Source organism: Nuphar pumila, chromosome 15, assembly GCF_984573655.1.
Source record: "Nuphar pumila chromosome 15, dmNupPumi1.hap1.1, whole genome shotgun sequence".
In the NCBI taxonomy this organism is placed as follows: domain Eukaryota; kingdom Viridiplantae; phylum Streptophyta; class Magnoliopsida; order Nymphaeales; family Nymphaeaceae; genus Nuphar; species Nuphar pumila.
Window position 1 is genome coordinate 52424674 of NC_143263.1, and position 63201 is coordinate 52487874.

The 63201-nt window shown below is 36.0% G+C and overlaps 1 protein-coding gene and 1 long non-coding RNA gene across 2 annotated transcripts; both read right to left on the minus strand.

Annotated features, from left to right (window-relative positions):
- Window positions 1–37814: 37814 nt before the first annotated feature.
- On the minus strand, window positions 37815–40125 carry LOC149815392 (uncharacterized). Its single transcript, XR_016427910.1, has 2 exons — window positions 40026–40125; window positions 37815–38354 (listed from the first exon to the last, which is right to left on the minus strand). It is a non-coding gene; the product is annotated as an uncharacterized LOC149815392 (long non-coding RNA).
- A 139-nt stretch (window positions 40126–40264) lies between these two features.
- On the minus strand, window positions 40265–42385 carry LOC149815393 (uncharacterized). Its single transcript, XM_089988974.1, has 5 exons — window positions 42143–42385; window positions 41859–42050; window positions 41388–41681; window positions 40836–40997; window positions 40265–40572 (listed from the first exon to the last, which is right to left on the minus strand). The coding sequence occupies exons 1-5, from the start codon at window positions 42173–42175 to the stop codon at window positions 40381–40383; spliced, it is 873 nt and encodes a 290-aa protein (XP_089845100.1). The 5' UTR covers window positions 42176–42385; the 3' UTR covers window positions 40265–40380.
- Window positions 42386–63201: the final 20816 nt, after the last annotated feature.

Sequence of the window (63201 nt, forward strand, 5' to 3'; positions counted from 1 at the left end):
TTATTCCCTAATTGTTTTAAAACAACCCGAGTCTTGGCCCCTTTTCTTTTTCGTTTTGTGTTGGGTTTCTGATATTATATGTTATTTGTCATTTAAAGTCTAGTTTTAATGTTTGATCATTTTCTTTTAGGTGCTTTAATCGAGTCTTGAGTCGTTTGAGTCAAAGAACTTAACCGAAAAGGCTTGTCAGGTGAGTTCTGATTTATAAAAAACTATCTATATGAATTCGCAGTACAATATCCAAGATTTTTTTAGTCTTTTCTTGAATTTTCTTTTGAAATTCTCGTATTATGTGTCAAAATGAAATCTTAAATTTTGGTTAAAAAGAATGCATTTGAGGATCCGTAGGGTTTAGAAAAAAATAATTAGGTATGAAAATAACCCCTACACGACTAAGGTTTTTAGAAAATTCAAAATACATTTCCTTAAATCATTTCTCTTAAAATTAAAATTTATCTTAGAGAAAATTAAATAAAATAAGTAATTTGAATTATTTAAGATTTTGGAAATGTAATTACTAAAACTTAATTAGGATATATTCAAGTTGCATTTCATGTATTTGCATTTCATATGAATTACAAGTTTATTTAGGAAAAAACTTGTTTGAATTTAAAATGAATTTATATGAAATTAAATTGTAATTTAGTGGAATGGATTTCAAAAATTAATTGAGATTTATAAAATGGTAGGAGTCCATAGGTGGGCCATCCCATCCTATGTGGCATCCTATTTAAAGTTTTAATTTGGTAAAAATGAAAAATAAATTTTAAATAAAGGTTAAGCTAAAAGTTACTAAAAACCAAGGAAAAGGGGTGGAAAGGTCAAACTTTCCAAATTCTAAAAGAAAGCCCCATAAGGAGTGATGCCCTTTTTTAGAGAGTTTTAGAAGGGTCCAGCAAGGGCCGGACCCATGAACAAAATAGGAAGGTAAGACAAAAAAAATAAAAGAAAGATTTTTTTTTTAATAAGTCAACTTGCTTGCTAAGCAAGCAAGTTGCTAACAATTCAAAAAGGAAGGTTTGGCCCCATAGGGGTAGACCAACCCTTCCTTCTTAACCATAATATAATACATATATTATACAATATAAAGTATGCCATATATTATGCTAAGTATATAAAAAAAGGAGAAAAAAAAAAGAAATACATAACGAATAGGAAAGAGAGGGTATATGATTTAGATTTGTTTTAGATTAGATTAAGGGCTAGGATTTATCCCAGCCTTTGACCTAATTCAAGAGGCTACAAAATAAAAAAGGGGCTCACCCCCCCTACCCCCCCCCACCCCCGCTATTTTGCCTCTTTGGATATTTTTTCAAGCTTTCTCTCAAAACCCTCTCTCTCTCTCTCTCTCTCTCTCTCCCCCAAAACCTCCTTCTCTTTTCTTTCTCTTATACGAAGTAGATGAGTGTTCTCTCTTGGGTTTACAGGAGAGGCGCTCACGTGGTTCAAGGAGGCTTGAAAGACTATTTTAAAGTTTATATCATGCATGGATCACCTGAATCATGCGAAAAGACCCACTAGTTTGCATAGGAGCATTTTTTCGCTAAAATATAGGTGATCTATACACCTCTTGCAAAATAGAATTTGTGGTACAAATTTCATGGGTTTTTTATAAGCATAGACCCTAAACAAACCCTCACATATTTGGGTTTGGTTTAGGGCTATCAAACTATGGAAAAAAATAGTTTTTTGAGAGAAACTCTCTTTTAAAAATGTGTTTTGCTCAAAAACTAGTTTCTCAGAAAAAAAATCTATAAATTTTGAAAATATGTAAATTATGCCATGATTTTTTTACAAGTATTGATTTGGATTAGTAGAGTAGGTTGTTTTAGACATTCTGTAAAAATTTGGTGAATTTTTATGCTCAACATTTTGAGATATTGTAATTTTAGTCATATCAATTTTTTCAGAAAAGAAATTGGTAAATTTAGAAAAATCATGAATTTCGTAGTTAGATCCATGCAATATTTAATTATAGTTGTTAGATTATGTCAATGTATATATTTTGTGATTTTTCTAGATTTTTTTGAATTAGTTAATTAATCATAAATTAATTAATTAATTAATTAATTATGTATTTTACCGAATTAATTTTCAAGAAAATAAGACATGTGGGAGATGGGTGTATTTTTTGGCCAAACGGCTAAGAAAAAATATGATTTATCTCATTTAAAGTATATCAGATTTAGATGTTTATTTTTATTTTAGTTTTAAATAAATTTATGTCAAAAGAAATACGGGTGTACGAATTCAGGTGACCCTGTTTGTTTCCACCCAAATGCGTAGAATCAGAATTACAAGTTTTTGGCCAGACATTTAATGAGTAAAATTCTTATAACTCCCTCGTTTGGAGAAGTTTTGATGAACGGTTTATTGCATTGGAAAGCTAACAAAATTTTCTATCTTTTGTGAAATTTTGGGCTCTATTCATGGACTGAGCACAATTTTATGACTGTTGAAACAAAATATGACATGTCTGTAGTAAAACGTTCGCGACTCCCTTATATAGAGAAATTTTTATGAACAGTTTACGGTTATGGAAAGCTGATAATTTCTTTTTCAATTTATAAAAAATTTAGCTATGTTCACTAACTGCAAAATTTTCTATTAGCTCTGTAACAGACAAACAAAATTGAGTATTTCGCAAATTGGGGCCGGTCAAATGGACCGAAGGCTGACCTTTGCGTATTTGACATATGTTTCATATAATTTTCCTTCCTTATGATTAGCATGCAGAATGTGAATGTATATGTACATTTGATTTTATGTAGGGTATGATATGCCTACCCTAAGGCATAATTGAATGTTGAAATGACTAGGCATGATGCCAAAAAAGGGGTCTGCACTTTAAATTAAGGGATCAAAGGGTCCAAAAATACAAGGCATATTGTTTAATTTCAAAAGTTGTGTTGGTTGCATGTCTGATCATGTTAGGATGATAATGATGATGGTGGAAATGTTGATATTGATGTTTCAATTATGTGGATGCATTGAAGTCGTGTTTCTTTATGCATTGAAGTCGTGTTTCTTTATTGTAACACCCATGTACATGCACGTGTGTTAGCTAAAGCATGCAAACAAATGTGGTTTTCATTTATATATGTATATGTTTATGTTTAATAGCTTATATGAATGAGAATTGCAATGCTTTATAAGAATGAATCTATTGCCCATAAAGGCGCCAAATCCTTGATGTTGCATATAAATTATTAAAGCAAATAAGTAAAACATGTGACATTAAAACAAGATACTTGTTGAGAGAGTGTCAAGTGGTATAAAACTTCGTGCGTTAAATAAGTTTCGAGCACAGAAGGTTGCTCCTTCCCTCCCACAATTTTAGAAAAAACCTCTATATTAGACTGCAGCGTAGAGAGTTAAGATATTCATGAGAAAATTTGATGCATCAGGATTAAAGGTGTTGAGAATCTTTCTTGAACTATCATCGCTCACCCTGTCCCTGGTGAAAGGTGCCTGGCTAGGTCAAGCCACCGTTATGTATAAAAATACTCTTGTGCCACAACCCTGATCTAAGTATTAATCCTGTATTGTACCAACAAGGATAAGAAGTGAAACCTAATATGTGTGTGCATTAGTTAGAGATAACATGCATTACTTAAGAAAAAAAATGTGATTAAAGATAAAAAGTGATGCATGCATTGAAGGGCTTATGTATACGATAAGTTCATACATTTTATTTGCTTCAGATGAATGAATTGGTGTACACTTGTTTAATTTAGCGAATTGAATATGCATGTCAGTTGTGCAAGTATTTTAGTTCATTTTAATTTATATATGTAAAAAATCTGATAAAATTTTTAATTTGTATTTTGTTTTACAAGTCTAGTATATTTCACTCTACTGAGACATGTTATGTCTGACCCTATGTGGTTTAATGCTTTTCAGGTAATGAGTAGTAACTTACATGTGAAGGCGGGAGGTTATGATGGGGACTCAGTCTACCTTTTCTTTGCCTTCATGAATTTTGGACTCTGATCTTTATTATTTAAATTTAATTCAAGGATGATTGTAATTAATTATGGACATTGTGAACTTTGATTTATTTTATGCATGGTTAGTTATTCATTGAATTTTAAATTCTATATTTGTATGATTGTGAGTGATCATGTGAAGTAGCATGCTAAATTTTAGACTTGATGAGTTTTTCGCTGTAAATCGTTAGATTTTTTTAAAGTATTTAAAAAAAAATCACCACTTTTCAAGTTATAAAAATTAGGGTATTACACGTAGAGTAGTTTATTATTATATTCTCATTGATTAGATTAATTTTAGAGTAGTTTTAGATTAGATCTGAGTTTTTTTATTTTTAGATTTAAAATAAAATAAAAATAAAAATAGATAAATTAAGGTTTTTTTTTGTATTTTTCAGGCATAGTCTTAGGTTTTTCTTGAAATCGTTAAACATAGAATAGTTTCTTTTTGTTATTTTTGTTTTTTTGTGATTTTTAGATCAAATTTAGGTTCAGATCAATTTAGATTAGGTTTTTGTTATTCAGTATTAATTAGATTAATTATTTAGATTTCTTTGTAAATAGTTGATTAGGGTTTTTTAGAGTCTTTTGAATTTTTTATTATTTTTGGTAATTAGATCTGACTTTAATTTGTTTATTCATGTTTAGTAGGTTAATTATTTCATGTTAATTCATGTTTCTTATATATTAAATTAGTTTTAATTAACTTTAATTATTGATAATAGTTATTTGATTAAAATAGAAATCGGTAGATAGAATAAATAGTTATTTAGTTTTTTATTATTTAGCCAAATAGATTAGATTTATTTATTGTTTCCATCAGTTAGTTAAGTTTATTTTCAATCTCAAAATTTTTATTTCCTGTACTTAGATTAGAATTTAGTTGTTAATTTATTAATTATCGTTTTTAGATACATTAATACTTGTGAGACTAGTTAAAAAAACTGCAGTACATTAATACTTATGTTGAAGTTTTGTTACTCTAAATTTATACTATCCTGACAAGCGGTCTGGGTCACATAAAACAGATTATAACACATTCAAATTACATCATGCATGGGTACTTTAATGAAATTTTAAAAAATAAATTTGTATTCATTTAATTCGTAAGAATTCATTAAAGCGATGCAAAGAGCTATGTCCCTGTCAACCTCTTTCAGTTTTAAATGTAGATCCTGATAGCCCTCCTGTGTTTGAGTTCGGTTCCTTGCAGCATCGGTCGTTGCCTCTTGTGGTGATTTGTAAGAGTCCCTAGCGCCCTCAGCCATGAGGTCTACAAACCTTGAAGTGGGCATTCTAACTGAGATGCTGCCTGCTTCAATAGTGCTAGTTTTGGTGCTCCCACTAGAGCACCTTCCACATGACCCTTCTTCCTGCTCCATATGAAATTGATTTCAATGAAAAGACTTGTTTTTTAAGTTTTAGTAAAATACAGTATGCTGATTTTTAGATTTCTTTAAAAATCTGACTAAACATGACAAGTTTTGAATGCGGTATGTGTTTTCAACTAAAAGAACTAAAGAGATCACAATCATAGGGTCTGATTTACAAAACCTGCAACGGACCAAACCTGGTTAAGATGGACAAATTACTTAAAGGACCTTTCAACTCACATTATATTTTGATGGACAAACTACTATGCCTTGCACACGAGCAGCACAGCTCCTGTTGCTCAATTATGTTTGTTTCTAGGATTCCTATATAACTTATACACCAGGATTGTAATAGAGCAGCCATAATTAAATAAAAGGATTCGCGATTATCTGCATCAGCTCTGGCTCCAGCTGTTGGTTAGAAGAAGCATTTTAAGGTTTTTACAACTAGTTATGCCAACAAAATTCATTTTCGTGAATATGCTGAGACATGGCTTTTTTCTCCCTTAAAACTCTTCTCATAGCAAATTCATTTGAAAATAGACTATATGGTTCAACCAAATGGATTGTACGACTGTGTGCTATGCTTCATTCTTTTGGCCTTCAGCAAGGGTAATTAATTTGAACATAAAAAAGTTGGCTCTCAGACATCATTCGAAAATGGTCATCAGAAGAAAAACATTAATGAAACAAGTTCATGGACCAACGGTCAACTTTGTGAGCAAACTTCACCGCCCTGCACCTCAAAGAAATCCTTGCAAATGGTCTGGAACAGAACATGTTGATGTCCAAACATAGTTCTAGGTACCGCTTCCACAGAGAATTAGATCTCTGTCATATCATGGAAGTTTTAGCATATGCTCAACAAAAGGTACCAGTGATCGTCATACACTTTGGTATCCAAACTCACAAGTGGAAAGGATGCCACAACAGTACAGTCTGCTGATTTTAGGCCGTTCTCAGGTTCAGATTTTATAAAGCCCAATACTTAATGATCGTATTTCAGGCTTCATGGATTTCTTGAAAGCATCTTAGGTTTTTTTTAGTATGCCTGCCTTGTACCACCAAGCAACCAAGGGAACTGCTTTATTTTACATTGAGACATGAGACCCAATGGTTATATATAAAAGAAAGAGAGGGGGAACAAGCAGGGTAAAGGAATTGGTCGACTCATCAAGCTCTCGACCTGAAGATTGTAAGTTTGAATCCTGTCCTTTTCATCTAATTAAGATGCAATCTCAGAGACGCTGAGGGAGGCGACGTGTGCTCAGGGAAGGGCGAACCATGAGTGATGAACTCTCTCTCTCTCTCTCTCTCTCTCTCTATATATATATATATATATATATATATATATATATATATATATGATAGGGTGCTCCCGGTGAATCTACTCCTTAAATAACAGCTATTGGATCTTTTACAATCCAAGGCTGTGATGAGTCATTTAGTACGGTTGCTTAAAAATAAACAAACTCAATATGCAATATTAAAGGCATTTAATATGACTTTTCTAACTTCTATAAAACATTTCTTTACGTCTCTCTCTCAAAAGGCAACTAAAGTAAATTAATGAGCATTAATTGTATTTGACATCTAAATATAGCATTTAATGTCTCTAAGCGGCTATGCTCTCTCTCTCTCTCAACATGAGAAAAAGAGATTGTTGGGTTATAAAATGTGTGTGTTTTATTTTATGAATAATTAACATTTAAAAAGTTATGAAAAGATAAAATTTTGTAATAACAACGACAATGCTTCATATAGTTTGTTGGTTCAACCCAGATTTGAAGCTTGTGAGTTGTGGTGGTATTTGTTTAGGATCCAACACATAATGTTTTTTTCAAGTGAATATCAACAACCAAATTCTCGAGATAATAGATTTTTTTTTTAAAATAAAAAAATGTAATTATTACTCACAATTTTTTTTAAATAATCAAAAATTAATTTCTGACATTTTTATCAAAAAATATCGACAAATCAATTTCTCACGTATTTTCTTTTAAATGGTGATATTGGTCACTAGGCCGAGAGCGAAGCAGGTTATATGTTCCCCCCCCCCTCCCCCCCGAACAGGGCCGGTAGCTCCATCTCATGTTCGAGGGTTCCCAAAGAGCGCCACGTAATTAAGCCTGTGCATATCGTATCCCCATGTTTGTCAGCATTAATTAGCATTGGAGTTTGATGCGATTGCAAAGACTTAAGTACCCTCTTCTCCATTGGTGCAAAAAAAAATGACGATTCTAGAAAAGGAGTGGTTGTAAAGACTTAAGTGCCTGAAGATGATTATTTAAGACTCAATCTCTGCACTGCAGGATTATCCGAGAAAGAAATCTCCCCTGGAGGAGGCCATGAACATCAACCCTCTCACTCTCACTCTCCCTTCTCTTTTTGCTTCTATGCACATCCAGCAGAAGATCCAACATTGCTCCATCAAGCACCGACTGACCTGCACATTGACTGTTGTGGAGTCTGATTCAGAGTTTTTACCCTTACAGGAGGAGGGTTTGAGGGCTCCTCCCAGCGTGGGTAGCATCATTCAACCAATGAGTTGTGGGTCCTGATTCAGAGTTTTTACCCTTACAGGAGGAGAGGAGTCTGGGAGCTCCTCCCAGCGTGGGTAGCATCATTCAACTTGAAGAGTTGCGGAGCCTGATTCAGAGTTTTTACCCTTACAGAAGGGGGGTGTGAGGGCTCCTTCCAGCGTGGGTAGTACCATTCAACTTGATGAGTTGTGGAGCCTGATTCAGAGTTTTTGCCCTTATAGGAGGGGGTTTGGGGGCTCCTCCCAGCGTGGGTAGTATAGTTTTTGCCCTTACAGGAGGGGGGTTTGGGAGCTCCTCCTAGCGTGAGTAGCATAGTTTTTGCCCTTACAGGAGGGGGTTTGGAGGCTCTTCCCAGCATGGGTAGCATCATTCAACTTGATGCACTGCAGGATTATCCGAGAAAGGAATCCCCCTTGAAGAAGGCCATGAACATCAACCCTCTCTCTCTCCCTTCTCTTTCTACTTATGTGCACAACTAGCAGACAATCCTACACTGCTCTATCAAGCATCGACTGACCTACACACTGACTATAGCATGGTTCAACTTGATGAGTTGTGGAGCCTGATTCAGAGATTTTGCCCTTACAGGATGAGGGTTTGAGGGCTTCCCCCGACGCAATAAAGTGTTTTGTTTAATCATAGTACTCATGTTTCCTTTGGTTGTTTCTTGCTAAAGGTTTTTGTAACACCCTTTCTCACAATTTTTCTGTTTTTTTTTTTTGGTTTGAAGATGGTAACTTCTGAAAGTTACAGTTCAATTTCAGGAAATGAACCTGTTACAGAACCTGAAATTCTGTAACCAGTTTCGGTTTTTAACATATTTGAAATATCAAATGAGTTTATAAAGTTATAAAAAATTCCAAATATAAGCTAGCCAAATAAAGAAAGAAAACCCTTTTTCAAATTTGAAAAATGATCTTCCGTTGGGGAGATATGACTCTTGCAAAATGAACAAAAAACCTGAGTAACTCAAATGATATATAGTGTGACAGAGTCTTGGTTTTTGACCAAAAACAGGTATGAAATGACTATAAAAATTTATAAAAATTGTCAAAAATAAACTAGACTCAATAACAAAGATGTCGCTTTTTACGGATCGAAAATCCGATCTCTGGTTAGGGAGATACGCCTCCGACAAGTTGGTCTTGATTCAAATAGCGATTTACGCGTGACGGCTTACTGAATAACACTACAAATCGCTATAGTGATTTGTAGTATATTTTATGAGTCACTATAGTGATTTGTGATGTTGTTCAGTAAATCATTATGTGTAAATCGCTATTGTGACTTATAGTATTTTCAGTAAATCGATGTGCGATTTACGACGTAAATCGCTACCTGAATTAGGACCAACTTGTCCGGGGCATATCTCCCTAACCGGAGATCGGATTTCAAATCCGTAAAAACGGTGTCTTTATTATTAAGTCTAATTTATTTTTGTGAATTTTCAGCATTTTTTATGGTCATTTGTTTTCCCATTATGATTAAAAACCAGACCCCTATTATTTTGCAATATTTAAGTTGCACATATTTTTAGTTCATTTTGCGAGAGTCATATCTCTCCAATGGGATATCATTTTCCAAATCTGTAAATAGGGTTTTCTTTCTTTATATGTCTAGTTTATATCTAAAAATTTTTATAACTTTTTATACATATTTGATATTTTAAATTTGTTAAAATTTATGACTGGTTACAGATTAATCTTATTTAATCATGATTAAACAAAATAGTTCCAGTTTTTTATATATTTGAAATATCAAATAAACATATAAAGTTATAAAAAAATTTAGATATAAACTAGACAAATAAAAAAAGAAAACCCTTTTTACAGATTTGGAAAATGATCTTTTGTTGAGGAGATATGACTCTTGCAAAATGAACTAAAAACCTGAGTAACTCAAACGATATAGAGTATGCCAGGGTCTTAGTTTTGACCAAAAATAGGTATAAAATTACCATAAAAATTGCTAAAAATTTTCATAAATAAACTAGACTCAATAACAAAGATGCCACTTTTTACGGATCGGAAATTCGATCTTCGGTTAGGGAGATACGCCCTCGACAAGTTGGTCTTGATTCAAATAGCGATTTACGCGTGACGGCTTATTGAATAACACTTGTATTTCATGAGACACTATAGCGATTTGTGGTGTTGTTCAGTAAATAATTATGTGTAAATCACTATTGTGACTTACAGTGTTTTCAGTAAATCGTTGTGCGATTTACTGCTTAAATCGCTACCTGAATTAGGACCAACTTGTCGGGGGCATAGCTCCCTAACCAGAGATCGGATTTCAAATTCGTAAAAAAAGGTGTCTTTCTTATTGAGTCTAGTTTATTCTTGTCAATTTTCAGAAATTTATATGGTTATTTGTTTTCTCATTTTGATTAAAAACCAGACCAATATTATTCTATATTATTTGAGTTGCACGGTTTTTTAGTTCATTTTGAGAGAGTTATATCTCTCCAATGGGAGATCATTTTCCAAATCAGTAAAAAGGTTTTTTTTTATGTGTCTAGTTTATACTTATTTGCTTTGGAGTTTATTTGCTTTGATTTCAATTATTTTCAATATATTTTCATAAAAAATCTCAATTTCAAAGTTAAATTCACTTTGAATTCAAGTTTTAAAGTGAATTTTTATGTTTTAAACCCTAATTTCAAAAATTCAAAACTCCAAAGCACCATTTTCAAATGCTTTGCAAAGTCATACAACATTTACTTTTATTTTATCTGATTTTCTTTATTTCTGAGGCATAAAAGGCAATTTTTCAATAATTGAGGAAAAATCCATAAAAAACCTACATTTATTTATAACAAGGTTGTTCATTTTACATGATTTCCCCTTTGTTATTATCTCAATTATTGTAATTCATTTAAGGGTTGTAATAAATCAATTTATAAGAAGTTTACTTTATGCCTAGTTTAGAATGAATGAGCATATAGTTTAGGTTTTCATTCTCCATAATTGATATGTTGCATTTTTATTTTCATTTTTCAATAACACTATGGTAAAACACGAATGGCACGTGCACCATTTAATAGAGGATATGTAAAACTAAGTAAAGTTTGTATTTACGGTCATAGTCAAAATATGAATGATACTTAGAATTATTATTCTTTATTAAATAAAAATGAACTTACACTCTCAAGTCATTTGCAAAAAATCATCATATTTTCTAAAAATTCATTTCCTTCCTTTATTAGGATTCAAAATAAAGATTAATTCTAAGTATATTTTTTACCATAGTCATGAATATATGGAAATTTGATCTTGTTTAATTCTATAAAGGCACAAAATTAATTTCATTCCTTATTGGAATTTGAATAAAGATTAAATTAGAATATGTTTGTAACCATAGTCATGAATATATTACAATATAATATTGTTTTAAATCTATTAAAGAATGAAATTTGTTTTCTAAATTCAAATTAAAACAAATTCTTTAAAGCATTCATCATTTAAGATAGAATTACATCACCGTTTTCCATCATTTTCAAATCATTTTTCAAATTTCCAAGTGAATTTTGAAATAATTTTTAAAAACGTTTTCATTCCTAAAATCATTGTTTTACTTTATTTCATAAATTCAAATTTATTTTTCAATTCCCTCTAACTTTAAATCCTATTTCAAATACCTATTTTCATTTTCCAGTTTTCAATTTTATTTCTAAATTTCTATTTTTGAATTTTACATTTCAACTTTGAATTTTATTTCAATTTTAAATATTTAATTCAATTCTTTACCCCAATCTCGAGTCTCTATTTAATTCAAATCTCAAAATTCTAAAAACTTGACTTTGAATTCGATTTCCAAATCTTTGATTTACGAATCTTTGATTTCAAAACTTTCAATTCGAATTCATTTCAAATTATGAAACTTTAAAACTGTCATTTGATTTGTGACATCTTTCAGTAAATTGTTGTGAAATTTATAATGCCTTTTAGTAAATCATTATGCGATTTACAATGTTCTTCAGTAAATCGCTATTGCGATTTACAATGTCTTTCAGAAAATCATTGTGTGATTTAGAATATTCTTCATTAAATCACTATTGCAATTTATAATGTTCTTCAGTAAATTTCAATACAAAATCAATTTCTGAATTTCAAGGTCATTTCCTAAAGGATATTTTCAGATCCATTCTCAAACTTACTCAGAAAATTTTAAATTTTCTGAAGCATTTCTAAAAAGCATACATTCTTCTCAAGTTCAAAATCATAGCACAAGCTTGATTCAATGTGCATCTAGGACTTAGAATAATAGGGGTCTGGTTTTTAAGTTTTTGATATAAACTAGCTAAACAAAAGAAGAAAACCCTTTTTACAGATTAGAAAATGATCTCCCATTGGAGAGATATGACTCTTGCAAAATGAACTAAAAACTTGTGCAACTCAAATAATGTAGAATAATAGGGGTCTGGTTTTTAATTAAAATGGGAAACAAAATGACCATAAAAATTGCTAAAAATTATCACAAATTTACTAGACTCAATCAGAAAGACATCGATTTTTACGGATTTGAAATCCGATCTTCGGTTAGGTAGATATGCCCCCGACAAGTTGGTCCTAATTCAGGTATCGATTTACGTCGTAAATCGTACAACGATTTATGTCGTAAATCGCACAGCGATTTACTGAAAATACTATAAGTCACAATAGCGATTTATACATAATGATTTACTGAACAACACCACAAATCACTATAGTGACTCATGAAATACACTACAAATCGTTATTCAGTAAGCCGTCACGCGTAAATCGCTATTTGAATCAAGACCAACTTGTCGGGGGCGTATCTCGCTAACCGGAGATCGGATTTCCGATCTGTAAAAAGCGACATCTTTGTTATTAAGTCTAGTTTATTTCAGCCAATTTTCAGCAATTTTAATGGTAATTTCATACCTGTTTTTGGTCAAAAACCAAGACTCTGTCACACTCTATATCGTTTGAGTTACTCATGTTTTTAGTTCATTTTGCGAGAGTCATATCTCCCCAATGAAATATCATTTTCCAAATCTGTAAAAAGGATTTTTTTATTTATTTGTCTAGTTTATATTTGTAAATTTTTATAACTTTATATATTTATTTAATATTTCAAATATATAAAAAACCAGAACTATTTTGTTTAATCATGGTTAAATAAGATTAATCTGTAACCAGTTCTGAATTTTAACAAATTTAAAATATCAAATACGTATAAATAGTTATACAAATTTCTAAATATAAACTAGACACATAAAGAAAGAAAACCCTTTTTATAGATTTGGAAAATGATATTTCATTGTGGAGATATGACTCTCGCAAAATGAACTAAAAATATGTGCCACTTGAATAATGCAGAATAATAGGGGTCTGGTTTTTAATCAAAATGAGAAAACAAATGACCATAAAAAATGCTGAAAATTGACAAGAATAAACTAGACTCAATAAGAAAGACACCGCTTTTTACGGATTTGAAATCCGATCTCCGGTTAGGGAGATATGCTCCTGACAAGTTGGTCCTAATTCAGGTAGCGATTTATGTCATAAATCGCACAACGATTTACTGAAAACACTGTAAGTCACAATAGCGATTTACACATAATGATTTACTGAACAACACCATAAATTGCTATAGTGACTCATGAAATACACTATAAATTGCTATAGCAATTTGTAGTGTTATTCAGTAAGCCGTCACGCGTAAATCGTTATTTGAATCAAGACCAACTTGTCGGGGGCGTATCTCCCTAACCGGAGATCAAATTTCCAATCCGTAAAAAGTGGCATCTTTGTTATTGAGTCTAGTTTATTTATGAAAATTTTCAAAAATTTTTATGTTAATTTTATACCTATTTTTGGTCAAAAACTAAGACCCTGGCATACTCTATATCGTTTGAGTTACTCAGGTTTTTAGTTCATTTTGCAAGAGTCATATCTCCCTAACAAAAGATCATTTTCCAAATATGTAAAAAGGGTTTTCTTTTTTTATTTGTCTAGTTTATATCTAAATTTTTTTATAACTTTATATATTTATTTGATATTTCAAATATATAAAAAACTGGAACTATTTTGTTTAATCATGATTAAATAAGATTAATCTGTAACCAGTCATAAATTTTAACAAATTTAAAATATCAAATATGTATAAAAAGTTATAAAAATTTTAAGATATAAACTAGACATATAAAGAAATAAAACCCTATTTACAGATTTGGAAAATGATATCCCATTGGAGAGATATGACTCTCGCAAAATGAACTAAAAATATGTGCAACTTAAATAATGCAAATAATAGGGGTCTGGTTTTTAATCATAATGGGAAAACAAATGACCATAAAAAATGCTGAAAATTGACAAAAATAGACTAGACTTAATAATAAAGACACCGCTTTTTACGGATTTGAAATTCGATCTTCGGTTAGAGAGATATGCCCCGGACAAGTTGGTCCTAATTCAGGTAGCGATTTACGCCGTAAATCGCATAACGATTTACCGAAAACACTGTAAGTCACAATAGCTATTTACACATAATGATTTACTGAACAACACTACAAATTGTTATAGTTAGCGATTTGTAGTGTTATTCAGTAAGCTGTCACGTGTAAATCGTCATTTGAATCAAGACCAACTTGTCGGGGGTGTATCTCCCTAACCGGAGATCGGATTTCCGATCTGTAAAAAACGGCATCTTCGTTATTGAGTCTAGTTTATTTCTGCCATTTTCATCAATTTTTATGATAATTTAATACCTATTTTTGGTCGAAAACCAAGACCCTATCACACTCTATATCGTTTTAGATACTCAAGTTTTTAGTTCATTTTGCAAGAGTCATATCTCCCTAACGGAAAATCATTTTCCAAATCTGTGAAAAGGTTTTTTTTTTCTTTATTTGTCTAGTTTATATCTGGAAATTGTTATAACTTGATATATTTATTTGATATTACAAATTTTTAAAAAACTGGAACTATTTTGTTTAATTATGGTTAAATAAGATTAATCTGTAACTAGTTCCGAATTTTAATAAATTTAAAATATCAAATATGTATAAAAAGTTATAAAAATTTTAGATATAAACTAGACAAATAAAATAAGAAAACCTTTTTTGCAGATTTGGAAAATGATCTTCCATTGGAGAGATATGACTCTTGCAAAATGAACTAAAAACCTGTGCAACTCAAATAATGCAGAATAATAGGGGTCTGGTTTTTAATCAAAATGGGGAATGAAATGACCATAAAAATTATTGAAAATTGTCAGAAATAAACTAGACTAAAAAAGAAAGACACCATTTTTTACGGATTTGAAATTTGATCTCTATAACAGGTTCATTTTATGAAATTGAACAGTAACTTTTAGAAGTCAGCATCTTCAAACCAGAAAAAAAAATAGAAAAATCATGAGAAAGGGTGTTACGAAAACCTTTAGCAAGAAACAATCGAAGGAAACATGAGCACCACGATTAAACAAAACACTTTATTGCACCGGGGGAAGCCCCCAAACCCCCCTTCTGTAGGGGCAAAATCTCTGAATCTGGCTCCACAACTTATTAAGTTGAACGATGCTACCCACACCAGTGGGAGCCCCCAAACCCCCCTCCTGTAAGGGCAAAATCTCTGAATCAGGCTCCACAACTCATCAAGTTGAACCATGCTACAGTCAGTGTGCAGGTCAGTCGATGCTTGCTGGAGTAGTGTAGGATCGTCTGCTGGATGTGCACAGAAGTAGAAAGAGAAGGGAGAGAGAGAGGGTTGATGTTCATGGCTTTCTCTAGGGGGGGTTCCTTTCTCAGATAATCCTGCAGTGTAGGGACTTTCTGGATGGAGGACATGTTTGTTTTTTTTTGAACCGTTTGTTTTCCTTTTTTTGAATGAAGGACATTTTTGTCATTTTCTCAGATCGTCGTTTTATGGCAAGAATAGCAAGAAAGGGTACTTAAGTCTTTGCAACAACACCAGAGTCCGATGCAAAGTTATGTCAACATACACGGGAATACGAGCCCCATGTGCATAAATACGTGGCACTCATTCATCCCCCCGAACACAGATGTGGGATTCAGTGAATCATCGAGGGAGAGCATACACCACCCTCTCGGCCGAGAGAGAGAGAGAGAGAGCATAGCCAAATAGGGAAGTTATAATATAATAATTTCAAACACCACAGTGAATGCAATTAATGCACCCTATTTAAGTTTGTCACGTAGACAACTGAACATATTAGGCCCCATTTTAAGTTCTATCACATTTTGCCTTATAGGTTTTAAGTGTTTTATGATAGATTTGAACGATTAGATATGTAAGGAATGATCGATTGAGTGGGGATCGACTCTTGGATCATGGTTTTCAATGAAGAAACATGTTTTTATGAACCAGAAAAAAATGGTACCTTCATAGCCATTGATTTTGGATCACCGAAAAAACCGGTATACAGGTCAGATTCTGGTGATTCAAAAGCTGGTTCCATTAAGCAAAACCTATAGATCACATCTATATTGTTAGACGTAAAAAAAAATACTTAAAACTATGATTTTTGAAAGGGCCTAATGAGGCTTAACTAAAAAAGGGTCTTAAAGAACACATTACTCACACACACACACACACACACACACACACACACACACACACATTCCTGTTGATGCATGCCTGCTGTAATTGACGTGCCATGATTGACTAGTTCCTGCTATTTGGGTCACGCAACAGGCTTCTGTGCTGCTGTGTCGCAACCGTGAGTTGTTGGCTGTCCCTGCTGTTTGGGCCACGCAGCAAGTGTTTGTGATATTGCGTGCCAGCCGAGAGTGTCATGTTTTCTGTGCTGATTGCGTGACTACCATGATTTTGGATTTTTTTTTGTGTTTGCTGCGTGTGACCGAGATATGATTGATCTATTTAATTGTTTTTTGAAGACTGATTGGCAGTTATGCTTTATATGTTTGGGGAACAGCAGTTGTCGTATTCATATGTGTTGCAACTGAATATTATTGTTGGTCGTGGTATGTTTGGGTGCAGCAATGGTCGTAACTCCCTGCTGGGGTGAGTTGTGTTTCGTGCTGTATTAGTTTAAGCTATCCATTTGTCGTGGAAGCAGCAGGAGTGATTACCTGCTGGTTGTGGATGCATTTGTTAAATGGTTGCACTTGCATATATGATTCAGTTTTGAGATTAATAGATTAACTTTAATGTTATCTAATATCTACTCATGTTTTATTTTGTCAATGATAACATAAATCTTATATTTTGGTAAAATTAAAAAAAATATAATTACATTTTTGCTTCCCTTTTGATTCATGTTCGCTTCCCACTCGAATCCTAGGTTGTTTCCCTCTTCGTTTCTCCTTCGAATCCTTGTTCGCTTCCAGTTCGATTCCTAAGTCACTTCTAGTTTGCTTCCCTTCTCGCTTACAAAATGATTCTCGATTCGCTTCTAAGTCGTTTTATGCTTGTCGCGTCTTAAAATTTTAAAAGTGCCTCGCTTTCCGAATCGCCTCTCGCTCCCGCTTCCTCAATTGGCAACTCTAGTTGAAACTCATAGTAGGAGGTTGTTTTGACCACATCCAACCCAATGGATGTGCTCATCATGGTCAAAATAGTAAGAATAAACTTTTGAATCATATTTCTTTGATGTTAAAAGACTATTTTATGAGGGTTCAGAATTTGGTACATTATGTTAAGACAAGCCTCTAATATATATATATATATATATATATATATATATATATATATATATATATATATAAACCGGAATACCCATAAAGGGTTATTTTTATGTTTCTTTTTATTTTTTGGTAAATGTAAATGATTTAATGTGATTGGGCAGCTCCAACTAGCTATTGGAGAAATGTGACCAGTGGGAGCAACCCAAAAGCTAGTTGGGCTACTCCCTATGTACCTTATGTATTATAAATAGGGCTTAAAGCCCATGTATATTTCAATGCCTTTAGAGCATTTCATGCAGTACAAGAACATTTATTTTGACCCTTGTGTGGGTAGTGTGGCTTGATCAATCAAGTGTTCTTCGTGGTTGGTTGTGTTCTTGTAAGTCTATAAGTGACATTTATTTGCTTTTGTTTTATTTCATTACACATTATAGGTTGTTGATTTTCCAACCCTTGCCATAAAAAAATTAAAAATGTTACAGTTTTCACTAGAGGGTGCCCTACCTATATATATATATATATATATTGAAAGCACAAAACTATTGAACTGACCAGAAAATCATAGGTTAAAGGTTTATCAACTCAATCTGACCACATAAATGTGTTCAACATGGTTTGTTTGCTAAGGATAAAACCTTGGATAATGTTATTTCGATCAAAAAATATGATTTTTTGAGACATAAAATTTTAGTGTATTGCCAGCCGTTCATTTTGTTTTAGCTCTTAGAAAACCCACTTACAAGTCACAATCACATTATTCCATACTCATTTTCTACTAAAGTAAACAAACCTTGTAGATCACATCCATAAGATCCGATCTACAAAAAGGTAAAACCAAAAAAACAAATGAAAAGGTGATTTATACTCAATATTTTTGGCTCTTCAAAAGTGAGGGGCCCCGCCACCATGTCCAGTTGTAGACTTCAACAGCACCATATATATATACAAAAAAAATGGTAAAACCTAAAAAGCAAATGAAAAGAAGGTGATTTATACTCGATATTTTTGGCTGTTCAAAAGTGAGGGGCCTTGCCGCCATGACCAATTGTTGCCTTCAACAGCACCATATATATTATATGGGCGCTTATGGTGGTACACACTTGAGTTAATAGATCTAAGCTCGAAAAACAAAATCTAACCATTGGATCATGTTTAACATATTCTATTTAGTCTTTTCATATGTTAAAGTGGACCTCAACATGAAGTTTTATACCATCTTTAAACCATCCTTATTTTCATGAATTGTGAGCCTTTGATTTTCATCGTCTCACAAATGGGATTGTATGGTGTATCAAACATGATAAAACCTGTTAATATACTAAATAAATCATGCTAAACACATCTGTATGGTTAGATTTACCACTTGATGGTTAGATCTATGCAAAAAAGAGTATGTACCACAATATACAATATGGTATCATGGTACAGAACCACCATATATTTTCCCTATATATATAGATATAGATATATATAGAGAGAGAAGAGGGATGGTCCTTTAATGGTCCACCCACTTGTTTGTATTTAGAAATGATTTTCAGCAAATCTGACCATATGAATGTGTTCTTTATGGTTAAAAACTTAAAAATAGATTATTGGATTAATGTTTTTTGGTTTGTAGGTAGGATTTTATAACATAGAAAATTTCTAAATTTTCAAAACCGTTGATTTTTAGATCCTTGTAAGATCCTTTTATACATCCAAAGAACTTAGCTCAAGAGGTGGTTCATAGGTTTTCAACCATGGAGATAACATCCCTATGGTTAATTTTTTTTCCAATGGGCAAACTTGGGTTAGACAGACCCCTACCAGTATATTAATCAATGGAATGTTATGATTTACATTTCCATATGGTCAAATTTGCCAAAAAATCATATCTAAATATAATTTTTAAAGGTGAAGAGAAGTGGGTGGATTATTGTCCTTCATATATATATATATATATATATATATATATATATATATATATATATATATATATATATATATATATATATATATATATATATATCCAAGAATCTAAACTAAGGTGGGCACAAATATGGTGTCAACTAGGGGTGCGAACGGGTCAGGTTTGGTTCGGACCCAGGTGGAACCAGACTCAAACCAGATTTGAGATTATGGTACCGGGTCTAGACTCGGGTATAATCGGACCCACCATAAGAGAAACCATACCCAAATCCTATAAGGACTACATGAACCAGACCCAGTAAAATAATATTTTTTTATCATTTTTACATTGAAAATTTGTGGATCTTACTCGAAACTCAAGTTGGGCCCAGGTCTGGTACAAAATTTTACAAACCATACCCGGATCCATGTATTAATCGGACCCTTTGGGTCAGACCTGGATTCTAATCGGGTCTTCTTATTTATCACCAAACCCTGATCCCATAGGGTTTTTAACAACCCCAACTCATACCTTTGAAAAATTGCGGATTTTTTTTTTCTAAGGGTTGTGGAAAACTTCCCAGAGACCTGGGGTCCCTACAGTTCCAATTTCAATTGGATAACCACACACCACAAACCAACTTACATTTATCATTCGTAACCAACCAACTGAACTCTTTTATTAATGAATTAATAAGAGTCATACTCAATGTCAAAAGTGAAATAACAAATTGCAGGAAATAAGAATTAAAAGAAAACAGAAGTAGAGCCACTCTGTCCGTAAGTGAAGTTGTCTGAAGTAAACGTGACCCTCGTATCCCCTCAGAAGCGAGTCAACTTTACTGATCACCTGTGTCTGGGAAAAATCAATAAAATGAGAGGGTCAGAAATCTGAAGAATTTTGCGTACAGGTTTCCCTAATGAATCAAATAAGAAAAAGAACATAAATAAGATCCATGTAATATATTTTGAGGGATATGGTTATAATCAATTCATAAGACAATTAACCATTCATGCAGAATTAAACTAAACATTAAGTATGAGGGAACACGAAATAAGTAACATTGATCACAATTTAATCAATAAGGCAATTAAATGCAAAAGAGATCGACATCATATAATGATCAACCTAAACAACCAAGTGAACAGGTAAACATGCATGAACTAATGCATAGCAAGAATATGCATGATGTATGTGCAATGCCTGAACCATTTATTATCATTCATTTAAGCTTTCCTCTTTCCATATGCATGTCTTATTAAATGCACACAATCCATAAGTTCCTCTTTTTAATTTATCATTGCCCGCGGATACACCAAACGGGTACAATCCCCGAGGTCAAGTAGGGTTCTCGGGGTAGCTTCACACACAATTTGTATTTTATTACCGGGTTCCAAACTTAGCCCTCGACCGATATCAGGAAATAGCATCATCCATCGGAACCTTGGAAAACAGCATCCAAAGTCGAAGACACCATGGAAAATAGCATCCACTGGCGCCACTTTATTGGTATATCAAACAAACTCACAGTTGTGACTAACACACCACTCCCGGGTAAAGTGGCGGATTCTCCCTAAAACCGTGGTCAGGAGAAAAACTTCAATATCGGGTTCAGGGGCAACAAAACGCACACGGAGTTTTTGTATCCTCACGGTTTCCCCTAAACCGCAATATCCAAGATTCTCACGCTAAAGCAGGGACATCAAGGAGAAAGTGAATTACACTGTTCTTTATTTTCTTTTAATTGGTTATTAATCAATTTCTTTTACATTTGCAAATTTACATGCAGAATTAATAACATAAGCTTGCACATCAGCATGCTAAGCTTTTCACGGGACCACAACCCGTAACCACATGGAACAGTGCGGTAAAACAATAATATCACATTTGATTTTTTGCAATGCATCAAAATAACTAAAACAGAGAACAACTGGTTCTCGAGGCTCACCCAGCCCCTGATGATCCAATTGACCATCAATGCATTCATAAGCAAAAATCATCAATCACATGCCTCTCTACATAATTTTCCACATGTTTTTCGATGCATATGTATGACAAATTTTTAAAGATGTGCATGAAACAATAATGTATTTATGCATGTGCATGAGTTCACTATTCATGTGCATGTGCTTTTATGAAATCATTTCATACACATGCATTCATTTATGATTCATAAGTACATGTGGACATTCAAGCAGTATTATACATGTTACACATACACCTTAATTGTATTGCTAATTTAGGGTCTCTTCTTATCATCATATTCTAATGGCAGGTACATAGGTAGTGTAGGGCTGAACGGGCCAATTCCTTCAACATTCAGGAATCTACAGAAACTAAAGATATTGTAATGAATTTTGTTTCATATGATGGTTGTTTTTTTCTGTTTTCTGCTTCAGTTATTTTTTTTTACACGATGGAGAAGATACAATGCTGCTATTTAAGATAATCTTGCTGACACTGCTTTTCTTTCAGATGGGCTAATGACAACCAATTTACTGGAAAGATACTTGACTTCATTTCCAGCTGGACACAGCTCAATACTCTATAAGAATAGAACTTTCTTTTCCTGATTTTCGCTGAAAGGCATATGTTATTTTAGTTGATGATATACTAATATGAGTTTATCTTTATTATTTTGGCTAGAAATAATCTATGCAAAAGCGTAGCCATTGCACTATTGCTTGCCTTTCATTATATTTTCTGATTATGCATGACATGAAGTTCTCTAGATGGAGGCTAGAATAATTCCTAGTCAAGGAATAACTTTGATCGAGCTAGTCATTGATTTTCCACACATAGCAGTAGCTCCTTCGGAACTGTATGATGGCTCTTGGAGGTGACTACTGGTGGGTAATATATGTTTCTAGAGATGAAAGCAGTTGAACACCTAGAAGCATCATGGAGCAATCCCTTTCATGGTTGTTCATGAATATTTTATTTTTGTACATCTGAGACAATTGAACAAGAATAAAATGGAACGGCCAAGAGAGCTTGAACGGCTTTGATTAGCCATGAAGTTGGTCTAAGGTGTTGTCAACTCCTTTATCATGGAAAGTTGGAAATTTGATAATTATTCATGGGCTTTTCGGCTGCATAGATTAGTGTGTGAAAGCTGCATTGGAATCTCTTATTGAAAAAGATGATACTGAAGGATAAGGTTTCACTGCACCAATTGGATTAGTTTTGTCATAATTGCTAGATTTTTGTACAGGTATAGATAATGGTACGAGTTACTGTCTGGTACGGTTCATGTGAAACGCATGTTAATACAGTTCAAGAAAGGTTTGCTATGGGTTTCTAATAACATTGATATGGTCTATACAAACAATTTGTATGAGCAATCTAGGAAAAAATGGTACAATAACTAAAGTAACTATTTGGCATTTAATTTCACCAAGCACAACACTCAAAAGATTACTTTATGCCTTAAATTAGTTTACAAGTGAAAAGGTTTGTATTTCCTTTTAAAAATAAGATAAAGGAAATTTGAATACAAATTTCCTCAAATAACAAGCATGTAAAGATAATCATACAAGTAATAAGCCCTTTATTCACCCTATAATATGTTTATAATTCATCTTGTGCAGTCATAAACAAACTTTCAGTTTTTAGATATTTTCGAAAAATAAATACATATGAAACAAGTTTAAGTTTGTATACAGTGATTTTTTTTTAACATTGGCGAAAACAATCCCAAAACTCCACCCATCAGCGGACTAAAATCCTTAAAATTGTCGATTTGGGGTCTCCGGTACATCAAACCCCCAAATCTGCCTCTCGCTAATGATTACCCTAAAATACTCCATGGAAAGCAAATCTACACCCTCTTTCTCACTCGAAATCAAAAGGAAAACCCGTACCTTGTTGAAGATTTCTCCGACGGTCTTTCCGGCGATCGAAGGCTGCAGTCGCGTGGGTAGGGCCGGCTGAAATCGCCCCTTGCGGCTGCTGTGACGAGGGTACCTACCGTGGCTGCGGCGGCTGCTGGTGGCTGCGGCTTTCCGGCGACCTCCACCTCCCCAAAGCACGCCCACACGAGAGAGAGAGAGAAACGAGGGAGACGAGGGAAGAGGGTGAGACCCCCTCTTTCACCTCCCTTTTATCGCAGAACCCCCCCCCCCTTCCTTCCTTACCCCCTTTAGAAACAGCAGGAATCATGCCCTAGGCACGATTCTTGCTCTTTCCCTCTTTTAAAACAACTGCAGCCCGATATAGGGTTTTAAAAAACCTATCGGGTTACGGATCTGGGTCGGGTCCGACCCGGGTCCAAGAGTTTCTTGCTTTTAAAATAAATTTTATTTTTTTTCTTTTAACGAGAGGGCCGGGTCTGCGACCTGCGGCTCAGGATCCAACCCGACCGGACCCTTGCATCCCACTTGGTATGGATCCACAGATTGGATCCAAATGGATCCAATCGTGGATCCCCTAAAATACTCATATAATATATATTTAATCATGTATACGAATATATAGGGTATTTTACCTATATCCATATGGATCCTATCTGGATATTGGATTCGAAATGTGGATCCCAAGCCCATATATACATTATATACGTAGTTATCTCTTGAATAAATTGCCTAATTAAAAAAATTTGTACTTATGTAAGTACATATATGTTTTACGAGATAAATACATATATAAAGACCCCTTTATGGGTCCCGGATCCGCGACTTGGATCCCAGGCCCAAATCACATAAGCTAAAAAAAAAAATCGTGGTTATTACATCCCTACCCCCTTAAAAGAATTTCGTCCTCGAAATTAAAACATACTAAATAAGTATCGGTAGCGCCAAAATAAAACATCACACGAGCCTAACGATTGACAACAAAGAAGATACCTTATACCAGATCAGCCTGATCCTCCTGTGTAGTAGTCGTAACGGCATAAACTCTCCCGTTGGTCTTTCGTTGGCCTTGTTGTTGCTGAGGTCTTTGTGGTTGTTGTTGTTGTTGTTGTTGTAGTTGCTGCTGTTGTCCCCCCTGAGCTGCTGGCGGGTTTGGACAGTAGGGAGCAATGTGCCCTGGTTGTTGGCACCGGTAGCAAACTCCCTTGAACATCGGACAAAAACCCTGATGATGACTTTCATTACATCTACGACACATTGATTGGGCTTTCCCCTGTTGTTGCCTCTGCTGAGGTTGTCTCTGATGCGCACCCTGCTGACGTCCTTCCTGGATTCGCTGCATCTTGCCAACCTGAGTCTTTTCGCCTATCGGCGGGTCCTTCCTCTTTCCGCCCGAAGCATTCCCTCCATTCGTGCCTTCCTTTTGTGATACATTCCTAGACCTCTCCCAATCCTTGGTCAGAACAGTGGCTGACTCGATCGCATCGGCCAAGGTAGGAGGCTGACCTGACAGTACGCGAGCTCGTAATCCATCCTTTAGTCTGTGCATGAACTTCGACGCTCTTGCCTTCTCATTCTTGAAGAGGTTCGGACAGTACCTCTCGAGGTTCCGAAACTTGGCAGTGTAATCTACCAGACTCATGGTTCCCTGAGTCAGATCAAGGAACTCCCGTTGCATCTGTTCCTCAGTGTAAGCGGGGAAATATGTGTCCAAAAACTCTTCCATGAACGTCTCCCAGGGGATCTCGTCCCAATTGGCGTACTTTACCCTTCGCAGGGTGTCCCACCACTTCTTCGCATCGCCCTTTAGACGGTACGTGCCAAAAGATGTCTTTCTGTCCTCAGGAACAGACAAGACGTCGAACACCCGTTCCAACTCCTCAACCCAGTTCTCCGCTACCTCTGGGTTTGCCTCTCCTGAAAAGGAAGGCGGATCCAACTTCAGAAACTTTTCGAAGGAAACGTCACCCGCGTTTGAAACAACATTGACAGGAGGGTCACGAGTTGCTGCTTGTGCGGCTGCCTGGGCAGCCTGTGCCGCTTGCGCCGTTTGTGCAGCCTGTGCCGCCTGGAGGTTTTGGGCCGCTTGCAGCGCTTGCGCTGTTTGTGTCGCCTGAGCCATCATGGTCTCCGTCAGGGTATGAATGGCCTCCATTATGAAATCTCTTTGCTCCTGCCAGTTCGCGGGAGCAGCAGTAGAGGACGAAGCACCTCTGCGGGTATAATGCGACATCTACAACGCACATCCTTTCTACAAATTAGACTCTTACTTATCCTACCCCCTTAGGGTTGATCACGAACAATAATTGTTCATGAAATCACACCAAGACTTTTAAATTCACAAGGAATATTAAACTATAGTTTCAATCAATCACACAAAATTCACATACTTAAAGTAAAAGTATTAAATAGCCATACCAGTGAAGAAGACTGCTCTGGAGGACGAGACACACTTGTCGACACTTCAGGACAGGGCTCATATACCAAAAATTAGAAATTTAACACAAGAAAGATGATAAAAGTGCACGTCTTTGTGGTCACTTTGATACCAAACATGTAACGACCCCAACTCATACCTTTGAAAAATTGCGGAATTTTTTTTTTTCTAAGAGTTGCGGAAAACTTCCCAGAGACCTGGGGTCCCTACAATTCCAATTTCAGTTGGATAACCACACACCACAAACCAACTTACATTTATCATTCGTAACCAACCAACTGAACTCTTTTATTAATGAATCAATAAGAGTCATACTCAATGTCAAAAGTGAAATAACAAATTGCAGGAAATAAGAACTAAAAGAAAACAGAAGTAGAGTCACTTTGTCCGTAAGTGAAGCTGTCTGAAGTAAACGTGACCCTCGTATCCCCTCAGAAGCGAGTCAACTTTACTGATCACTTGTGTCTGGGAAAAACCAATAAAATGAGAGGGTCAGAAATCCAAAGAATTCTGCGTACAGGTTTCCCTAATGAATCAAATAAGAAAAAGGACATAAATAAGATCCATGTAATATATTTTGAGGGATATGGTTATAATCAATTTATAAGACAATTAACCATTCATGCAGAATTAAACTAAACATTAAGTATGAGGGAACACGAAATAAGTAACATTGATCACAATTTAATCAATAAGGCAATTAAATGCAAAAGAGATCGACATCATATAATGATCAACCTAAACAACCAAGTGAACAGGTAAACATGCATGAACTAATGCATAGCAAGAATATACATGATGTATGTGCAATGCATGAACCATTTATTATCTTTCATTTAAGTTTTTCCTCTTTCCATATGCATGTCTTATTAAATGCACACAATCCATAAGTTCCTCTTTTTAATTTATCATTGTCCGCGGATACACCAAACGGGTACAATCCCCGTGGTCAAGTAGGGTTCTCGAGGTAGCTTCATACACAATTTGCATTTTATTACCGGGTTCCAAACTTAGCCCTCGACCGATATCAGGAAACAGCATCATCCATCGGAACCTTGGAAAACAGCATTCAAAGTCGAGAACACCATGAAAAATAGCATCCACTGGCGCAACTTTATTGGTATACAAAACAAACTCACAGTTGTGACTAACACACCACTCCCGGGTAAAGTGGCGGATTCTCCCTAAAACCGTGGTCAGGAAAAGAACCTCAATATTGAGTTCAGGGGCAACAAAACGCACACGGAGTTTTTGTATCCTCACGGTTTCCCCTAAACCGCAATATCCAAGATTCTCACGCTAAAGCAGGGACATCAAGGAGAAAGTAAATTACACTATTCTTTATTTTCTTTTAATTGGTTATTAATCCATTTCTTTTACATTTGCAAATTTACATGCAGAATTAATAACATAAGCTTGCACATCAGCATGCTAAGCTTTTCACGGGACCACAACCCGTGACCACATGGAACAGTGCGGTAAAACAATAATATCACATTGAACTTTTGCAATGCATCAAAATAACTAAAACAGAGAACAACTGGTTCTCGAGGCTCACCCAGCCTCTGATGATCCAATTGACCATCAATGCATTCATAAGCAAAAATCATCAATCACATGCCTCTCTACATAATTTTCCACATGTTTTTCGATGCATATGTATGACAAATTTTTAAAGATGTGCATGAAACAATAATGTATTTATGCATGTGCATGAGTTCACTATTCATGTGCATGTGCTTTTATGAAATCATTTCATACACATGCATTCATTTATGATTCATAAGTACATGTGGACATTCAAGCAGTATTATACATGTTACACATACACCTTAATTGTATTGCTAATTTAGGGTCTCTTCTTATCATCATATTCTAATGGCAGGTACATAGGTAGTGTAGGGCTGAACGGGCCAATTCCTTCAACATTCAGGAATCTACAGAAACTAAAGATATTGTAATGAATTTTGTTTCATATGATGGTTGTTTTTTTCTGTTTTCTGCTTCAGTTATTTTTTTTTACACAATGGAGAAGATACAATGCTGCTATTTAAGATAATCTTGCTGACACTGCTTTTCTTTCAGATGGGCTAATGACAACCAATTTACTGGAAAGATACCTGACTTCATTTCCAGCTGGACACAGCTCAATACTCTATAAGAATAGAACTTTCTTTTCCTGATTTTCGCTGAAAGGCATATGTTATTTTAGTTGATGATATACTAATATGAGTTTATCTTTATTATTTTGGCTAGAAATAATCTATGCAAAAGTGTAGCCATTGCACTATTGCTTGCCTTTCATTATATTTTCTGATTATGCATGACATGAAGTTCTCTAGATGGAGGCTAGAATAATTCCTAGTCAAGGAATAACTTTGATCGAGCTAGTCATTGATTTTCCACACATAGCAGTAGCTCCTTCGGAACTGTATGATGGCTCTTGGAGGTGACTACTGGTGGGTAATATATGTTTCTAGAGATGAAAGCAGTTGAACACCTAGAAGCATCATGGAGCAATCCCTTTCATGGTTGTTCATGAATATTTTATTTTTGTACATTTGAGACAATTGAACAAGAATAAAATGGAACGGCCAAGAGAGCTTGAACGGCTTTGATTAGCCATGAAGTTGGTCTAAGGTGTTGTCAACTCCTTTATCATGGAAAGTTGGAAATTTGATAATTATTCATGGGCTTTTCGGCTGCATAGATTAGTGTGTGAAAGCTGCATTGGAATCTCTTATTGAAAAAGATGATACTGAAGGATAAGGTTTCACTGCACCAATTGGATTAGTTTTGTCATAATTGCTAGATTTTTGTACAGGTATAGATAATGGTACGAGTTACTGTCTGGTACGGTTCATGTGAAACGCATGTTAATACAGTTCAAGAAAGGTTTGCTATGGGTTTCTAATAACATTGATATGGTCTATACAAACAATTTGTATGAGCAATCTAGGAAAAAATGGTACAATAACTAAAGTAACTATTTGGCATTTAATTTCACCAAGCACAACACTCAAAAGATTACTTTATGCCTTAAATTAGTTTACAAGTGAAAAGGTTTGTATTTCCTTTTAAAAATAAGATAAAGGAAATTTGAATACAAATTTCCTCAAATAACAAGCATGTAAAGATAATCATACAAGTAATAAGCCCTTTATTCACCCTATAATATGTTTATAATTCATCTTGTGCAGTCATAAACAAACTTTCAGTTTTTAGATATTTTCGAAAAATAAATACATATGAAACAAGTTTAAGTTTGTATACAGTGATTTTTTTTTAACATTGGCGAAAACAATCCCAAAACTCCACCCATCAGCGGACTAAAATCCCTAAAATTGTCGATTTGGGGTCTCCGGTACATCAAACCCCCAAATCTGCCTCTCCCTAATGATTACCCTAAAATACTCCATGGAAAGCAAATCTACACCCTCTTTCTCACTCGAAATCAAGAGGAAAACCCGTACCTTGTTGAAGATTTCTCCAGCGGTCTTTCCGGCGATCGAAGGCTGCAGTCGCGTGGGTAGGGCCGGCTGAAATCGCCCCTTGCGGCTGCTGTGACGAGGGTACCTACCGTGGCTGCGGCTTTCCGACGACCTCCACCTCCCCAAAGCACGCCCACACGAGAGAGAGAGAGAGAGAGAGAGAGAAAAACGAGGGAGACGAGGGAAGAGGGTGAGACCCCCTCTTCCACCTCCCTTTTATCGCCGACCCCCCCCCCCCCTTCTTTCCGAGATGGGTGGGGATCGGTTACGCCAACCGACCCCCCCCCCCTTCCTTCCTTACCCCTTTTAGAAAGGGCAGGAATCGTGCCCTAGGCACGATTCTTGCTCTTTCCCTCTTTTAAAACAACTGCAGCCCGATATAGGGTTTTAAAAACCTTATCGGGTTATGGATCCGGGTCGGGTCCGACCCGGGTCCAAGAGTTTCTTGCTTTTAAATTAAATTTTAATTTTTTTTTCTTTTAATGAGAGGGTCGGGTCTACGACCTGCGGCTCAGGATCCAACCTGACCGGACCCTTGCATCCCACTTGGTATGGATCCACAGATTGGATCCAAATGGATCCAATCGCGGATCCCCTAAAATACTCATATAATATATATTTAATCATGTATACGAATATATAGGGTATTTTACCTATATCCATATGGATCCTATCTGGATATTGGATTCGAAATGTGGATCCCAAACCCATATATACATAGTTATCTCTTGAATAAATTGACTAATTAAAAAAAATTGCACTTATGTAAGTACATATATGTTTTACGAGATAAATACATATATAAAGACCCCTTTATGGGTCCCGGATCCGCGACTTTGATCCCAGGCCCAAATCACATAAGCTAAAAAAAAAAATCGTGGTTATTACAGTTTGGTATGTGTCGGGTCTGGCTAAAACCATGCATTAGCTCTTAGTTAAGATTCATGAGACTCGTGTGTAATACTTGTGCAAATGACTCCTTCAAAGAGCATGTACCACCATATGATATAGTGATTCAGAACACAACAAATTTTCTCATATATATATATATATATATATATATATATATATATATATATATCACTGATAAATTGAAAATATTGGCTTTTTAAATCTTTTCTTGAAAATTAATTTAAAAGGTAAAATTTCATGATATTTTAAAAATAATGTTATAGCAATATTATCACAATAATATCATGATTTGTTGTGATATTTTTAGCTACTTTTACTTTTTTTTAAAATTTATTTTTCTATATCTTAATTGTGTTTTTTCTTCTTTCTTTTATGTTTTTTGCTTATTTCTTTTATTATATTTTATACATGTGGATTTTATTATGTAAACATATTATTTACTTACTTATTTCTGTTGCTTTTATGTTTTTTAAAATGCTCTTAGTGGCAAGATTTCCCAAGATTTTCCAAATAAACTTATATATGGAGGGATTTGCCTTGCTGAGATATAGGCAAGACCAATGTTTGTGAGGATATATATATATATATAGCAGTTTGGGAATTACCAAATATGGCACCATTGAGGTCGATTCAATAGACAAAAAAGAGGGTTTGATTGAGTATAGAGGACCACAAGAATCTAGACTGAAATACCAAATGAAAGTAGATCAATTTTTTGTTATTCCCGAAGAAGTCCATATCTTGCCCGAGTCTTCATCCATAATGGTAGGGAAAAATAGTATCATTGGAGGAGATACATGAATCACATTTAATACAAGAAGCCAAATAGATGGATTGGTCCGAGTAGAGAAAAAAAAAAGATCGAACTGAAAATCTTTTCTAGAGGTATCCATTTTCCTGGAGAAACAGATAAGATATCCAGTCACTTACCCTCTAGCAGAAACCACCCATTTCTTCACATTTTCTTGGTTTTCTTGTGTATCAAGCCCCACGGATATGATCTATATGGTTTGCTTAGTCAAAAAGTATGTTTTAGATCATCCAATCGTGTTGTATAAGCAGATTTTCTAAGGGCTACAAAATTCATGAGTTTACAATGCCTCAAATTTTCAGTATTAAGGAAATCATATTTTTACCTTGAAACCACCTAGTGCATTTCCTAGTAAATGGATCATGCTGAATGCATTCTTTTTTTGAGAGAACAGGCTGAATGCATTCATGAGGTCAAATTGGCCAAATAAATTTGCAATTCAGCTAGAGAGTACCATACCTTAGAGTGTAGCTAATTTTTTTTCCATGCACACACACATATGTATAAATATATATAGGAAAAATATCAAGGTTGCCGGACTAGGAAGCGGAAGCGGGAAACGATTCGGGAAGCAGAAGCGAAGCGATAAGCGATGCATTTTAAAATGTTTAGGAAGCGTAAAGTGAGGAATAAAAAAAAAATATAAGAATTGAATGAGAAATAGAATCAAAATGGAACACAAATAAAAACTAAAATAAAATTGACTTCTTAAATTTCATGATTTTTTTAATGTAAAAATTAAATTTTTGACAAAATCTAAAAATGATGATTACCAAATTAGAGAAAGCATATAGAAGTGAGTGAGAAGAGTGAGAGAAAACACGTAAAAAACATGAAAAATAGAGTGAGAAAACATATAAGACGACAAGTCAGTATTCGGAATACCATGCTAAGACAAAGTGCATTTGCAACCAACTTGATCTGATATCCAAAAGCTCTATTATGCACTTCAAGGTAGAAAGCTATGAAAACTTCAATGTGCCACTACAAAAACTCCTTACCCTACTTTTGCCAAATCAAGACTGATGATTTTACAATATGAGACTATATATGAAGCAAGAATAAGGCCAGTTAAGCACCCCAATAATTCCCAAAATTTCACTCAGCGATAATTAAATTGATCCTAATTTTGGGCACGGCAATCAAGGGATAGAGACATCTTTGCTGCTCATAGATGTAGAAAATCTGCATACAATAACTACAATGAAAAACAAAAGAGTGCCTAATACTATGATAATCAAGTTGATCGTTTCAACAACAATGCAACCTGTGGATGTGGAAGAAACTACAGAGGAAATAACTATGTGCACAAATCACAATCCTGTCCATGGATACGAAAGAAAGAACTCTGGCCCCGAAATGTTTCTCCTTAGTATGAAGGCTGCATACTCATTCTTAATACAAGAAGCCCTAATTAGGAGTTGTATGAAAAGTCAACATAACTATTACTATCACAAAAATGCCATTTTAGTTAGGTGTCATATAATGTATGCACAAAAAGGAAAGAAACATAAAAAATACAACATAACTGGCAACCGAATCTTGTATAATGACACGTTGTGGCCAGTGTGAGCTTTAACACAAAATAAGACAAAGAACACCCAAGCAACGAGGTAGGGCAAGTCTCCTAAAAGTTAAAAGGTTTGACCTTTTACACCCACAATAACGTGCATAATCTACAAAAAAAGAAGAAGAAACCACTTCTCTGTATGTACAGATGATAGTCCAAGATGGAACAACAGTCCAAATTCTCTAAAAACCAAGAACACAAATATCTCAAAACTGCAGATAGCCAGCAACCACCAGTACAATAGATGACCAACTCTTCCTCTAGGATAGGAATATGAGTCAGCCCCATACACTTCCACCCTTTTGTAGAGTTAAACATCACTTTTGAAAAGTGTGGTTCACCTTTTGGAGGACCATGATGTTGAAGTTTAATAGAAAAAGGAAGATATCCTCACAATAAACAGTCATTGGTGGAAGCATATAACTAAAACATGGGCATGCTCTAATGAGGCAGAAAGAATGCTCTACATTTCAGCTGCACTCTTGCATATCACATGGTTAGCAACCTCTATATCCTTAATGACATAGAAGTACCCATGACTTGAGCATATTTTTGCACAAATGAAGCTCACTTTCAGATATTTTAGACAACTACCACAGTTTTACTTGGCCCTTCTTGTAGGTCAACAAGAAGAGGAGCATGAAGCAAGAGAAGGCTTGAGTAGGAAGCGAGCAATTAGCAAAAGGGAGATGAAGCAGGGAGGGTAGAAGGTGGGCGGATAAGAAAGAGACAACAATCTTCCAGGATGGGTCAACGTCAACACAAATAACTTTAGTCCAAGTCAATTGGGTCTAAGGTTTGGAAAATCTAGCCCACACCTGATCCACCCAAATCTCGGTTAGGTTCAGGTCACCATAATGTTTTCAAGCAGGCTTAGACATTTTACTAGATTTAATAGCTGCGATGGATTGTAGGCCATCAGGCCTTAACTCTTCTTTCCACTTTCCATAAATTAGAGAGGGACTGAGAATGTTCTGATTCTGTTGTAAACTTGAAAAGTTTTGCCAATATTACCATTACAATTAACTATCATACATTATATATTACCATTATAATTAACTCTTATACATTATAAAATGTGTAGCTTGATTAGGTCAAATGGGAAGCCTGAGGCTTCATTCGATGCATAAATCTGACAGGAACCCATAAAAAGGCTTACTAGGCCTGTTTACCCAGAATTGGTGACCACTCAAGGATCAAAATGAGCAACATCCCTCCAACCCCTCTCACCTCCCACCTTTAAAACACAGGCACTTGCAGATGCACACACACACACAAGAAAAACAAAGATCTCTAACTCTTAAACATGACTGCTCGTTTGCATAGTGTAGCACAAAATGCGGCTTACAGAATAGAACACAGGGGTACAGCGGATAACTTGTCATAGATTTTATGTTTCTTCATTTTGATCTTCTCCATGTTACAATTTTTTTAACAATAAGGCACTATGTCATATTTAATGGGTCAGTGATGGTTTATGTTGGGTTTGGGTTAAAATCACATATGCCTGGGTCTAGTTTTCCCAATCCATCATATCTTACTGCCATCTAGAAGGATGATGCAGAGGCAAAGGCAAGAGATAGCAAACCCATTAAGATAATAGTCCATCTTTCCTCAGGTTTTTTTGCTTCAAAATCCTTCTTTGTGCATCAATTTTGGATTTGATTGTAAAGTTTGGTGAAACTCCACTACTAAGGAATGTATTCAACGTATATAAAAGAATTTATGGTGAATAGGCAAACAAAAGTAGAAACATCCAGGCATCCAAGATTGGAGGTTGGGAACTAAGGTGAGGAAGCAGCTGTATCTCACCACTACCTAAGTGCATTTTCCCCTGCTTAACGAGTTAAGCCAGAAATAAAATCCCAAACTACCCAAAGTTCTATTTCTGGTGAAATCACACAAGCCCTTATAGGGTGATAATCACACAAGCCCTTATAGGGTAATGTTTGGGAAATTATTAATTATGGTGCAATAATTTCCAGTAAAATATCATTATGATTTACTGTTATTGTCACTACATCATTCCCTTACTATCAATAAAAAAAAACTCATTGACTGCTTAATTGCAATCAGAGCATAAGTATGTCCACCGCATGCAAAGTATGGTTCCATGGCATTTATTGACAATGCAGAACAATTATACAATTCACCACATACTTGAAGAAGTGGTAGCTTCGAACTGTAGCTATGAATCAGGCATGTGGCAATGTACTAGTTATGAATAAGCATGAACCAATCAAATATCCAGAGAAAATACAACAAATCTCACCTTGCGTCAATTGTCCATAAAGATTTACATCAATCTACATCGATAACATTTAACAAAATTCAGCATTTAGAACATGAGTGGCAAATCAAAGAGGAAGCACCACGTTGCCAAATTCAAATTGTAAAGTTCGCACAAACAGTTGCTTTCAATCATCCTATTCAATTGAAGGATGATGAAGAAGCACGGAAGAAAAATACCTCCCATCCACCGTGGAGTCAAAAGTGAAAGTGACCAAGTGGTGATCAGGCTTCTGCTCATCCAACTCTAACCAGATTGTTTCCTTCCTCAGATTAATATTATTCCCTATCGTTTTCGCCTTGTTGTGGTCCACATAAGGCTGTGGCTGTGGCTGCGGCAGAGGCAGAACAAGGTAAGAAGGCATTGGCGGAGGATAATGGCACCCACTTCGCGGATTCACATAGTAAGGGTGGCTTGATTCCCCAATTGCAGGAACCGGAAGAGTATACCCGCCGTAATAGCGTGAATACTAAGAGTAGTGATAGTAGTTGGGCGGGAAGGCCGATGAATAAGGGGCGTTGGGAGCAAAGACTGAATAAGGGGCGTTGGGAGCAAAGACATGTGAAGGTAAGGGTGGCGGTGGAATTGGTGGAGGCAAATAATCCATACATTGATTAGGGGGTGGGGGTGGGGGTGGGGTGGTGGCTGCGGCGGAGGTGGTGTCTGTGGCATAAGGACAACGGGATGAGAAGGAGGGACTTGGTCGTCTCTCCTCCGGGTGCTAGAAGAGGAACCCATATTTTCTTGGTGATACCAGAAAAAGGTGCACCCTTCTATTGATGAGTGAGTATGAGGGGTTTCTGCTAGAAGGGATCAATGGGGGGAAACTAACAGAGGGAAGAGAGAGGGAACTCATTGGGAGTTATGGGAAGAAAGGAAAAGGAAGGAAGAGATGTGTGGAAGATAAAGAATTCTCGTATATATATATATATATATATATATATATATATATATATATGAGAGAGAGAGAGAGCTGATACCTTCCTTTCTTCGATTACTTCTAAATCTAAATCGCTGGTCGGAAAGGACCAAGTGGGGTCTTTTGACTTCGGGAGAGGGGCGGTTGGACACTCGTAAATCTCCAGAAAGAATTAGAATTATAGAATTACATGAGAGGCATGCCTATAGTGGGATTCAGATCAGGTCCTTCGTCGAATGTGTGACCTATTGATCAAGAGACCAGGATGGTGCCACGTGTAAGACTTTATTCCCGCCCAACTCCAGCTAACGGTGTTTTGCTGTTAAGTAGAATTCAAAAAAATAATAATAATAAACAAAAAAAAAAAGCAGATTTGGGAGAACACGACGTTTTTAGTGTTTCTCTCTCTCTCTCTCTCTTGTTTCATTTTTCTTTTCAACCAGCAAGGCAATGACGCTACTATTGAAAGTGGAGGGTGATACCTCTGTTGTGGCTTCCAGTTAGGGTTTTGGAGTCAATGCTCCATCAAGCAGGATTTCACTAGTTTGTTGGAAAGCTGTTTTTGGGATGCTTAGAATCAGAAAATTTGATTCTCTTTTCACTTTCATAAATCTAAAAAAACATCAAAAAAATGTCTACCGTAAGAAACAATTCTTTTGGATTGATTCACAATGAATTTTTGTTCTCGGTATATACATAAGGGAAGTTTGTTGATGTTAAAGATTCATTTTTTTTCTTCTAAATGATGATTGTTTTATATATGAATTTCTTGGTCAATAGGTTTTGTGAGATTTATTATTTATTAGTACTTTTTTTGTTGAAATGATTTTTCATTGACCAAGTTGAGATATGAGCAAATTTTCTTACAATGTGTGATGATTTCCCACTAAAAATTCTATTAATGCTTAAAGTAGTGGTTGTGTGCGAAAGATACTTTCCGGTGTTTGCAAGAGGCACCCTCAAAGACAAAATGGCCTCAATAGAGGTTGTTTCTCATAAAATCAGGGGGACGCTAGAGTCGACTAGAGTGACTTTTGTTCAGGGCATCAAATGTCCCCTAGATGCTATTATCTCATCAAGGTCATTCAATCTGTTCATTGAAGTCAATAGTTTCATTGAAAAGAATATTGTTTTTCACATGTTTATCTTTCTTGTACATTAAATATCTTCTTAAAAACAACTAGAAAGGCATGTGTTTTCTAAAGCTTTCTACTCAACATGTAGCTCGTTGTAAAAATTTGCTTTGCCTAGCAGCAAAGAGAACACTATTCATCCTTTTGAGGGTCTTAGATTGTTGTTTTGTTATGTTCCCATTTTTCTCCTGGTGACTATTAATTCTTGAATTGTTTAGTTGTAATTCTTCAGATACTAAGGTTTTTTTATCTTTTTTGCAAACTTTGCAGGATGATAGAATGGACGAGTGTTGCATTTCTGATCTTTATTGTCATTTTAGTTCTAGACCAGGAATGAACACCAAGAAGCTCCTGCGTTAAGCATTCAAGTGGTTAACTGTTGTGGCTAAAAACTGGCTTGCTGATGTAGATGAAGATTATGGCTCTAAATGGGAACCTAAATAATGTACTTCAACAAAATTGTATCTAGACTTTTTTTCTTGTTTGCAATTGAATGCATTGAAGTAACCTGTATTTTGACATTCCCTTTATATCTATCTATGTTTATGCATCATTTTGATATTTTCTTGGATTCTACAACACCATTTTTCACAATTGGGTATGAGAGAGAGAGAGAGAGCTCTATGCTTGCATGCATCACCAGTGTGAAGGGTACAATATGTCAAAACTAAAACTTAATTGTCTCATATTCGGGCCATTTTCTGTAGTTACATCCATTGCCAGTTGATGATTCGTATACAATATGTTTGGCAAAATCTTCCTAGTCCCACCTTTTCTTCCTCTTGCAAATATCGGGGTTACTGTTTGCTACACCTTCACAATGAAAATGCTCAATAGAACAATGTTCAAGACAAAATGAATGATGAAACTAGAGGGTGAAAGAGTTCGTTTTGATAGCTCGGAATTGAGTGTTTTACCAGCAACGGGAATACAATTTCAAAGTGTTTGATCTGATCTGCTAAGTCAATGTGTGAAATTTTCATAAAGATTTATTATAGTTAGATGTAATGAACATTACAACTATTAGAGTGAACAACAGTTGCCCTTAATACGAGCAACATAAACACCCAAAAAAATCACATATCTTAGTATTGACCGCACAAAAACAAAGCAATAAAGCTAAGAAAACAGAACATTAAAACAGTGTTCCCTATCGTCTTTACTTTCATAAATTTCACCCAACTATAATCACCCTCATTTGCTGGCATTTCCTTAAACTGAAATCACCTACGAATAACGATTGTACTGTAAACATAACTTCAAAATGGCAGGAAATGACTAGCAACCTGCTAACTCCATCATTATAAAATGTAACACAGTACTCTATTTCCTGTTTCTCCACTGTGAAGACATCTCTTAATGCTAAGCCTTGACTGAAGGTCTGCCCACTGCGAACCCATGCCAATTGCCAACCAAACTACGAGGAGGTGGCATGACATTTGCCGAGTATGTATGCATCTCAAAGTAGCAAGGAGCAGCCACAACCTGCTCATGCCTCTCCACTTCCATTCTAAAACAAAATGAATTACAGTTATATGTTAAATTTCATTGTGTATCCACTAAGAAAAAAAAGTATATCTTGTTTTTATGATGAAGAAAAACCCTCACCAAGAATGGGGTAACTTAATAGGCTCATCTTAGTGTGAGGTAAAACTCTAATTGGAGGGTATAAGTATCTATTCAACCTTATGAAAATGATTAAAATACCTTTAAAATAATGATACCTTTAGTAATGCATGGCTACTTTTTGCAGATCTTTTGAACTAGTGAATTGAAAAGTCAAACACCTTTTTCAAAAACAATAATTTTATGAATATCTCAAATTTTACCTTTTTGACAAAAGTAATTATATATTTCAAAATATTATTTTTTAATAATATTTTAGTTATTTTAATACGATTGAATTCATCTAATGCTATATATATATATATACACACATTTTTTTTATAGACATACAGTCTATTATACCAATAATCTAGTTGGGATCTCACAATGCAAGTAGTTTTAACTCAATCTAACCTTGATTATGTGTTCAGAATGGTTGATTTAATGGGAATCAATCCTTAGACCATGTTTTCCCAATGGAAAACATATTTTTTTTAGTATGGAAAATTCGGTACATTTTATGCCCGTCGATTTCTGCTCACCGGAAACAACTGTACATATGTTAAATTCCGGTGGTCAAAAAGTTGATTACTGAAACTGAAAACAACCAGATAATGTTTTTTTTTTTTTCAGAACAGAGTCCGGGGACCAAGAGACCCTCTTTTACAAAAGTTATTCAACCACTTATATACCAGTGAGGTCCCTACTTGCAACGGACCAACACATGGTGAGGTGCACTAACTGCTCCTAGTAGACAAGCAGGGTAACCAGATAATGATTTGATTAATAACCTTGATTCAAAGCTTAATGTGGTCGAGCCCCCTTATCGTGTAATGAAACTAGACCATATAAATGATAAGAATGATTTTGGACTTCAGTTAATTCTCCTGCAATCTGTGGACAGCTCCAAGTAACTTGGAAAGATAATGAATTTAAAGGCATTTGTTTTGCCAATGGAGCCCTTGGCCTTTTAGCTGAGTCAATTAAACCATGAGCTATCTCTTAGCCGAAGGAGTGTGAGAATATGCTTGATGGTTTTGAGGTCAAGCCAGATCGAGAATTAATTGGCATTTCACCATGATCAACCAAGTACAGCCATTGACCCTCATATAAGCAGTTCGTTGATCTTCTCTAGCATATTTGGATGCCATAGAAGGGTCGAAAATTGTCTAGTTTTTCAAATTTCTCAATACTAGTACTGGACTTCAGGCGCTCCTTATAGGAGTAGGCATTGACCATATTGAGGAGCTGGTGACATCCACATGACAATGTATGTATGGACCAGTATGGCACCCCTAAACCAATATACAAATAGCACACGTCTCAGAACTCGTTGGTTTATTTTGTCCCACCTTTACGGTCTCAAAAAATGAAGAATCTTGGTTGTAAAATGCAAAATCCCAGTTCACCCTAGTTAATGGAGTCACCATGTAACATCTAAATGTGGTATAGAGTATGATGTTAAAATGTGAAATATATCTCTAATTGAGATCCTAATTAATTAATATGATTAAGCTAATGCTAACCACATTGTTGTCCTGACTTGTAGAACTATTTTAGGCCACACTACAATTACCTTATGAATGAGCAGAAGAGTTGAATTCTGTAAAAGCTTCAAGTCCCCCCAGTTCTTCTAAGAAATGATCCTGCTTGCACATGGATAACCTTCATTGGATCTGTCAGAAGATCGACATATAAAGCAGTTCCATCTTTGGTAGGATGCATACATCAACAATCTTATAACTTTCTTGGCATTGCTTCTGATAGTCTTCAAATTCCATTTCGTGTCATTCTCCAGTCAAACATTGGTAAAAATGAAAAGGAAATTTATGAAGAACATTGTTTGTTCAATAGAAATACAATGTCTAGGAATTTTAGCATATAAACCATAAAGAGAGGGAGAGAGAGAGTACAAGCTTGGAAGCAAATGACTAAACTAGAATGGATCCCACCATAATGGTAATGGCTTCACCTTTGATCATTACACGACCCAGGTCTTCCTTTAGCTGAAGGATCAACTTCCCACCTCTTGGAGATGCTTGATAGGCTGCAAACTCATGCTTTCCCAATTTCTTGCTCCAGTAAGGTGCCAAGGCACAATGTGCACTCCCAGTAACAGGATCCTGAAAACACGTACCAAAAGGCAAGCAGAAAGAGAAATGCATAATAAGCATCTTGGTTTAAGGATCTAAATTTTCTCTCTTTGCAATTGGTATATCATTTTCATCTTCCAAGCTTCAAACAATTGTAGATCAGAATATTAAAAGAAGAGATTGCAAATAAAACTGAACATTGGCCTACAGTATCTACTGACTGGATACTTTGCACTAGAATTTGACCTCATACATTCGATAATTTGGTATATCTTGAATGCCAAGGATGTTACCTCATCAATACCTAACCTTGGACAGAAGAAACGACTCAAGAAATCAAATTCAGAGCCCGGGGGACCAGCTGCTGTTACAATAATTCCTCTTCCGGGGAACTTTTTCAGCAAATCAAGTTGTGGCTGCAGATCTTGCAAAATATCTGCGGTAGCGAGCTCAATCTACAGATAGATGAATTTTACCTTTTTAGAACACAATTGTTCATAACCTAAAGCGCGGCGAAAACAACTGAAAAGCTTTGTAATGCTAGTCATGTATATTAGTGAAAATGGAGATTGAGAAACAAATCAGTATATATATCCAAAAATTCAGATGCATGACTCGCACATGAGCGTGTTTGTGTATGTGAAAAAATCTTTTTAATGCTGATCATCATCATCATCATCACGCCTTGTCTCAACTACATGGGCTTGGTTTTATGGGTCCTATTTTCCCCTTCCCTTCTATGAAGAGTTAATGCTAATAATGTATGTTAATGCAAACGGAGTCAGGGCCTACACGCACAAGCATGATTATATTATGAAAGAGGTAATGGGATAGAGTGGGAATACAAGAAGATCATCGGTGGAGGACTTCCTCATATTGACAATTGTTGCACCATCAAGTGCTGCAGCAATTGATGGGAAGTCGGAAGGATCACAGTCTTCAAGTGTAGACATAGGAAAGTCCAGCTGCACTGCGAAATTCTCCTCTAACGAACCATCTGATGATCTTTCGAGCGCTTCAACCTTGTCAGCTGTCAGAATCCCAGACTTTGTAAGGAACTCAATTCTGTTGCCTCTCACCAGCCCAGAGGAGAAAAGAAAGTGAGCGGATGCTAGCGTTGCATGGCCACACAGATCTACCTGCAGCAGATTCGAATCGCATGGTTTTCAGTTGGAAAGACAATGACACTCTTGGGTCAATGGAGGACCAATTGGGTTTGTCTAACACCGCCACCAATGAGCAGTGACAAACCCAAAATGAACCAAACACAAACAAATGATGGGAAGGGCAGCAGCAAGCAAGGACTAACAACTGACCTCAGCCACCGGAGTAAACCACCTCAGGCGGAATCTTCGGTCAGATTCTGCAGCTGTAAGGAAGGCGGTCTCTGAGAGATTGAACTCCTTGGCCACTGATCTCATCCATGCCTCCTCGACGACTCCTTCGCCTTTCAGCCAGACGACCGCCGCCGGGTTCCCCCAGAAAGCGCAGTCCGTGAACGCGTCCACCTTTTTCGGAAGAAAACCCAAACGCAAGAGATTAGGAGGGCTTGATTTCCAAATTCATCGAGACGCGGGCAAAGGGGAGTGAAGCAAATTACCACAGCGCATTCGATTCGTCTTCTTCCCGCCATACCCGGAAAATTGACGCCCTTTTTCCCAACTAAGGTATCTCCTTTTAGTTTTCTTCCTTTTCTTGCTTGTGGTTTAAGCGTGGATTGGTGCTTCTTTAGGAGGGAAGGATCGGTGGTGCTTCCCTTGGATCTCTTGTCCTTTTTTTTTTAACCACAAAACAAGAATACGATCGACAAAACAAGATTGTGATGCCCAACTGTGGCCTTCCTAAGACAAATGGGTGATCGTCTAACTCTAAGCATGGTTTACCTAAAACTTGTAGCCCTGTAGGGAATTGAGGAAGCGAGGTGGGATACGAACAGCTTGCTTCCTCTAAAGGAAGGGAAGCGACTGCTTCCTAATCATGGGAAGCGCGCTTATCTAAAAGCAGAGAAGCACTTCATATAGTCGATGAAGTGTGTTTCTTTAAAAATATGAAATACGTTTCATAAGTTATACAAAATTGGAGGGTGTTAGTGTGTTCTCCCCCCAAGACGCACAATTTGCCACGGTGCATGTTCGGGGGTCCGAATAAGTGCCACATATATAAGCACGTAGGGTTCGTATTCTCGTGTGTGTCGGCATCACTTAGCTTCGGAGTTTGGTGTTGTTGCAAAGACTTAAGTATCCTTTCTTGTTATTCTCGTCATGAAATGATGTTTCTAGAAAATGATAAAAATGTCCTCTATTCAAAAAAAGGGAAACAATGGTTTGAGAAAAGGACAAAAATATCCTTTATCCAGAAAGTCGAGGATGATGTTAACTCTTCAAAGTCCAAACATTTCGTTTTCACCCTAAGCAGCAAACGTTTGCACCATTTGCTGTAACATGAGCTCCCTTTGACGATGCACCCTTTACTGTAGTTTATTATCGTCGGAGCAGCCTTTGTCGTCGTCTTGAGTTCAGGTTCCCGCCTTGGTTTTTAGCTTGTGTTACAACACATCGCTGCATTCTTGTTCCTGCCTTGTGTTACAAAACATTTTCGGGTTCGCGATCGACTGGTTCGATCATTGGTGGGCGTCATAGGGGCATTTGTCGACCACTTCTTTTTACAGTCTTCTCTTTTTTTTCGTTGTCGTTAGGCAGTATAGGAGAAAGCAATGATGCACAAACATTCCAACAAGTGTCATTAAGGCATCATAAGTACCTTTCCATGTCATCATGCTATTGTTGAAGAACGTATGTCGTTGTGAGTGTCATTAAAATGTTATTTTGTTATTGCATGTGGATCTTGTCTTTTCGACTGTTGAAAAAGTTAACGATATTTGTAAGACGCTGGGACCTATTGACAAGAATGCTTATTTACATATGCGATGAAGGGCCTCTACCCCATCTGGTATCGTCCATTCACTCAGTATATGCAATGTATTGCAAATCGCGGTTATAGTAACATGCTACCGATTTGTGAGATATTGTTTTGTTTGTTAATATCGATTTGTAAGCTATTATGCTGAATTTCTATATCGATTTGTAATATATTTTGCGATATGTATATTGATTTGTAAGCTATTATATGGAATTGTCATATCGATTTGTAATATATTATGTGATATGTATATCGATTTGTAAGATATTATGTGTTTTCTAGTATCGATTTGTAAGATATTTGTAGAAAGAATTTTAAAATGTGTGTGTGCAAAAATACATTGTTGTGCGCTTGTAGTGGCGATTTTTGTATTCAAATCGTTGTTCATTTAGCGATTTTTATTGAAATACTTTATGGGTTGTAATATTTTTAAACTTGTATCTCTATTTTGCTTATGCTATTTTTGCCCTTACTCTTTTTTATTCTGACAAAGGGGGAGAAAAGATAAAAATAGCATTACTTTGAAATTGCAGGGAGATCTTGAGAAAAAGATGATAGCAATTACATTACAGGAGATCTTGCATGAGAAATGCAAAATTAAGAGAAAAAGAAAGCTTTGAATGAATGTATTTCTAAATGCATGAAGAAATGATGAATGGAAATGCAAACCAATCAATATGTGATATATGTGCTTTAAATGTGCTAACTTTTAATGTTTTGTAGCATATTGATAGGGAGAGTAAAATCTCCATCTATGCATCTAAATGCTTCATCTTTGATTAAGTTTGTCATCATCAAAAAGGGGGAGATTGTTACAACAATGAAGCCATACATGATACTTCAAGTACAAGGTTTTGATGATGAACAAGTAGAATCAACTGCATTTCAGCTAAGGCTATGAAGAAATTGAAGAATTCGGTGAAGAATCCTTGAAGACTAGTGTGCAAATGTTTAATTCATTAAAAGTCTTAGATTCTTGTAAGAGCCTTACTTAGAGTGCATATTTAAGTTGCATTTCACCTTAAAAGTCTTAAGAAAAACTTTTCTAAAAGAAACTCTTTTGAAAATCTTTTTAGAAAACTCTTTTCTTAAATTTTCATGTTTATTAGTCGACCAATAGACTTATCAGTCGACTAATCCTTTCACGCCATATTTTTTAAAAAGTCATTTTTGTCAAATTAGTCGACCAAAGGTTTTTTCAGTCGACTGGACAGAATGTCTATTTTCTGGAAAATTAGCAGTAGTCGACTAATGGTTTTATCAGTCGACTGAACAGAACAAGTGTTTTCTGAAAATTTAGCAGCAGTCGACTAATGCTTTTTATCAGTCGACCGAACAAAATGTTTGTTTTTCAGAAGATTTTAGCAGCAGTCGACTAAAAGGTTTTTCAGTCTACTGATGATATTATCAGTCGACTAACTTTTCTCAAGTCGACTAAGTTTCAAAAGTTCAGATGTTCAAACGGCTCGATTAACAGATCAGTCGACCGACGATAACTGTCAGTCTACTAATAACTAACTATTAGTCGACTAACTGATATTTCAGTTGACTAATTTTGCCGTTTTCCTGAAACTTCAAAAAGGCGTGTCTTTTCATTTTTCAAACGTTTTGATCGTTCAAAATAGACAGTTTTGACACCCTTTCATACTCTCAACGTATGGAATCTTTTAACTATAAATATGAGTGCATTCTACACTCAAAAACATCAAATTCAATAGAATTATATTGAATTACTTCTTGCTTTTCACTCTTATTCATTCAAGTATTTGTTTTCTCACTCACGTGATATTTTCACTTCAGTTTTTCACTCAAATCACTTTAAGAGATAGTGAATTCGTGAGTAGAGTGTTTCAACAACCTCAAAAGCCAATTGCATCTCATTTGCATTCAAAAGGAAGGCTCATAGGTTGTATTGTAAGTTGTTATTTCTTTTGTGTAAAAAGGACTCCTTGGTGTAAAGGAGTTGTTTGCTTTCAGTAGGATTGTTACTGAAAGTGGGACCGGTTATGGTCTGTGTGATCTTGTAGTTTACAAGGTTGATAGTGGAAAATCTCAAGCGGGTTTTGCTTGGGGACTGGATGTAGGTCGGGTTTGACCGAACCAGGATAAAATCTTGTGTTCTTTGTGTGTTTGCTTTGAGATTTGCAAAATCATTCAATATTCCGCAGAAATTTTTAAAAGCACTATTCACCCCCCTCTAGTGCTCGTTGCCTCGATCCTAGTGCACTTTCAATTTTTGGTTTTCTAAGAAGTAAATGGTGAGATTTAAACAAAGCTTTTGAAAACCAGTGAAAATGAAGTGAGAAAACAAACTTTGGATAGAGTCCTGATTAGATCAGGACTCTGGGATAGAGTCCTAATTCGATCAAGGACTCTGGAATAAAATCCTAGAATTTTGAAATTCTATGATAATGGTATAACAATTTTGATAGATAGAAATATTTTTGAAAGATTCTCTCAAAATTGAAATCAGGGTTAGAGTCCTGATCCAACTAGGACTCTTTGAATAGAGTCCTGGCTCAACTAAAACTCTAAGTTTTTGACTCATTTTGAAAGCTTTTAAAAAGATTTGATTAAAAATAGGCAGAATACCAATGAAAGATGGAGTCATGATTCAATTAGAACTCTAGAATTTTGGCTAAAATGGAAGATTTTGAAAGTCAGATGAGAAGGTTTTGAAAACAAGTGAAGAACAGGAGTAACAAATGAAATTGGGATAGAGTTCTGATTTAATTAGGACTCTAAGAAAGAGTCCTAATTCGGCTGGGACTCTAAAATTTTGGTAAAAAACCAAGGATTTTGATAAGCTTTCTAAAAAACAAGTAAAAAGGATAGTAAAAATAGAGTTCTAATCTGACTAGGACTCTGAAAAAAGAGTCCTGATCCAACTAGGATTCTGGAAAGAGAGTCCTGATTGGACTGGGATTTTGAAATTTTGGCCAAAAATGATGAGAATGGGCAAGGGATATGACTATATCTGGTTTAAAATCAGAATGGAGTTTTGAAAAGGTTCAAAAAGATGAAAATACAGAGTCCTGATCCAACTAGAACTCTGAATTTTTTGAGATTTTTGATAAATAAAGGAATCCAGAAGCAACACCACCTAACTGGGTCTCATCTAACAATTGAAATCGATTGAAATTGAGTTTAAAATGAATCCAGATTGTTTTATGAGAAAAATACTTCAAAATATAAGATCCTGGAGGTTGACAAATGGTAGAATGTCGATTCAAAACCCAGGTTTTGAAATTGACTTTGAAAGAAAAGTTTTAAAAGCTCGAATCTGGATTCAATATTTTGAAAACAGGAGTTCTGGATCTCGATAATGAGATGCAATGACATGCAATGCTATGCAATGAAATGACTTATCAAGTGCATGCAGTGATATGTAATGACATATGAAATGTAAACATTGGATGAGGGTGAAAATTTGGATTGTTTACAGATGCCCCTCTTTGCTACTAAGTCAGTTGGAAGCCGAACTTAGTGGCAAAGAAAAAAACACCAAATTTGGACTATAAAAATGCCCCAGTTAGGAGAATCTGACCGGGTATGAAAGAATTGGCTCTGATAGTAATGATAGATATGGCATGGAGAATAAAGAAGAAGATTCACCTCACTGAAATGAGGCTCAGGCTTGACCCTTAACCTGGATGAGACGAAAGATACCTCTTGGAAGAACGAAATTCAGGCTTAACCCTTAACCTGAAAAAGACAGTACCTCATGGAAAAATGAGGTTCAGACTTAACCCTTAACCTAAAAGGGACGATACCTTGTGGAAAAACGAGGTTCAGGCTTAACCCTTAACCTGAAAGAGGATTATACCTCATGGAAAAATGAGGTTCAGGCTTAACCCTTAACCTGAAAAGGGCGATACCTCATGGAAAAATGAGGTTCAGGCTTAACCCTTAACCTGAAAGGGATGATCCCTTATGAAAAAACGAGGTTCAGGCTTAACCCTTAACCTGAAAGGGGTGATACCTTGTGGAAAAATGAGGTTCAGGCTTAACCCTTAACCCAAAAGGGGATGATAAACAGAATCCTCAAATGAAGAAACCATGATGGGACCTTCGAATTTTGTACAATAAATCCGAGAGAGATTTACAAAAGGAAAAAAGAGGGTTCCCTAAAGCTTGAAAATGGATTGATCTTGGGTGTCTCATTGCTAAGTCTAGATGGCTTTTAAAACATATGGGCTTTTGCAGAAACATTTCAGGTTTAACCCTTACCCTGAATGAGAACTGTCTATGGTGGGACAGTGGGGAGCACATGGAAGTGTGCAAATCTGAGAGCCTAGGCGCTCAGATCAAAACAAGAAGGGAAGGATCTTGAACAACTCCCGTCATCTGATCCTAAAAGGGATAAAAACAACACCTGAATGCATCAAAATATATATCAAGCTCTCACTTCCTGTCAGGATAACTTGAAAAGATTGCCAATAAGATAAAAATTATGATTGATTCAAAAATGATTGAAATGTAAGTATATTTATATGAAAAATATTCCCTTTTTTCTACCTGAAGTATTACCTCCAACTGGACTTAACTTCGTAGAATTAAGATTCGAATTCAAATTTCTTGCAATTGACTTTCTTTTAAGGAGGCTATCAATTTTCTTGATATGAATGGAAAAGAAAGAATTCTCATTATAAAAGTAATTGGTGAAAGGATATTGATAAAATAATTTCACAAAATTAAAGAAGATTCTTGGCAGATTCGACAGTTTGATATCCTGGGATTCTTTTCTTAGAATGGTCTTTATGCACTTTTTTTGTGACGAAATTGGAGTTTTTTTGGGTTTTTGGGGGATTTATTACATCATCCTTCATTTTGAAGATGTCCTAGCTTTTCTCTTTTTTGGAAGGGTATGTCACAAACTCCTTCATATTGAAGATGTTTTGATCCTTCTTTACCTTAGGGATTATATTGACGATATTAGCTCCTTGGTTGGTGGTCTCTTGATGATAGCTGAAATTAAATATCTTTTAAGGTTTGTCAGGAGGCTCATCGCATTCGCCTTCAACTTGGCGGTGATCTTAACTTTCTTTGGAAGGATCCATCACAAACTCCTTCATCTTGGAGATGATCCAAATCTTCTTTGGCTCCGGGGTCTAACTCGCATATTCGTCTTCATTTTGGCGACAATTGAGAGATCCTTTTTGCAGATATTTAATTGCAGCTTCGGATATTCAAATGATCGGGGATATATGGGAATTGAGTGGATTCTCTTTTTTTTATCGCTCAGGATGTTTCCACTGCTTCATTTTTACAATAATGGTCTTTAAAAATATGCCATAACTACGATCAATATCAATCACTTACGGCTTTGTGACAACATCAAATTTTCTTTGTTGGCCATATCGAGGATTTATTCGTCATCCCTTCGGTTGATTAATAGAAAGAATTTGGATTTTGAATCCTTCTTCGCAAAAGCTTTGCTCTTTTAGAAGTAATACTGAAGGTAACTTAAGGTAATTTCTTGTGTAATAAAAGGTTTTTGGAATCAACAACTATTTTTTTATGGCAAATTGACAAAATATTCTTGGAATCCTTGGTGAAAGAAATCGCTTGAGGTCTAAATAATACATCTGTGGCTAGATTCTTCTCTCCTTTCCCCAAAGGAGAGACTCAGACTTGACCCTTACCTGAACGGGTAAAAAAAAGATACTCCTCTCTTCCCTAAAGAGGAGGTGTTTGCAAAATGAACTTTCGAAGAGAAATAAAGTTTTCGTCAAAACTCCTTATTTCTAGACTTCTCTTATGGAAAGGGGGCCGCTAACAAAGGTTGGAAAGGATGTCATAGAGGAGCGAGTCCATCATACTCTCCTTGGAAAAAAGATCCTCGATGACAGGGTGACCTAACAAAAGACATTTAGGGTTACAAGAAGAACGAGCTTTCGTTGAAGCTCTCCCTGGAAAAGGGTTCCTTGTGCGACAATAAAGATTGTTTTGCAAACTGTTCATGAAGCACGAGTCCCTTCAAACTCTCCCTAGAAAAAGGGGTTCAATGAACGAACAATAAAGACATGCGAAAAGAATGAGATCCCTCAAACTCTCCCTGAAAAAAGGGTCCCTCGCAAGAGAAATGATTGATAATTGATTTTGATCTAGTTGGTGGATGAATTCAACACAAAGGTCGTATCTTGAAAGACCCCAATTGTCGGATGCGACCTGAAGGTTGGAAAGACATGATTGACTTTGATAGAATCGGCTAACCCAAAGATTTTGCTTGCTAAAAATTGATGATCGGAGGTGACCCAAGGGTCTGACGAAGAATGTTTTTGGTTTGCAGATTTGAAGATTAACATTGAGTATGAACCCCAATGTGAGTCTAGTGTTTGGATTGCGACAAATATGTAGACCAAATTTTGACAAAGTACCAGTATGAGCACTGGATTTCAAGAGATCACCAGTACAAGCACTGGACTTAAAAGATTACCAGTACGAGCACTGGATTTTAAAAGACTATCAGTATGAGCACTGAATTTTTGAAAGATCGCCAGTATGAGCGTTGTTTTTTTAATAGATCACCAGTACGAGCACTGAACTTAAAAGATTACCGGTACGAGCAATGGATTTTAAAAGACTACCAGTACAAGCACTGGATTTTTGAAAGATCACAAGTACGAGCGCTATTTTTTTAAGAGATTACCAGTACGAGCACTGAATTTTAAAAGATTACCAGTACGAGCACTGGTTTTTTGAAAGATTACCAGTACGAGCACCAAATTTTAAAAGATTACCAGTACGAGCACTGGATTTTTGAAAGATTACCAGTATGAGCACCAGATTTTAAAAGATTACCAGTACGAGCACTGGATTTTAAAAGACTATCAGTACGAGCACTGAATTTTTAAAAGATTACCCGTTTAGTTGTGATGGGAGATTTTCAATCTTCACCCTCATGAAGATTCAGACAGTTGATTGGGATCTCTGGATTTGTCCCTTATCCCGAATGAAAATTTGATGTGAATGCAAAATGGATGTAAGTAAATGCAAACACATGCGAATAAACGTGAATGAATGCGAATAAGCGAATGGTGAAAGATTTTGTTTAATCCTGCCTGCATACAGGGTATTTAAAATAAAAGATAAATTTTATAGCAAAAATGCCCCAGTGTAGTCTGGGAGAAAAAAATGTTCTGGTAAAAGAATAATTGATCATTTATCAGAAGAAAATTTATTGAGGGATACAAAAGGTAGAATAGAAGTTTTCTAAGTATAGAATTTCTTCAAATATCATGCATTGATAGGATCGGGTAATTCTATCATGTCTACATTAATCAGACGATATGAATTACGTGGTAACGCTTCTTTAACCACATAGGGTCCTTCCCAGTTTGGTGACCATTTGCCGCGCGGGCGATGCTTGAGATGAGCCGTTGATCTGAGAACCAAAACATTAATTCAGAATCTTCTTTTGATGACTGTCTTGGCATATTGCCTAGCTATCCTTTGTCGATAAGACTGAGCATGCTCTACTGCTTTGAGTCTTTTCTCATCGAGTAGATCAAGTTGTACCAATCTTTGATGCTGATATTGATCGAGTGGTAGCTCTAGAAGAGATGCAAATTTAAGGGCAAGTTTCTGAACATGAAGAGGCAATATCACCTCAGTTGCATAAACAAGTTTTGAAGGAGTTGCATTGGTCAGAGTCCGAACGGTGGTTCAATATGCCTAGAGTGCATCATGAATTTTCTCATGCCAATCACGCCCCGTTTCGACGGTTCTTTCCAAGATGCGAATCAAAATTTTGCTTGTAGCTTCCGCCTGACCATTCCCTTGGGGATAGTATAAAGTGGAAAAATGATAATGATTTCTAAATTTTGAACAAAAGGTCTTCATTTTCTCATTCTTGAAATGAGTACCATTATCTGAAACAATGTCATACGGTATACCGAAACAACAAAGAATATTCCTGTAAATAAATAAGACCACATGTCGATCCTCTATTGTGCACAGAGTGACAACTTCCACCCATTTAGTAAAGTATTCTATTGCGGTAAGAAAGTATATATGGCCATTTGAAGCAGAAGGGGTAATGGGACCTACGACATCGAAGGCCCACATAGAGAATGACCATAAAGAGATGATAAATTGCAAATATGTTGTTGGCACATGAATAAAAGGTGCATGCATCTGGCATTGTATGCACTTCTTCACAAAATGATAACAGTCTTGCTGCATGGTCTTCCAATAATATTATGCCCGAATGATCTGCTTAACAAGAGTTTGGTAACCGACATGGCCACCACAAATGTCTTTGTGCGCTTCTTGAATGACTTCCTTGGCTTTTTTTTTATCTAGGCATCTGGAATACTAAGAACTGAACTCGAGACGGTAGAGAACATTGGCAAGAATAAAATAACGAGTGAACATGCTTTGAATTGCTTTTTGTTCCTTCTTCAACAATTCTGATGGAAGCCTACCAATTTTAATAAAATTTCTGATATCTTGATACCAAGGCTTCTTCTTCTGTTCCGCTTGGTTGACTTGCATTACTAAAATGAAGGCAGGTTGGTCAAGTCTGCCAATTTCAAAAGAACGACATGATTCTCCGTCTTTGAAAGACATAATAGATCCTAGGTTGGCCAAACCATCAGCTATTTGATTAAACTCTCTTTTGATATGAAAAAGTTGAAATTCATCGAATTTGTCGATGAGAGCTAGAATGATCTTTTGATAAGGAAGCAACTTCTGGTCTTTTACCTGTCATTCGGCTTTGACTTGGCTGACGATGAGCAATGAATCGCCGGAAGCGTGCACCTTCTTAACATTGAAGTCTTGCAAAATTCTCAGACCTTGTATTAAGGCTTCATACTCGACCATATTATGAGTGCACTAAAAATCAAGTTTGATAGAGAAAGAGATCATCTCATTCTCTATCATGATTAGCAAGATTCTGACTCCTATGCCAAACATGTTTTTGGACCCATCAAAGAATAGATTCCAAACTGAAGATTGCCGAACATTATGATGCGCTCATCAGGGAAATCATCTTCGGCTTTCACTTCTTCTGACGAAGGAAAATTGGCTAGCTTGTCGGCGATAGCCTGACCTTTAATTGACTATTGAGAGACGCATTCCAAGTCATACTACATCAACAAAACTTGTCACTTGGTGATCCGTCTACTAAGAAACGGTTGTTCTAAAATATACTTAAGAGGATTAAGTTTTGAGAGGATCTTGACTTCTGATGCTAACAAGTAATGTCTCAACTTCTGACACATCCAAACCAATGCTAGGCATGTCTTTTTTATCTGAGAATACTTCTTCTCATAGTCAATAAAAGTCTTACTCACATAGTAAATGACGTATTCTATCAGACTGCCTTCTTCATATTGCGCTAAGAATCCACCGCAAGCGACTTGATTAACTGAAATATATAGCAAAAGGGGTTTCCCCAATTCTGGCAGTTTTAGGACAGAAGGGTTGAGAAGATACTTTTTGGTATGCTCAAATGATTGCTGACACTCTGGTTCCCATTCAGACTTCACTCTTTTTCTGAGTAAATGATTAAAAGGCTCACATCTCATGGCAAGATTGGATATGAATCACCAAATTGATTACATACGTCCCTGAAGGCTACGCAATTTTTTGAGAGTAGTCAGGGGTGACATGTCAATGATAGCCTTTGTCTTAGCGAGATCCACTTCTATCCCCTTCTTGTTGACCAAAAAGCCTAACAATTTGCCTGACTTAACTCCGAAAACACATTTATGAGGGTTGAGTCTTAGTTTGTAAAGGACGAGCCGCTTGAAGACTTGATTGAGAGAATCAATATGATCTTCTTCTTCCTTGGATTTGACTAGGATATCATTAACATATGCATCCATGGTCTTGTGCATCTGATCAGGAAAGATGACATCCATTGCACGATGATAGGTTGCTCCGACATTCTTAAGTCCAAATGGCATAACCGTGTAATAGAAAGTACCCCATGGTGTGGTGAAGGATGTTTTGGATTGGTCACGAGCGGCCAATTTGATTTGATTATATCCGGAATATCCATCCATAAAGGAAAACATGGGATGACCCACTGTGTTATCGATCAGAAGGTCGATGTTTGGGAGTGGATAGTCCTTCTTTGGAGTAGCTTTGTTGAGATCACGGAAGTCGATACAGATTCAAACTTTGTCATTCTTCTTAGGAACTGCTACGATATTTGCCAACCAATCTGGATAATCTATTGTTTGAATGAATCTTGCTTTAAGCAAATCCTCAAGTTCTTCCTTGACCTGCTGCTCGATTCGAGGGTTCATCTTTCTCAACTTTTACTTAACTAGTTTTGCATTGGGTTCCAGAACGAGGCGATGTGCCACCAATTTAAGATCTAAACTAGGCATATCCTCGTAAGTCCATGCGAACACTTCGTGGTATTGTTTAAGAAAATCGATGAGCCTTTCCTTCTCATCTGTGCTCAGACCAGTGCCAATTTTAAGAATCTTCGGACTACCCTCTGAACCAATATTGATGTCTTCAGTTGGATCCTGAACTAGGGTCGATGGATCATCTTGTTTCTGAATCGCTGCAAACTTTGGCAATTCTTTAAGAGATAAATCAAATTCTACAACTTCTTCTGACTGCTTTGTGACTTTACTATTCTCAGTTCTTGCTTTAACCTGATAGATCTTCGCAGACTTTGACACGATTGATAGATTGACGACTAGTTTCCTTATTGATTGGGAAGACATTCTGCAAATTTAAAAATAAGTAGAATTTTTAGATAAAGTTGGCTTATTATGAAACAAATCGCATGAAACGGAAATGATAAATGACAATGAATTTCGAAGACATTGTAGAGGAGGAAAGGAAGGATAACATCATAATAGATAAGAAAAATTGATAACTTTATTGAAGATTGAAATGATGACATAAGGAAATAAAATGAAATGAAATGGGACATCGTCCCTACAGAATGCAAGAATCAAGGAAATGAAGTAGAAAAAGAATGATAACAAATGCTCTTAATGGGTCCCCTTGATGAAGATAGTATCATTATGAGATATGTTGCCCATGAATCCCAACCCTGCTTTGTACGGGTGATGATCAGGGATTACTGGCTCTAACCGGCCATTTTCATTCTTGCCTAGGCCTTTGAAAGGTTGATAGTCGTATTTCAGTAGAAGATCAAATCCTTTCTTGACTTTTATGAATTCTGGGAATAAAGGATAATCTCTGAAAGTGCTGTAATCAAGACGACCTCCGATTTTAAGGAAATGTGGTCCTTGCCATCAGACCATTGTTGCGGTATGCTTCGTCTCTGGTGCTGCCCCTAACTTCAACATCTCGAGGCTTTCACTGAGAATAACCTCTTTACTCTCTTTGATGCTAGGAATATCAGCAGTATAGGTCGGTCGGAGAATCATAGGCTAAGGCAGCCTCGCTTCTGGGTTTTCCCCCAGGACAATAGTAATCATGCCACCCTTAAACCACTTAATGCACTGGTGTAGGCTGGATGGCACTGCATTGGCATTGTAAATCCAAGTTCACCCTAATAGAAGATTATACGTTGGCGGCATATTGACAACGTGGAAAAGCACTGTGTGAACATAGTAGTTGATAAATATTTTTAGGAAGATCGTTCCCTTTGTTGTCTGTCCATGATTATCAAATCCGTAAATGGTGATCGGATTTGGTGTGTATTCTTCTTCTTTTATACCCAAAGCCTTGGCAGTCATTTCGGGGCAAATATTGAGGCTACTGCCTCCATCTACGAGCACATGAGGTACAATCATCCCCTTGGTTCAAACCACAATGTACAGAGCATTGTTATGAAATGCATGGGGCTTGGGTAGATCTTCATCAAAAAATGTTATGGGAACATTGGTCATGGTCTGATTAATGATTTGGGCCATGTCTTCAGGGGTGGTGCCTGGCTTAACCTTGATTTTTCGTAGTAGATCATCCAGGACTTGCTGATGCTTGGGAGAAGCACGCGCCAATTCAAGGATCAAGATATTTGAGAGAGCAGTAATTGGTCTTCGCACTGTATCGACCTTCTTCTCTGATGCTTTGTCTTTTTCAGATACTGATTTAATAAAGCTTATGGGGAACCACGACATTCTTTTGGCCACTTCAGAAGATATCCCAGCTGGCTCTCTTGAGTCTTTTAGCTTGCTGAAAGCTGAAATGAGGTCCATCTTCCGAGTATTGGACTGGTGGGCCTTATGTAATACTAACACGTGATGTTGAATATCAATATCACTACTGGGTCATGGCTGGATGTGATATTGTGGCTGAAATGGGTGATCAGATATCACTACGGTTGAATGCTGAAGGAAGGGCTGATTTAATATTCCCATTTGCTCATTTTCGGCACCTTCTACTAGCAGGTTTTTATCAATATAATCTTGTATGATGTTTTTGAGAATGAAACAGTTCTCAGTATCATGTCCCACTGTTCGGTGGAACTTGCAGAATCTGTCCTTCATTTTACCCATAACCACTGGTGGATCAACTACCCTTGAAAGCTTAATCATGTCACTGTTGAGCATATATTCTAACACCATTTCGAGGGACTGATTCATGGGAGTAAACTTGCGATTATAACTCCATCCTTCACGCTTCAGCTTTTCTTGAGGTCTCGATCCCTGTTCAAGAGTCTGTTGCGGTTGTCTTCCATGCTGAGAAATCGATTTGTCTTTCTGATCATTTTTGTTGGGGTTTTGACCCTCCTGATCCATAACTGTGGTCTTTTGTATTCCCCTTATGATGGTTTTTAGCGTTATTGGCAGAGTAGGTGAAATGAGTTTTTTTCTTGGATTCCTGCTGACTGTTTTCCTTAGTGAAGGTGAAACCCTCGTAGGATCCATTTTTCATACTCAACTCGAGCCATTTGGCTTGTTCTGTTAGCTCAATAAAAGTTTTTGATGGTGAGGTGGAAATCAATCCCCTTAGGGGTTGTGAAAAGTTGCTCAAAATCAAGGACAATGCATGTCCTTCCGATATTGGATCTCGCATTTTATTACAGGCTGATCTCCATTGGTGAATAAAATCTCTGGCTTTCTCATTTTCTTTTTGTTTTAGACTGCAGAGGTGGCTGAGAGTTGGGAGTGCCTCAGCATTAAATAAGAAGCGCTCGATGAACAAATTGACCACTTTGTCAAACTCTTTTAGTTCTATGGGGTTAATATGCTCTGAGTACCACTTTGCTGCAATACCCTCCAGACTGCAAGGGAAACAAAGAAATAAGGCTTGATTGTTCCTCCTAAACCTGGAACATTCTGCAAAGAAAAGAGCGAGATGTGCTTTTGGATCACCCAAACCATCAAATTTGATAAATTTTCTAGGCAGGTTATCAAGATTGTCATCCCCATCCAATCCGCCGTAGAAATCTTCACTTGTAAAGACTTTCTTTCCCTTGTCACGAACTTGGAGGTCCTTGACCATCTTAACCACGTCTTTGAGTTGAGATTGAGTAGGATCATCGACATATTGATTCCTGGATCTGTAAGCTGACCCCTGTCTTTGGGTTGACCTTCAAAGTTCCTGTTGTATCTCACATTCCTCATCAGTACCACCCGCTGACTCTACTTCATTGGAAGTTTTCTCACGATGATTCTGCCTCTTTGGGATTTTCACATTCTTTTTCACTGTTCGGCCCCTGCCCTTCTTCTTATTACGAATCTTTCCTAAACTGGCCTCTGTTTCTTCAGTCAACATTTTCTTTATCATCTTCTGAAATAACAGATACATCTGAGGGTCAATGTCATCATTACCTTGTTGGCTTTTGTTTTCAGCAGATCGTGGAGAGGTCATTTCTTGCTCTGAGGCTGAAGAGTAACTGATATGCTGAACTGGTGCGGTTTTCCTGCCGGACCTTGTCTGAACCACATAAGGATGCAAGTGCTCTCTGCAGAGCAAAATTGAGGGTTAGCTGTTGAAAATGGTTTTGAATAGAAAACATTTGCTGGATATCTGGTAGACAATTTGAAAGATGTCCCATTACTAGGGACTGAGTCGTCACTGAAATCACGACAATCGCGCTGCTATTCTTTGCAAAATAAACAACTAAAAATGCACCTTGTTGCCTAGGCGAGGTGATCAAACCATGATAAAATGAAAATAGAAGGAATTTTATTGAAGAAAACATAATTTAATGATAAACTTGATAGAGAAGAGGGGGACAAACAATTTTCCACCACTCTTGATAATCATTGGACACTCGAGGACCTGAGAAAAGAGTAGGATTGACAAAGGAATCCCAGCTATATCTGGCATAATGGTATGCTTCAGACCACTATGCTGATGCGAGATTGAACTCTGGCATGATCCCTGAAAGTAGGCGAGCTTCTACATGTTTCTGCCTCTGAGAAAACTGCCTGACACAACGCTATGGATGGTAATATGTCTAGAAGAATGGGCCAAGTAGCCTAAACTGTTTGCCATACGCATAAGTATATCTGGGAGGTGATTTCTGACGATCAAAATAGTCCCACACGACCTCTTTCTCTTAGAGATTGTCGATCAAGAATCAGTAGCGAGCTATTGGAAGAAGCTTTTCGCCGTTGTATCTGAATGAACTGGCTCTGGTTGGCACAAGCTAGAGAAACCAGGACTACAGGGCATAGGTGCACCCCTCGACAAGAATCGATTATCCGAGTGCAAAATAGGTCAACCCTTGGTACAGGAAAGCAAGTGCGGACATGGCTATGGAGAGGCGGTTGGTTTGTCGACTTCCCCACCTTCGCAAGAGTTGAACTATCCTGATATCCATGTAGTTTTGTCCGTCTGGAAAAAGAGCCAATCACACAGTGCATAGGACCATCGTATGCTAGATTCTCTCCTGAGCTGTTTGAGATAAGGAACTGACTTCTACAAATGCCCCATACTGCTTGTAGATTTCGAGCAGGTTCACATATTCACTTCCATTCTCCTCAATTAATGGCCAAGACTTACATCCTGTCATACGGGCTAAAGCGTCTCGGGGGTCAAGACCCTTGACATTGATTAAGAATTGTTTCTCCAATGGATCTTTTGGATGACCGGCTGGCTCGAGCAATCCCATAATTTCTGGCTCGAGCAATGGATCTTTTGGATGACCGGCTGGCTCGAGCAATTCCATCAACAAAGTCATTTCTCCCAATGGGAACTAGAATGTACAAGTGCGCGAATTTCACGGCTCTGCTAGTGCATGGATTAAATTGTCGTTGACTGTCTATTTTCCCACTGCGAATGCCAGTTCTAACCCACAATCGCTCAGATGGTTCGAAAACATACAAGAGAAGTTCTTGAACCATAAATAATACCACCGGGGAATGAAGGATTCGGTGTTGAGAGTTCGATGTTCAGGAATACCTTGTCGCACCTCGTAGGAGATGTGACCCTCAGGAAAGACTGAATCAAGTTGACCGGATGCCATCAGACTGAAAAACATGGAAAATTGGGACAAGAGTTGGGAAAATATAAGGATTTTGAAAAAGATGCAAGCAGGATAAAAATGAAGCTGGAAATTCAAGATCCAGAAGAATAAAAGGATGGAAAATCACCTGGAGTTTTGAAGAAAATAGAGAAGAGTTTGGAAAAATCGTCCAGGTTTTTTGAGAAAATACAAAGAAGGGTTTCATAAATTGGAAAATGAGGTATTTTGGAAAATCATTCAATATTTTGGAAAAATTAGAAAAATATGGCAAAATAAAATGGAAAATAAATACATCACATCCTGCACAAACAATTATGCACATACAACATTCCCTAAGAAACTGACTCTAAATGCATCAATTTTAAAATAGCTTGTAGGACCCTAATCCTGACTCTAGGCTTAGATCATCTGTGTCCAACCATGCTATGCCGATATACTCGAGCCGAAGCGTGATGTACGTGGCATGAGATCAATTTCTCTGGTTCTAGGTTCATGTTTTCCAACATCCTTGAGTGTTTGCCGATATACGTTGGACTATGGCCCTTGGTACGTGGCAGGGGGGTTTTAACCCAAATAGGTGGCCCAATTGTGAGGCTTTGTCCCAAACTATGGTTCTGGAAGAAAGCCCAACAACGTGAAGACTGGGTAGAGATAGGTGGGGTGGTTTTTGAAAACATGAGCACATGCAAGCAAACAGAGGGCTCTAAAACCTAAAGAGATAGAGATTTTGAAAATTTTGAAGAAGCAAATATTGTTTTCATACAAATCCTAGATTGAGGAGTGTTGTATTAGACCTAAGTCTATGTGAGCATGAAATATTCCTCCTCAATATGGTCCTACCAAACCATGCCTAGTCTACATGCAATCCATGTCAACGGGTTTGAGTCTAGGCTCCTAGGTTCACATGATATCATAAAATAAAAGCTGACATTCCATGGAACACGATTTTGACAATTTGAACTACGTCAAGCACATAATTGATCATGCGAAGACAGGTCCCATCACGATCGCCAAACCTGTTATCATTGTAAAATTTTACTTTTGCAAGTCAAACTGACCTTTGAAAAAGAATTTGAAAATAACTCGCCTCCCTTTTTAAAATGCGGGATAATTCTGAGGAATAGGACTCGCCTGTCGGTACGAGGTTCAACCGTTCCTGGTGCTTTTACCAGGGGTAATTGAACCAAGGATCAAAAGTGTGTTTAACTTTGCTCAACTTGTCTAAATCGTGTTCTATTTCCTAAATGCACAAAGAATCAGGCATGTGCTATGAATTTCTGAAAACACAGGTTTGAAAACATGATATTTGCTTTGAATATTTGAAATACTTGGAAAATTCTTGGAAAATATAACACATTGAAAATCGTGAGCCTTGTTGAGAGAACATTTCTGAAGAAATGCAAATGCTTTGTGAAAATCGATTTATGAGGAATTTCAAATAATTTTGGAAAAAACCTGATTTCTCTAAATTCAAACTTTGAAATTGAAGATATTATGACTTGGAAAATCATGATTTGAACTTAAAAAATATTTGAAATACCAATTGAAAGTTCAGAGTTTTAAGTAAATTAATTTCTGAGTAAGAGTTAGAAAATTTTGAGAAAATCGATTTCTCTAAATTGGAATTGGAATTTGCAAATTGAATGAAATGAATATGGATTTGAAAGATATTGTTTTAAAGAATTGAGAAAATCCTTTTGTATTTTTTTGAGAAATGCAGTGCATTTTGAAGTTAGTCTAAGAGTGTAGGCTGAATGTGGCTAATACAAAGATCATAAATCTAGGTTTTATTTGTATTCTAACTATGGCCATGAATACGAATTCCACCAAGTTTATCAACTCCGTAAGAGCTTGTGCACGTACCATTCGTGTAGACCATGGTGGATTTGTAAAAATATGCTTGAATTGACATACATTAGATATTGAAATTTGAAGAATTAAACTATATGCAATGCATCCTATTCTAAGCAGAAAATGTAAATCTTATTCCAAATTATTACAACTTTGATATTACATTGAATTGAATAAAGGAGAAATAAAATAAAAAGCTAAGTCTTCTACTTGAATAATCTTGCAAAACTAGAAAACAAGTTAGCACAGAAATGTAGGTTTATCTGGAATTGTCCGAAAATATTGGAAAATTATCTGTTATTATCCAAATATAAACCCAGTTCATACTTCCTTGATGTAAACATATTTGATGAAATTGAATTGAAAATATGAAAATGAATTTTGAAAATTCGAAATTGGGGTCCAAATAACCAAAATGCCCCTGATAGCAAGACTATGGCCTTGAAATCAGGGTTTTTTAGAAAGATATTTTGTAAAATGCAAGTTTTGAAATTAAAATGAGAATAAATTAAACATAAAATGATATGATATGATTTAAAATAAGAAAACCAAAGTTAGGGATTTCAAAATTAAGGTCAAATGACCAAATTACCCATGATAGGAAGACTATGGCTTTGAAATCAGGGTTTTCAGAAAATATTTTGGTAAAAACTTAGGGTTTAGGGTTTAAAAAAGATCAAATAGCAGCTAAATCAAACATGAGGTGTCCTAGCATGATTTGAAACATAAACAAACCCTAAAAACATGAACTTATATAAAAAAAATTAAAAATATCACAAAAAACATGATTTTGGCAGTGTTTCGGGATCTTGCAGGTACCCTGTTTTGCAATTTAACTCATCCAAGCATGAAATGATATCTAAAATTCATAAAAAGTGACATATAAACTTCTTATAACCCTAAAATGAGATTGAAATCAGAAAAAGATATTTTTGACATTATTCCAATTCAAAAATTATATTAAAACCCAAAAATATATTATTTTTACCCGCAGAAAAAACAGCAGACTTCATAAAAAAAAATTGCGATTTTAGTAGTAAATAATAGACATATAAATAATGAAATTCCCTTTTTATAGATCATGAATCAAATCTATGGTTAAGGATCTATGATCTCCCCAATTTGAAGTAGGGTTTTAATAAATCATAACGAGTTTTAAAGTATAGGTCTGACTTTCTAACAGAGGGAAAATAGTGAATAGTAACATAAAATTACAGGAAAATCATAGTAAATAATAGGCATTAACACAAATCTATTGCACTTTACAGATCACAAATCAAACTTTAGATGACAAAAATAATGCACTCGCAAGTTACCTATGAACTTTGATAGCGATTTTAACACCTCGAAATCACGATTTGATCTTTTATTTTTTTGATAGGGTTCCCAAATCCCAAAACCTTTGATGTTTTTACAGAGACTCAATAACATATTTGTGGACCATATATAAAATTTTCAGCAGTTTTTAACAAGTATCTAAATACAAAACAGTATGATTTCGGCAGTTCTAGAATCAAAACACATGGAAATCTAAGAAACACTAAAAAAAACATGATTTAACATTGAAAAATAAAAAAAATACCTAAATGAAAAACAAAATTTATTTTAATACTGAAACACATGAAATAAACATTAATATGACAGAAAAATAAAGAAAATACAAAGAATCTATGGTGAAAATTGATTTTGCCTTTGAAAACACGGATTTAACCCATTTAACGGGTAAATCTCATGTTTCGTCGGTTAAGAACATGAAAATCATCAAGGTAAACAATTCTGATGGATTAGAATCTCGAAAAACAACATAAAATAATGATAGATCATCTTCTTAGGTCGACCTTGGGGTTCTTGGATGAGAATCCATGGTTAAAACCATGAAATAGGGGCGACAATGGTGAAACTCATTGAAAAACATAAAAAAACTAATAAAAATTATAAACAACCATTAAAGGAACTCACCTTGGAGGCTGCAACTACAATGGAGAAGAAGAAGTGCTAGAGAGAGGAGAGAGAAGCTCCAAGAACTCAAAAGGGGAAGAATAGGGGGCCGACCCCCCCTATGGGCTTCTTTATATAGAAACTTTTTTAGGTTTTCTAAAGAGTTTTTTTTTAATGAACTTCTAAGGGGCGGGGGGGGGGGGGGGATGATTTTTCTTAATTGGGTTTGACCTTTTGACTTTCCTAATTAAGCTCCTAACTAGCCTAAGACTCCTAATTATACTTCTAAATGACTTAGAAAACCTCCAAATGTGGTGCCACCTAGTGTGGGCCCACATTGGGTTTTTAAAGCCTAATTTTTAAAACTTCGAAAATCACTAATTAAAAACAAAAACAAACTGAAATTTTGAAATCACTTTGGACTCTTCTAAACCCCTAACCTAACTAGGACACTGACTAACCCTAGTCTAACCCTGATCTTATCAAATGTGGCACCACCCAGAGTGGGGCCCACTTGAATTTTCAAAAATGATTGTAAAACTTGAAAATGAGAGGTTCTTCAAAAGATATTCAAAGTAGATTTTGAG

Bases quoted from the DNA above. Each gene is read 5' to 3' on its own strand.
- LOC149815393 (XM_089988974.1), bottom strand. From the start codon at position 42,175: ATGGCGGGAAGAAGACGAATCGAATGCGCTGTG. The intron at 41,682-41,858 runs GTCAGTTGTTAG...AATCTGCTGCAG, and splicing joins GGTTTACTCCGGTGGCTGAG to GTAGATCTGTGTGGCCATGC. The intron at 40,573-40,835 runs GTAACATCCTTG...ACGTGTTTTCAG, and splicing joins CAAGGTTAGGTATTGATGAG to GATCCTGTTACTGGGAGTGC.